The sequence below is a fragment of the Sesamum indicum genome, linkage group LG6 (assembly GCF_026168435.1).
Source record: "Sesamum indicum cultivar Baizhima isolate 11 linkage group LG6, ASM2616843v1, whole genome shotgun sequence".
Classification (NCBI taxonomy): Eukaryota; Viridiplantae; Streptophyta; class Magnoliopsida; order Lamiales; family Pedaliaceae; genus Sesamum; species Sesamum indicum.
In genome coordinates, this window is record NC_142662.1 from 15,320,379 (window position 1) to 15,392,467 (window position 72,089).

The following is a 72,089-nucleotide window of genomic DNA, read 5'->3' on the forward strand; positions in this document are numbered from 1 at the left end:
CTCGAGAGCTTAAATGTTCACACGAACGTTCACCTAGTCTATAGTGTCATGGATCATTGCTAGATGGCAACCCATGGTAGCAGGCTTTCTTGATTAAGGGTTCATCAAGAACGATTAATTAAAGTGGATTTAATCGAAAATATTGGACACTAGCGCAAGTTTAGCAGAAATGTGAACTTAAAGAGTTACACACAAATAACCGAGAAAGAATAAGAAATTAATTTAGAATTAATTCTACAAGGTGTAAGGAATTGAATTAATCATGCATGGGGATCCATTGGATGGATAGGCCAAAATTAAATTAATTAAATTAATTTACATTGAGCTTGTCTTCATTGATTAATGAATTGGATTTATTAATTGAAAAGAGACATTTTGGGCTTGAGTATTTAATACATTAAATACTCATTGGGCTTAATTAATTGAATTTTATTAAATTAGATTTAATTAAAATTCATTATGCCTTTAATTTATTTTATATAAATTCCCCCACTAACTAAGGCTCACTGGTAAATTGATGGAAGGAGAGTTGGCCAAGAAATTGTATTTTTGGAAAGCACAAACTTGGCTATAATTAGAACCCTCTCTATATAGAATGATTTGATCACACCATATAGATGGAAGGGTCACCTTGTAGATGAATGAAATGTATCTAGGCACATCTCTAATTATCTATACAAACTATATATATTGTACAATTATTTTTAGAAAATAATTATTACATAATACACAACACAAAAATATCTTCTTCTCGTCCTAGCATTTGGCCGCCCTTTCCATTTTCTCACTAGGTGAGATTTTGACTTGATCTCTTCTAGCAAGAGATCCAAGACCTCGTTCATTCCGGTGTAGTGTGGATCTTCTTTAGTGGATTGCTATTTTGGAACCTTGGGTGAACGATTCAACACGAGTAACCGTTAGGAATCTTGAGTATCGCAAAAGGTAATTTCGATTTTAAATTTATGCTTCCCCTCTTAATTTTCAACCATAGCCTTGTCTAAATATTTTATTATTATTTATTTTCATACTACATCGAACCTCGGGAACCCCAAGAGTATACCCATTGGTAAGTTTAAATTTTGTATTGTTATTTCTCGTCTCTCGCTTCCACTAGCATGTTCCCCAGCTGATTTGCTTGCTCCTTTTAAATGGTATCAAAGCCCGATATTTTGGGTGATAAGATGAAAACGTGTTTTACGATTTTCCGAAACAAGGTTTTATTGCTTATATTATTGATAATTATATGTAGATACTAACACGTTTAATTTTATAATTATTTGGATTTTTTAAGTATTTAAGAAAAATTAAATTTTTCTATAGATACTTGTTTTAATTCATTTTATTGTGGAATAAAAAAAATTGTTAAACAAGCACTGTAGCAGTGCACTGCCGGCTGGCACAACACAATGCGCCCGTGCGCAACGAGCAGTGCGTGAGCGCAGGCAACTAGGCCACATGCACAGCCGGTTGGGCAAGACTACAGGTTGACGGTAGACGATTCGGTCTTTTTCGCCATTTTTTCAGAAAATTGAATTTTTTGAATTCTGCACATTTTTTGAAAAATATTAATTTTACTGATTTAATTCTGGATTAAATTAGTTTTTTTCTAAAATTAAATTACTTAATTCATTTGTTTTATTTTGTGCATTGGATGAACATATCTTGTTCGTTCTTTTAATTGCAATTTTAAACTTGTCTTTTCTACATATAATTATTTTTATGATATTGGATATCATGTCTCTTTATTGTACATGGGATGTATGATATATGTCTAGCTTTTTACTTGGTATTAATATGCTAGTTGAATGATGAAGGATGATCACGAAGCCCTTGACCTTTTGTATGTATTTTTATTTATGTTGGATGGGCCCGTGTGCCCTTTTATTTTATATCTCTCATTTTCTCATTTTATGCCTTGGAATAGCAAAACTTGCTTTCGTCCCCAATTTTGTACTCCCCGCTTTTGATCGGGGTTTTTTTCCATTTTAAAACGAGTTGAATGGGATTTTTTTAGTGTGAGGTTTTAAATTTTTGTAATAAAGCAAGCCAATGGAAAAGCAAGCTCGTGGAGAAGAAGACCCACGGTAAAAGGAGGAATTACAAGGCTCGTTAGTGTGTTAATCGGTAATATCTTTGTAATAGCATAGAGCCACCTTAGACAGACTTTAGACTCACTACGGGCTTAATGGGTTGCATAGGTTGGGCTCATGATCATCCAACAAGGGCGTGCTAGGTTTATTTGTATGCGATACATTTATTTAAATGCTTTAAATATTTTATATTTATGCATTCAATATGATTACGTGATGAGGTCTTGGTCAATATTAAAACTTAACTCTCACTTGGTTGGACCAAGTTAAATATTAGACCCATAATGAACTTGATCAAAAATTATTTTGATCTGTCCGAACCTTCCTCCACAACAATGTGGTGAGGAAGCTACTACTACCCAAATATGGTTTAATAAGTCGTGACACATTTGGAATAGAGGAAAGTTGCACCATTATTGTGAACAAAGGAACGTTCACAGTTTTCCTATCTTAGAGTCGTAGAGAGGGAAAACTCACATGTGATTTGGTTGATGGGACGGGCCTAACACTGAGTAACATGATTCTCTTTGAGTCTTCGGAATCATGTGAAGAAGTGAGGCAAAACATCTTGCAAATCTCATGGAATGAGAATGGTATTGGATACCTCCCACAAAGCTCTTTCCATGTGAATCGCAAAAGCCTGACATGGTAAATTGCGCTTGTGGATCCCGAAAGTCCACTAGAAAATAGTTTTCCGGAACCCCACTTGGGAGTGGTGAGCTTTCGTATAAATAGTGAGAGAGTTAAAGACTAAAAACTATGTGTTAAACTTGTTTATAATATTACGATCATTTGTTGATTTTTGTTTTATTTTAACATTATGTAGAAAATGTCTAAAAATTCTTTAACCATGATTATGGAGACTAATAAATTTAATGGCACGAACTATAATGACTGGCTGCGGAATCTGAGAATTGTCCTATATTTTGAGAACCATGGCTATATTTTGGAGAAGTCGCTCCTGACGGCCTTGCTGGAAGGGTCCTCGCCCAAGGAACATTACATTCAAAAATGGCTTGAGGACAACCGTAAGGTCTACAGTATCATATTGGCTACATTGACTAATGATATTCAAAAGTAATATGATCGGTTGGAAGATGTTCCATCGATAATGCTCTGCGTGAAATAGGTTTATGCGATTCCTGATAGGCATATTGTATATGCCACCATAAAAGAATTTTTCAAGACCAAGATGACTAAGGGGTCCTCTGTACAATATCATGGGGTCAAGATGCTATCCATAGTGGAGAAGCTCGAAAACCTCAAAATTAGGCTTAACAATGACACGTATATTGACGTGATCCTCCTATCACTTCCTCCATCCTACGACCCGATTATTATTAACAACAACATGAACGAACTTGAGAAGTCTATTCATGAGTTAATTAATATCTATGTCCTAAATAGAATTACCTTGAGTATCTTTCCAACATTGCTAGCCCCATAGATTTTGTGAACATAAGCAAATCTTCGAGGATTATTGGCAGGGAAGTAAGGAGAAAAAACGCAGTCTGAAGGGCATCTCCTCCTCAAATGCTTGCATGTTGCGCAACGCCCGAAATTCATTCAATCTTAATATATCAAAATCTTCTTACAACAAGTTCTTAGAATCTATGTCCTAAATATTAATCTAATGGGAGATTCTTCTGAATTCACTTCAACGCAGATATTTATAATTCTAACGGCTAAGAAATTCAAAATCCAATAATTACAAAGAAAGCTGCCGCTAAATTTGAAATTTGCCATACTGAGAATGAGGGAAAAGTTTGGTAAATTGTGCTAATCATGCAAATGTGTAGTATGGAAACTGCAATTAGTATTAATTTGGAAAGTGAAAAACGATTGGACAGAATGTGATTTAGCTCATAAAATTCTTACTTTCCTTTGCCAACAAAATGAATGTGCTTTTGGTTTCATCTTTAAGTTTATGATTATCCTGTACACATCAGATCAGACAACATTCAAACTCAAAATTCTTCAATCTTAGACCTTATGATGCCTTTTTGTTCAGGTGTAGTTTATTATGAGTGTACTAATTTTGATGATGTTAATGACAAAATTGATTTGTTAATTATAGCATTAAACAATACAAATTAACATAACATTGATGTTAAATTGCGTACCAAAATGAATTTAATTTGTCATTTGCCCACCCAAAACCAAAAGAGAAACAGGAAAGTGAATCCGGGTTTGGGGTTTCGGGTCAAATTTTTTGTTCCCTCCAGGCATCCACTCCCACCCGGCCTCTCTCCTCTCTCCTCTTTCACTGTCTGTAGGTCAATCCAAATTCATATCACAAACCCAATAAAAATATCTTTAGCTCTCAAGTGAGCGCCATCTATCAACTACCACAAGATTCTCCATCGCCGCTCCAAACACTAGAAGAGGAAGAAGGGAAAGAAAAAAGTTATTATAGCCACTGCTAGCTCTCCAAGCGCCCTTACTGCCTTGGCGGGAATGGGCAAAGGAAAAATAAAGGTTGGCGGTTCACAGCGGTCGAGGGCAAATAATATATACATGCATTGCAAAGAAAAGGGGCATTGGAAGAGGGAGTGCCCACAACTCCTCTCCAACCCATGTATGTTTGTGATTGAAGTGAATATAATAACTGATTCTGCTTCTTGTTATTAGATACCAGCTGTGGAACTCACATCTGTAATAACTTGCAGGTGTTGGAAAGAAGCAGAAAACTAAGTAAGGACGAGAAGATCTTGAGGCTAGGCGATGGCAAGGCCGTTGCTGCAAAAGCCGTGGGATCAACTAGAGAAGGATACTCATACTTTATATATCACTCACCGTATGGTTATGTCTTTTTGGGAGAAATATAAGTTTTCATTCATCCAAGAATATTTATAGTGTACTCCAGGTATACCCGGAGAGATACAAGAAAACCCATGCTAAAGATTAAGGTACAATCAAACCGTGTGGGAAAAGTGTCAAAAGGAGCCTATACAATGTTATCTTAATTGAAATAATAAGCCCTTCGGGACAGGGTGTTGAGCCATCAAAAATGATTTCATTGCGATGCCTCCAAAGGGTGTAGACCGTGCATGCCAAAGCGAGGTGTCGCACTTTGTTCTGCACGGAGGAACCAGTTCTCTCCTTTTTAAACCACTTGACCGAGCTGTGGAGGGTGGACATACTCCGGCTAATGCCAAGCCATTGTCGGATATGTGACCAAACAAATTCGCTGAAGGGACACTCAAAGAAAAGGTGCTTGGCCGATTCCTTGGTATTGATGCACAGGGTGCACAAATCTTCCTCTCGGAGAAACCAAAGTCTGTCCCATGTAGCTAGTCTACCCCATAAACCAATTCACAAGATGAATGAATACTTCGGAGGGATGAAAGCCTTCCAGATAGCCTTCTTCCAAGGCTGCCTTGTGAGTTTCGGCCTAAAGTACTCATAGGTTTTCGACGTTAGGAGACCCTTTGTGGTAGACCATTCCGTCATTTGTTCAATTGCTGCCTCCAATAACCCAAATGCGGTGACCAACCTATTGCGAATTTCAGAAAACCATTGAAGGACTGGATAATCCCCCTTATTTAGTTGCCAGTCCCAAATCGAAGCGCCTCTAAGGTAGATACCGTTGACCCACTGCACCCACAGCGTGTCTGCCTTGCAGTGGATGTTCCATAAAACACGGGCAAGGAGCGCAACATTCCATGACTAAATATGCCGGATACGAAGACCGCCTTCTTCCTTAAGATAGCAGATTTTCTCCCAAGCAACTGGTGCTCTCATAGAGTTCCAGAGAAAATTCCTGCAAAGTCGGTGAATTTTCTCGATGACCGTCGTTGGAAGTGGGAAAACTTGGAGCCAAAAGCACTCCACCCCCTGAATAACTGAGCGGATAAGTTCCAATCGGCCTGCACATGATAAGGATTTTGCCATTCACTTGGAAATGCAATTGGCAATTTGATCCACAAGCGGTGAGTAGTTGGTGACTAAAAGCCGTTGTGCCGCTAATGAAATGCCAAGGTACCGGACCGGCATCTCTTCTCTCGCAAACTCTGTCTGAGCGAGAATCCCGTCAAGCTCCTCGTTTTGGATACCTGCTGTAATATGCATGATTTGGAGGTATTGACGGTGAGGTTGGATGCGTCCCTAAAACTCTTGAAGGCATTCCATCAAGACATGAATAGATGGAAGGTCACCTCGGGAGAAAAGCATGAGATCGTCGGGAAAAAAAAGGTGTGTGATTTTCAGCTTCTCACATTTCAGGTGGAAGTTGAAGTCAGAAGTGGATGTTTTCCTCTTGATTAGTCGAGAGTAGTACTCCATACTAAGAAGGAAGAGGGCCGGCGACATCGGGTCTCCTTGCCTTAGGCCTTTCTTTCCCGAAAAAAACCCATGGTGGGAGCCGTTCAAAGCCACTGAAAAAGATGAAGTGCAGACGCATTCCATAATCCATGATATAAATAGTAGGGGGAAGCCATACCCGTGAAGTACTCGAGAGAGAAACGTCCATGAGACCGAGTCAAACGCTTTGCGTAAGTCGACGTTGATAGTACATCGAGGTAAAATCCGTTTCCTCGAGTACTGCCGCACCATTTCTTGGGCCAAGAAGATGTGAACTGTGATATTGCGCCTCCAACAAACGTAGCTTGACAACGTTCAATTAGGTGCTCCAATACGGGGGCAAGCCGGTCCAAGATGATTTTTATGGTAGCCTTATAGATGACATTACATCACGAAATCGGTCGGTAATCTGCAGCAAAGGTGTAATGATCTGATTTGGGAATAAGGGCAATGATAGTGTGGTGAGTTGTCGTAGTATCCGCCCACTCCTAAAAAAATCCAAGACAGCCCTGCAGACTTGATCTCCCACAACGTTCCATGCTTTCTTGAAAAAGCATGATGAATATCCAGGTGCCTCGTTGTCGCTAATATGGAAGATGGTTTCCTTGACCTCGAGCGGCGTGATTGCCCTACAAAGGTCCACGATATGCTCGGAGGAGAGTTTGAGGCCCCATTCGAACACACCATCATCAACTAGGAGGGTGTGAACCTCGGTACCTAAGAGTGATGTGTAGTAAGAGACGAACTCTTGGGCAATATTCTCGGCAAGAGACGAACTCTTGGGCAATATTCTCGGCAATATCCCCTCTAGTGACTGTCATGATGGAGTTTCTAGCAACGTTCCTCTTCACCATATCATGGAATAATTTGATGTTGCGGTCCCCCTCTTTAAGGAAGTGGATCTTGGCTTTCTGGTAGAAGAAGTGTCTTTCGGCCTCAGCAAGATATACGGCCTTCTACTTAAGATCCCCCAATGAATCCCGAAGCGCTACATCTCCAGGGTTAGATTCAAGCTGACTCTATGCATCTTGCAGGGCAAGATCCGCCTCTTTGGTCCTAGCAGATATATTACTATAATGCTGCTTGTTGAATGCTTTGAGTACGCCTTTGAGTACTTTCAGTTTCCTACAAAAGCTAAATTGTGGTGTTCCCTCCACATTAAAATTCAATCCCTCCTCAATGATAGCCAAGAAGTCCGATCTGTCCACATATTGAAAAATCGAAAGGTTAGTGAATGGATGATCAAAGATAGAGACTATACCCGAAGAGTGGTCGGAGAGGCATCCCGATGGATTGAAATGGGCACCATAATGCAAACCGGCCTTGAGCGATTCATTGTTGTAGAGGACCCGATCAAGCTTGCACCAAACGGGGTTGCTTTCATTGTTGGAATACCATGTGTAATAACAGCCCATTGTGGGAGCGTCAAGAAATCCAAGTGCGAGGCAGCAATCCACGAAATCTTTAAGTTCATACCATGTCGGGGCAACTCCAAGCTGCTTCTCTTTACGAGATTTCACACAGTTAAAATCACCCATAATGAGCCACGGCATGCTCAATGTTTGTCCCAAATCAAAAGGCTTCTCCCACATGCTCCTATTCACAACAGAGTAAAGGTCATATGTAAACGAGATATAAAAAGGGAGTTGAGAAAACTTCTTCGTGGCACGGCAGTGGATCACTTGGGAAGAGATGTCCTCTAGATGAAGGTCAATGACTGTCGGGTTTCGTTGTACAAGGATGCATCTGCCGGCGGTGGTGTCAAAGTTGTTGGTTTGGACCATCCTGGGAATGAGTGGTTGAGAATCTTTAAAATTGCCGATGCTGCAAACTTTGTCTCCAAAATGCCCAAGAGACAAAGCTGGTTATTCTTGATGAGGTGAGCTTTCCCATTGTATTTGAGAGACGGATTAAAGTCCCTCACATTCCAGAAATCGATCTTCATGGGGATTGAGGGGGGGACTCTCCTCCGAGGTTCTTCCCTATGCTGTCTTTCATAGTAATTTCAGCGGTCTTGATCCCCGGCATAGCATGTTGAGTGGACGTCAGGGAGTTTGGATCGATAGATGAACTCGATAAGATTGTCGGTGAGGGAGCCTCATTTTCCTTATGTTGGAGTGGTTGCGGTGTCATTGTGCCTAACTGTCCCTTATCCACCTTGTCGGCCGGTGGAGAAGTCAGTTGTCGCACGTCCGTTGTCGGTTTAACTGCAGTATCATTGATCTTGTCCTTATTCCTCCGCTACACCATGATCCATTCAGCGGGCTGTATTTTTTTTTGCTGCAGCAAGCTTAACAATAGCAGCAAGGGTAGCTGCGGCTGGAACAGCCTGTAGGTGGGCAAGACTCTTGTAGGTGGCCAAATCGGTTGCAATCAGTGCAAAATTTGTGCGTGAACTCATACACGACTTGCCGCTTCCTGGTTACGCCGTTATGCATAACAAACTCCGCTTGCTCTACCAGCTTCTTCGAAGCATAAACCTCGACCAGAATTCTAGCATACCATACTCTTTCCATCTTCATCGTTAAAGAGTCCATGGCAATGGGCGTGCCAAGTCTCGAGCCACTCTTGCCCAAGGCGTTCGGATGCCAACACTCAAGAGGGAGCAATGGAAGTGTAGCCCAGACCGGGGTGAGACTGATGTCATCCTCTTTGAATTCAAAGCAGTCCGGCATGTTCTTCAAAAGGAGTGGCCGTCTGTAGACGAAATACAGTCCCCTACCAAAATGCGTTGTATATCGTCCTCTCGTGCAAATCTGAAAATTAGCCAGTCACTCTCATGTTGTTAGAAGCTGGCACCCCAAGAATGGAAAAGTGCTAGATTTGGATGGAAAAAATGGAGGAAAATGCACCAGCAGTAGCAGGAAGACATTCTGCAAGCTTTAGGCTGTGGAATGGACTGTTGCTTGCAGCAAAATGATCGCCAAACAGGAAGGAGACTAAAGCAGCAGGCTGGGAGGTGGAAAATCGGCAGAATGTGCTCCTCACTTTCAGTAGAGGTTTAACAGTCAGCCAATCACCCTCGAATCCACAAAAATGTTCGATGGAAATGTAGAGCAACACTAGGAGATGAGTTTAATCAGACCAAACCTTGCAGAAACTTGAAGGAAAGTCGTTAAAGAGCGATTCCAAATTGAGGCACTCTAGAGAGACTTCCGACTGAGAGCTCTCTGTATGGTTATGTTTACTTTATGAGGTACAAGTCTAAGGCCTTTGGAAGGTTTAGAGAATTCAAACTTGAAGTGGAGAATCAAACTGATGGTAAGATCAAAACCTTTTGATCCTCACAGGCTGAGAGTATTTAAGTAGTGAGTTTATGGATTACTTAAAAGAGAATGAAATTCTCTCTCAATGGACTCCTCCTTGAACACCACAACTTAACGGCATGTCGGAAGAAGGAATCGGACCCTATTGGACATGGTTCGATAATAAGGTCCTATCCATGATAAGTTTTACCGAATTGTCCCTATCCTTTTGAGGATACACTCTTGAAACGGCAGCAAAGTTGCTCAACATAGCGCCATCTAAGACAGTGCCCCAAACGCCATATGAGATGTGGATGACAAACCTGCATCCTACAAGTACTTGAGAGTGTGGGGTAGGGCGCATATGTCAAAAGACTAGTTGAAGACAAATTAGAATCAAGGTCTAGTTTGTGCAGGTTTATCGAATATCAGGAAGAAAATGTGGGATACTATTTCTATATTCCGTCCGAGCAAAAAAAATTTATCTCGAAAAATGTACTATTCTTGGAAAAGGGTTTTCCTGCGAATGGCCGACGAGATGAGGTATTGCTTGAAAAGTCAAGTGAAGCACCTCAACAGAATGATGTGATATCATCTGTACTTATGGTTTCCACTGATAGTGTTCTAGTTCTTCGTAGGTCGGCCAGAGTATCCCAACCGCCTTATAGTGGATTCTTGGGCCAGACTAGCTAATTGGATAATGATCCAAGGACATACGGAGAAGCGATGCCGAATATCAAATCTAATAAGTGGCTTGAGGCTATGAGATCCGAAATAGATTGGATGGGTTCAAACTAGGTTTGGACCCTCGTAGACCTACCTAAAGGCGTTAAGCCTGTCGGGTGCAAATGGGTCTACAAACATAATCTTGGAGCTAACTGGGAGCTTACTACCTTCAAGATCAGGCTCGTGGCAAAATGATATACTCAATGGCCTGGGGTTTACTGTGAGAAAACCTATTCGCCTGCAGCCGTGGCCAAGTCCATTTGGATATTACTTTTCGTAGCAGCATGCTATGACTATAAAATATTGCAGATGGATGTGAAAATGACCTTCCTTAACGGCTTCATTGAGGAAGAGATCTACATGGATTAGTTGGAGGGTTTTGTTGGAGAAGAGTAGAAGTTATGTCATCTCCAAAGGTCCATCTATGGCCTCAAACAAGCTTCCAAAGCTGGAACACCCATTTTAATGAGGTTATATGGGGTTATGATTTCATTATGAACGAGTTTGATCCTTGTATATACAAGAAGATCAGTGGAAGCTCAGTTGTGTACCTTGTGCTTTTATGTGGATGACATCTTGATCACTGGGAATGATGTCAAGATGTTGGGAGACATTAAAGCTTGGTTGTCCACTCAGTTTTCCATGAAGGATATGGGTGAGGTTTCCTGCATCTTTGGGATCAAGATCGTCAGGGATAGATCTGGAAGGATGTTGGGATTAACCTAATCCTCGTACATTGAGAAGGTCGTGAAGAGATTCAAGATGAAACACAAAATGAGAATTTCTTTCGACGAGGGATGGAATTAAGTTGTCCAAGAAGCAATCTCCCAAGACTGATGTAGAACTTAAGCGGATATCGAACATCCCCTGTGTTTCGGCCATAGGCAACATTCTGTATGTTGTCCAATGCACTAGGCCCGATGTTGCATATGCTTTAAGCGTGACGAGCAGATATCAGGTATGTGTCGGGGAGGCACACTGGATTGAGTATTATCTTGTGGCTTATGATTCAGCATAGATTGAGTAGTAAAGAGTAGCTAAGACATCTCGATCGGTGCTATGTTTTATGTGATTGACAGGTGATGGAGACGCATTCCCACCATTTTTCCAGTATGCCTATGTTGTGAAATGCCTCAGGATTATTGGAAGTCGGGTGAATTTCCTTGGCCTTATTGGGACTGGAATAGGGCTATAAGATGAGTTATAGGGCGATAAAGGGACAGGCATGTGGTGAACTACTCATACATATCGTTTTTGGCTACCTTCGTCTACCACCGTTAGCGAGAACGGAATTGTAAAAGATACCAGTCACGCGAATGGAACCAAAGGTGTTTGCAGCGTGCTTTTGGAACAGATACGTTGTAGAATTCTTAACATGAATTATACAGACTCTTTATTATTATACAAATCACGAAAAAACTCCTATCATATATATTAGTGAATATATATTAATTAAGGGTGAATTGTAATTTACCCACCCGTGAAATTGAAAATGGGCACATTACCCCCTTATGACAAAAAAATATAGTAATTATCCCCCCTATACTTTTTTAAAATGAAGCAATTTACCTCGTTATACAGAGAGGTAAATTGCTTCATTTTAAAAATTATAAGGATGTAAATTATTGTATTTTAAAAAATACAGAGAGGTAAATTGTTATTTATTTTTTTATAAGGTGGTAATTTGCTCATTTGGGATATTACAAGAATGCTTGCATTTTTTTCTATTAATTAATGATAGAAAGATATTATGTATTAAATAAATTAACAAATTTAATACTTACACATACTATGGGCTACAATTGTCATGTTCAGATTGCAACGAACAAAATTCGTTGTAAAATTCATTTCAAATATAACGGCTCAATAATTAATGACTTCAACTAGAGCATATGAATCTCAACAACTTTATAGGTCGTTGTAAAAGTTGTTCAAAAAATGTCGGCAATTTTGCCATGGTCATCAATCCATCAGATTATGTTGCAAAACCATAATTTTATTTTGCAATGGACATTGAGCATATCGCAATGCAATCAATAATTTCTAGGGACTATTCTCGTTGTAAAAATTCGTGGCAATATTGCAAAGGAATTTGTCAGTGGCAAAATGCATGGTATGTTATAAATTGTTGCAAAATCCGTGGCAAAAAAAATCATGACGGTGCAATGATTTGATTCATCTGTTGCAATAGCAGTTGCAAATAATTTGAGACGAATATAATATAAAAATCCGTTGTAATGTTATAATCATTGGAATCAGATGCCAGTTTGCAACGGAATGTGCCCGTGGAAATGTTTTGACATGAAAATTGCAACAACTTATGATAATTGCTGACCATCCAAGAGTTGACCATAATTTGCAACGAAAAATTACAACGGCTTATCCATTGCAAAAGTTTTTTATCAATTTACAATGGAATTTACCATGAAAATTCGAAAAAATGCAACTCCATTATAAAATCGTGGCAAAAATCGTTGGGAATTTGCAATGGAAGCATCCATTGCCCAAATTCCATTGCTATAAGATTTTTTTTTTTTTTTACAAAGTAAGTTAGAGCATTATATAGATTATGGCATACTGCATGGAGAATCTAAGTTATAGGCTTTTCTTTGGGGGTTGATTTTTACCGGTTGGTATATTATTTCTTTAATTCTTAATGAAACTTACTTCGCCAAAAACAAAAATAAATCATTTCGGTTAGATTAAAAGCTATAAATATCATAAATTTTATCAAAACATAATTTTCATGAAATTTAATCCCGAAAATGAAGGCAAGAGAAGAATAAAATAATTTCAATTATGAGTTTGGACACATCACTTATATATAATAGACATCGGATCCAATGTTTCATTTCAAACTTTATCATATCTTTTATCTTAATTAGCATATACACATTATGTGTAATAAAAAAATTCAACAAAATAAATAATTTAATTTTCATACACATCATATATTAAATAAAATATAAAAATATATAATATAATTTCGAATAAAAAATTCAATCCCATGTGTTATTACATGTGTCGTTTGAACCAATATGGAATTTTATACAATAAAAGTTGGAAGAAGAAAAAAACAAAAATGCACTGTCTATGATCATGGGTTGTCCAAACAAAAAAAATATACAAAAATGAAATTAAAAAAAAAATAAAAAGTCAAATTTATTGCCATGTCACCGCAGTAGACCCCCCCCCCCCCCCCTCCCCCCACAAGGTTCATTTATTGCCTATAAATATAATGTAATGAGACTGCTTCTCTATACAATTTGTCTGAATTCGTAGACTTCTTTCACTACAACAATTACAATGGGTAGTTTGAAAAGCCACATTTCAGCTGAGACCGTCGGAAAAGTTATAACCTGCAAAGGTACTTTCTACGGATATAATACGTAGAGTTCATCATCGTACGTATACATATATATATACGTATATGTATAGATAGCTAGGGTTTCGTCAAGAATCAGTTTGTGGAATAACTTTTACTTTTATTTTCTTTTGGGGTACGAAAAATTGCAGCGGCGGTGGCGTATGCGGCGGAGCAACCGCTGGTGGTGGAGGAGATTCGGGTGGATCCACCTCAGCGGATGGAGGTCCGAATTAGGGTTCTTTTCACTTCAATTTGCCATACCGATCTCAGCGCTTGGCAAGGACAGGTATATATATATATATATACATACATGTTCGCCAACTTCATCATTTACACATTCTCTCTCCTCTCTCTCTCTCTCTCTTGATTTGTTGCTTTTTGGATATATCGAAGAATGAAGCTCAGAGGATGTACCCTCGGATTCTGGGGCATGAAGCATCGGGGTAAGACACTATGCACACTTTGAAAATTTTCAGCATATACTGCACCTTGAATTTTCGTCCATGGGGGAAATTCTAATTCGAATCTAATTTGATCGAATCTGAACCAATTAAATAGTAAGTGTAGACTATTTATCGTGTGATCGATGCAAGAAATATGACCAAACATATAATAAGTACGATACACTTGCTCGACGATTGGTTTGGTTCGACTAAATCTGGTCCGAGCAAGAATTTTCTATGATCAGACATTTTTTTTCTTTTATTTGAAACGATGAGTTACTGTTAATTGAAATAATCAATTACAATTATTCCCGCCAAATATTAATATCTAGCAAAGTCAATTTTACAATAAAATCATACAATGATCAACAACATCACATAAATGAAATTCAAATTGCACCTACTATTACAATAGACAACACATGATTACACAATAAAACAACACCCCACACATACTGAGAAATTCGACCTCGACGAGATATATTTACGTATATATACATATATATATATAGTGCTCAAAAAATTAAAATTAATTAATAAAATAGGGAAAGATCAGCCCGCAGAATTTATTAATTTTAGGTGGGGAGATATAATTCAGAGTTCCGACGTAACTTACATATAAAGTTGAGGTTATATATACATATATAGATAAAGTGAGAGTGCGACTCTGATTTTATCTATCTGTATTATATATAAAGCGTGATGATCTCAAAAAATTATATATCATGGTGTGTTTTTTAATATATTTTTAAATCACCCGTATTTAAAAATGACTAGATTTTTTTTTTTCTTCTCTCCTTTATTTTTGTTCTTCTTTATTTAAGGTTCATATTTATTATATTTACCTATTTTTATTTCATGTTATGGTTGCACTTACCAAAAATTTCATACTTATATTAAATACTTAAAAAAATTATTGTATAACCAAAAAGACTTAATCATATTTATAATTTCATATTTAAAAAAAAATTAAGCTCGTGCGATGTAGAGGACGCGCGCTATTATATCGATTACATTAATTAAGTGAGAGGGATTTATAGTAATTAATTATCATCGGTTAATAACATTACGAGTACAATATGAATTTTTTTAGGCTATTTTATGTACCTCTACAGCTATGAAAGTTGTATGTATATGTATTACAGGTAATTTTTATAGTTGTAGAGGCGCATAAAATAGCCTTAAAAAATTCATATTGTACTGGTGCGTCTGTATAGACTAAAATATCCTCGAATACGCTTATTTTTCGGCGATTTTTTTTAAATTAAGTTAGTTTTCTGTCAATAATTCTCTATATTCATGCATTAATTCATTTTATGGTTTTTTTTCTTTCATCATTTAAATATAATAATAAAAATTAAAGGCGAAATTATATTTTTGTCCGGTAATTTTAGATTTTTAGCATTTTAGGTCATATAACTTACTCTATTTACACATTAATCAGTCATTTTTTTGACGAATTTAGTTCTGAATATCTCATGTTTGATTCTTTTTTAGTCTTGTGTTGACAATTTTAGTCCCCTTTCCACTATAATAGACCTCATTTTTTGGTCCTTTAAGTATGAGTAAGGACCAAAATTGTGAATACAGAACTAAATCGCCAGCAAAAGAACTAAATGTGATATGTTCAAAATTAAATTCATCAAAAAATAACTAATGTATAAATAAAATAAGTTATAGGATCAAAAATATTAATGGTATGGAGTGCATAACCTATGTTTTTTTTTTTTTTTTTTTTTGAATTGTGAACTAAAAAGGTTGGTGGAAAGCGTTGGAGAAGGGGTGAGGGAGTTGGAAATAGGGGATCACGTGGTCCCCATTTTCAACGGGGAATGTGGTGAATGCGACTACTGCAGATCAGAGAAGACCAACCTGTGCGAGAAATACAGGGTGAATCCGTTCAGGGGCACAATGGTCCATGACGGAAAGTGCAGGTTTTCCACCAAGGACGGCAAACCCATCTACCACTTCCTCAACACTTCCACCTTCTCCGAGTACACTGTTCTAGACTCCGCCTGTCTTGTCAAGATTGACCAAAATGCCCCCCTACGTACAATGACCCTACTCAGCTGTGGCGTTTCTACGGGTAAGCGTGTTTTTCTTTTTATTTGGAATACGGGTAAGCGTGTTACTATCTTGGAACCGGATGCATTTTATGTTCCACGTCATGTATTCTTTAGGATTCTTATAATATTTTGTTTAATTACACATAAATTCTTATATATTAAAAAATTATATTTAATATTTCTTAAATTTGCTATCATCTAATATACATAAATGTTTTTATTAGTTAAAAATTATTGAATTTAGTGATATTAACAACAAAATTAAATGAAAATCGATATTTACTCTCAATGGATATATTACTGACTTATTATAAATTAAATAATTTTTTTCGGCCTAAACTAGCTTTATAAAGTTATGACATACATCCTCACATGCATTAATATGTAAAAATATATAAATAGTTTGATCCTAAAAAAAATTAAATTTGTAATAAGTCAATTTAGAGTAACTATGAATTTTCATTCATTTTTTATTTTATTTTTGCTAATGCCCCAAAATTTAGTGAATTTTGACTAACCAGAAGACTTGTTTGTTATATGGAAGCAAACATCAAATGTACTAAATGTAATTTTTCAAATTATAGGGAGTTTTCGTATAATTACACCAAATCTCAGGGAGGACAGTATAATTATTCATATTTTATTATATATATTATTTAAACATCAGAAAAAATATGATTTTGTCGTTATAGTTAATTGCTACGGCACATCAATTATGTTTAATCATGGTAAATAGTATTGATTTGCCATAATTTTCAAGCCGTAATGATTTGTAGCATAGGAAATAGTCCATTTTTTAATTTTTTCATAGTAAAAACAATATTTTTTGTATAGGTGATATATATATGATGTATTAGGTGATATATATATGATGTATTAGCTATGGTAAAAATATTTGTTATAACTGGCAAATATTTTAACTACCTTCGTAAAAACCACGGCCAACAGCCGTTGCGTAGCCATGGTCAATAAATTTTTGCTACGACTATGTGCTATTAACCATAACAATTAGCTGTGATTAAATACTATGTTTCTTATAGTATATATTCAACGGCTAATTATTTAATAAGGGGAAGAGCCTTCCCCTTAAAATAACTATTATACTCGACAAAATATGAATTGTTCAAACCGCCCTTTAAATATATTTATTTTTCTCTAAATAACCATATTTTTGAATTCATTTAATAATTTTTCATTCAACGTGTTTAAATTAATTTTAATCAGTTATGTATTTAAATTTTTTAATAAAAAATTAAAATTAAAATTAAATTTACACACACATGGTGGTGTAATAGAAAGTTGTTGGGCAGGTCTAGGGGCAGCGTGGAATACGGCGGATGTGCAGAGCGGGGAAAGTGTCGCTGTTTTCGGGCTTGGAGCTGTGGGACTTGCGGTGAGTTCCTTAGCTTCAACTACATTTTTGACTTCTCAACTTGCTACAATGAAAGTTTCTGGTCATGTCCTCTACCATCGAGAAGATCCGTATGGGTCGAGGTTAAAATAAATGCTTATCAATTTATTATTAAAAATAAATAAAAATTATTTTTATTTTGAAAATATTTAAATTAAATTAATTTAAATAAAAAAATTATAAGCAGTTTGTTATCAATTTCTTCATTTTATGGTAAAACTAGGAAAAAAATGCAAAAATTTCCCAAATGATATTGTAAATGAGTAAATTAATTTCTTACGGGGAAGGGCGCGTAGCAATTTATCCCCTATGTTTTTCAAAATGTAACAGTTTATTCTGCTATATTTTTTAAAATGAAACAATTTACATCAATGTCTATGGAGGTAAATTGTTTTATTTTAAAAAACAGGGAGGTAACTTATTATCTTTTTCTTATAAAGGGGTAATTTGCTCGTTTGCAATATCACAAGGAGATAAATTGCATTAAACCCGATAAAATTATAAATTTAAGTTTTTTTTTTAAATACTCAGATTTCAACTTTTTTTTTTCCACGGGTAACTTTTATTTTTCAGATACTTTCAACTTTTACTACTACTTAACTTATAATTTATTAACACAACGAAAGTACAAATTGTTGCAAACATTTCATAAGATGGGCATTTGGGATTTAAAATATTTAAAAAAATCATACATAATACTGAATATTTTTTAAACTTATAAGACGTTATATCGTATTGTAAATATTAAAAGATTCGGATAAAATATGAAGACATATAAAATATTAGTAGTGGTAATTTTATAATCAATTTGATCGAAATTGAAGAATTTTTTTAAAATCTTAAAAGTAAGTCGGGAACGTGTTACTTTCTTTTAAAAATAATTTACAAACTCCCAACATCTTATTTTTTGGATTTTACCAATATTTTTCAACATCTAATATGCTTTTCAAATATTTTATAAAAATATTTTGAAAATTTTATGAACTCACCCCCAACACCTTCTAGAAATGTAATCTTATTACTTTTAAGTAAAGTCCAAATTGAATTTATTGCCTTAGGTCATAGATTTAGCCCTTTAATTAGGTGATGAAGTCATTGATGGACTTCTTGTCCTCTCTTATTTTTGTTGAATAAATTTCTTTGATATTTATAATTAAAAAAAATAAATGCATATTTACATATATATTTATTTATGCTCTACATATATATCGTACAAATACGAGACGCAAAAATATACAGTGTTTGGTTTTAATTTTAGCCCATCTTCGAACATGGATATTGTTTGTCTTGATTTATTTTGGAAGTTTTGGTAGTGATTTGAGATATTTTGAAACATTGCCTCATTCGTTTTTTGTCAGAATAAGTCTACACTAATTATAGGCCCTACAACTAAAAATATTATATACATACTCATACATATATATATAAAAGAGACATGATTTGACAATGAATAATAGTTTTTGTCTCCCACTAAACAACATCAAACATATCATACTTAGTTTATATTATCTCCAAAAACAAATCCAAACATACACGCTATCTCTAGCACATACTTATTTATCTTTATTTTTCTCTCTCTATCTCCACAGAACACACCAAAATAAGTTAATAATGAAAACAAACATAATGATAATGTCCAGTATAACATACGTGAGTGTTGTACGAAATAAAAAGGAAAAAAATTATTAATATATGTTTACTTGTGTTTTTTTTTAAAAAAATATATCATGTAAAGTATCTAAATATGTTATTATTTAATTAATTTTTTTTAAATATTGATATATATATGTACCAAATGATACAATATATTATTTTTTTTAAAAAAAATAATTAATTATTGACGTTTGGGAATTTATGAATTGTGAAGGTGGTTGAAGGGGCGAGAACAAGGGGAGCTTCAAGAATTATTGGAGTTGATATTAATCCAGAAAAACGTATCAAAGGTATGTATTTAAATAATTTAGCAAAAATTACATTAACATCCTTAAAATTAGGTCTAAATATATAAATATTTCATGCCTATCGTCAAATTAAATTACGTCCTTAAAATTTTGTAAATAGTCCCTCGTTGTTTCAAAAATTACCAATATCCCCTGAATTTTAATGATCGTTTAACAATTAGTTCAGTCCGTTAGTTTCCATTAAGTTTACATTAATTTTCATAGTGAACTAGCCGAAATATCCTTGTGGATTAAGAATTATAATTTTATTATTTTTTAAAATTATTTAATTTTTTATGGACTAAGTGGTTAATTTTTTTATAATTTTTTAATTTTTTCCAATTACCCATCCAATTTTTTTTGTATATTTTTATTTTTATTTTAGAAACGAAAAAAATACAGTAAGGGCAAAGTTGCCAATTTTATACCTCCATCTAAGGATTATATAATTTTATCAAACATCGGGGGGTATTTATAATTTTTCAGATAACGAAAGGGTATCCATAATTATGCCAAACCTCAAAGGAGATCGTCGTAATTTATCCTAATTATAAATACACACCGTGTTCAGTAGTAAAAGTATATATAAATACCTTTGAGGTACGTTACGATGAGGAGATGTAACTATAATTTTTCAGAGGATAGAGAATATATGTGTATTTAAATCTTACCTTAAAATAATGCAATGTGATAGATCTACATCTCATATATTATTAATTACACACAATCACTTCATTCACCCAATTATTTTATGATTTATGATACTCTATTTTTTATTTAATATTATAATATTTGGGACAGGTGAAGCAATTGGGATCACAGACTTCATAAATCCCAAGGATTTGGACGTGCCAGTGCACCAGGTCACCAATTATTTTCCAATAATAATATTTTATATATATATATATATATATTTCTGTCATTTCATCTTATCTCATCTCATCTCATCTGTCTTCAATATTTATTTATTTAAATATTAAGTCAACTCTAATAATTTATATCTATCTGTTGCATTTAAATATAATGAGTCAGAACTTATAATAAAAGAATCAGAGTAGATAGACACAAAAGACATACACAATAGACAAAAAAAGATAATATTAGAAAAAATTGCAGTGATTATATTAGAATTATCACTAATTATATGGATCAAGTCATAATAAAGTTTATTTTATATTATGATAAACTTTTATAATTTTAATAGTGTGAGAGTTATCTTTTTTTTTAATTTTTTTACTAGTAACAAAAAAATTATGTATATATTGTCGCTGTAAACAATCGGTAACATATATATCGTGACAGTAAGTATAATTATTATATATTTATGTTGTCACTAAGAGTTCATTCGGTTTAATGAAAAGAAAGGGAAAGTGAAAAGGCGAGGAAAAAGTGAAAAAATAATACATAGTGTCGGTTTTATTTTTGGCCCATTTTCGAGATGGGCTAAATATGGTAAATGTTTGTTTTGATTTGTTTTTTGAAGTTTTGATGGTGTTTTGAAATAGTGCTTCATTTGTTTTTAGTCCAAATAAGTCTATATTAATTATGGGCCCTACAACTAAAAAATTATATACATACTCATACATATATAAATATATATAAAAGAGACATGATGTGACAATGAAACGTAGCTTTTGTCTCTCACTAAATAACATCAAACATACCATACTTATTTTATATTAATCTCCAAAACTAAATCCAAACATACACACTATCTCTAACACATACTTATTTTTCTTTATTTTTCTCTCTCTATCTCCATAGAAAATACCAAAATAAGTAAAAAATGAAATCAGACATAGTAGTGTTTTTTTTTAAGTTGTTTGATATGATTGAAAACAGAGTAAACTTCAAATTCTTCCCATTGTTTGGTACGAGAAAAACAGATTGAAAAGGATAGACTAATTTTTAAGATTTTACTTATTAATATACGTGTGTTATTAGCGGAAGAAATAAGGGTAAAATAGACTTTGGCACCTTGAACTATTCTTGATCTAACATTTACCCCTAAAATTAATTTTGGAACAATATTGCCCTTACATTATATATATATATATAGTTCAAAGAATTTATTTTTTTGATTATTTTGCATTTTAAGTTTAATTAAAAAAATTTAATTGAAACATATGTATTTTAATTATAGTGAAGTAAAAAATATAATTAGTGAGTTAAATAACATAAAATTTACTATATTTTAAGGAAAGTACCATAAATACACAAAAAAATTTCATGAAAAGTTTTAATTAATTTGATAATAAAGTTATTAACTATTTATTTTTTAGATAAAAATGAGATTACATATCAATGTTTTTGAATATTTTTTTTAAAGAATATGATAAAATATATTTATTCATTTTTTTATAAAAATATTTAATTTTGATTAAGCATATATATTTTTCAATTATTTTTTGAAAAACATATACGAATTGTTGGTTATATTATATTTGTTATGTATCTACTATATATATTAATTTATACTCTATTTTAGTTTAAATTCTTCACTCATTAAAAAAAATAATTGATATTGATTTAATGTGCAAAATACTAAAATATAATTAGAATAATATAATTGTTCAAACCATGAGGGGTCTTTTTATCCAACCAAGGGTATAAGTGGTAAATTTATTAATTTAAGGGGTAAATATTACATGAAGAATAGTTCAAACGGAAAAATATATTTAAATATAAAAAAGGGGCAAAGTGAAGATTATGCACTTAAAGTAATTCCAAAAAAGACCAAAAAATTAGGCCCACTTGCACAATAAGCAAATGTCACACACTCTCCATTAATTTCTGACGAATAGGGAGTTTTTTACCTATTTTTTTTTTTCATACAAGGGGTTTTTAGTTAAATTTTAAAAACACAGGGAGTGCTATGCAATTTACCCTGAAAATAAAATATGTGCTTTATTATTTTTCTAGTCGTATACTTTTACTTTTCCCCTCAATTTCGGATTGAAACAAAATTGGACAGCGAAAGACTTTTATATACATCTAATTTTATTTTATTTCCCCTCGATCTATTCACTCTAACTAAATACCAATTTTTTTTTGAATATTTCTTTTTACTGTCATTTTTGTTATACGCTCATTTTTCATTCCAACCAAACAAGCCGAGCTATCACTATTACTGTATCATTAATTTTCTATGATGACAGCCTTATGCGTTGAGATTTCTTTTTTTTTTTTTACTAATCATTATATTTGATAAAATTAAAATTATTATCACTTTATATATATATATATTCGCAATAATTTTAAAATTACTATGCAATATTTTGTCAATAATATTTTCTTTAATTATAGGGATACTAAAATTATTAAACTTTTTATGTTCTTTTCCTCAAAATTAAAATTTGAAAACCATCATTTTTTATATTTTGATTTCGTTATATAAATTTCTAATTAATTATTAATTATGAATGCAGAAAATAAAAGATATGACGGGAGGAGGTGTAGACTATAGCTTTGAGTGTGCAGGAAATTTGGAGGTTCTCCGCGAGGCCTTCTCCTCCACCCACGACGTAAGTTTATTTATTTATGGAGTGAATAGCAATTTATCCTTCTGTAATATTAAAAATAAGCATATTGTCTTTTCATGAAAAAAATATAGTAATTAACTCTTCCGTACTTTTTAAAATAAAACAATTTACCTCCTTATATAGGAAGGTAAATTGCTTCATTTTAAAAAATATAGGAAGATAAATTATTGTATTTTAAAAAATATAGGGAGGTAAATCGCTATTTGTTTTTTCATAAGGAGGTAATTTGCTCATTTACAATATCTCAGGGGGTTACTTGCAGTTTTTCCTTTATTTATGCGTGAACTATATCGATATTTTTTTAAATTATGTCCAATTATTATAAATATTATTTATTTTTTTTATAAAATTAGTCGTCATAACATATTGTTTCTGTATGTATACAATAAATTATTTTTATATTTGAAAATATATTATAAATAAAAAATATTAATTATCAATTAATTAATATCTGTTTAAATTAATAAAATTACGTGGTCCCAATATTATTAATTTATAGAGATTTTTGTGTATTAATATAATCCTTGCTAAAAAAAAAACAATCCACACTAGGATTATCCTTCACCCGTTATGCTAATTAAATAATTTTTTTAATTAACCTTAAAAATGAGGTTAGTTTTAAAATTTAATTACCATATGCATTTATACAATCAATTTATAAAATTATTAATCTAAATGTCGTAATGATAATTAATTATGCAACCGTCGAGCCAAATGAACTTTTATCTATCTTCTTGTTGCTGCTTTAAATGTAGTATCAAAAGTTAGCAGTATCATATCATTTAGGGTAGATTATAACTACATTTTTTAATTTTTGGCATAATTATGAATACCCATCTTTGTTTGAAAAATTATAAATACCCTTCAAATGAAAAATAATTATATAATTCCTAAACGGTGAAATGGATATTACTATTTTACCTTCATTATTTTTTAAGAAAAATAAAAAAGTCTGAAAAAATATAAAAAAATTTGAGGGTTGGTATAATAAAGTAAATGTACTCTGCACCCCTGAATTATGCATTTTGTCTCATTTACACCCCTAAAGTACGAAAGGAAATAAAAATACTCCTGATAAAATAATTTGGCATTGATAGGATAAAAATGGCCTTCTCACTTACCCCTATACTTTTTTTATTCTACTTCCTAAAATATGTTTTATTAAAATATATCCCTCAAAGTATTTTTAGTGATTTAAAATTTTACTCATATTTTATTTTAAAATAATATTTATAATATATAATTTTTTTTATAAATTATGGAACACAAAAAATATTTATAAGCTCAATAGATACAAATATATTTTACAAAGTAAATAAATTATTTTAGGAAGTACATATAAATATATGTGAATACAAAATGTATTTAATATTATAGAAAAAGTATGTTATATAACTTATAAATTTTTATTCAATTATATGTCCATATAATAAAAATATGTCATATTATCACTTAAAAAATATAGAATATTATGCATAATTTTATTATAAATTTACATATTTTACAATATATATTCGATGTAATATTTTAAATATGTATTGATAATTTATTTTTTAAAAGAATTCAGTATATATAACAACACATGCAAAAATTATGTAAATTTTTTACTAGTTGTGTAAAAAATAGAAGAATTATAAATTTATGGAGTTTATACAAATTCTGTACTTAGTATAAAAATTATAAATTTTGGGTAGTGTTTATGTTAAATAAAAAAAATTATAATTATTCCAATTATATTTAGAAGTAGCAGAGATATTTTAAGGGTGTAAAATAAGGGTATTTTTATCATAAAAAGATTAATGTACATCATGATGGGCCGTTTTGTTACGTTTTATAGTTCAGGGGGTGTAAATGTATTTTATAAATAGTTCAGGGGTGCAAAGTATATTTATTATTTAACCCTATAATAAATAATTCATATTGAATATTAGTTTATAAAAATATTTTTAAAAATTATAATATATATGTAATTATAATTTATAATATAAAATGATATTTTGGTCAGTTCACCATAAAAATTGGATGGAAACCTAACGGAACGGGCTCGTTCTTAGACAGACGTTAAAATCAGGGAAGTATTGTAATTATACCAGACCTTAGGGGATGTGGTTGAAATTTATCCTATTATTTAATAAATATATTTATATGTATATATATTATGGTGGTTTGGAGAGAAAAAGAAAAGGTAATTATTTATCTATTTAATGTATGATTTTGATGATGCAGGGTTGGGGCCTAACGGTAATTTTAGGTATACATCCAACACCACGATTGCTTCCTCTCCATCCGATGGAGCTTTTTGATGGAAGGAGAATCGTGGGATCAGTGTTCGGTGATTTCAAGGGCAAATCTCAATTGCCTCAATTTGCCCATCAGTGCGTCAAAGGGGTACGTATTCACACATATTACTCTCAACACACTACTTAATAATTAAAAAGAAAAAAGAAAAAATAAAAAGCAAAATAAATAAAATAAATACATATATTCTTTTATATTATCATTAATTATATGTATTAAGCGATAATAATTTTAATTTATTCACAATTAATAAGTTTCATAATTTTTTTTTCGATAAATGTAAATTTCATTAAGTAAAAGGGGCACATAAGTACAATACAACAAGTATCAACTAGGTGGATTTCTCGACAGGCAAGGAATCCACCATAAACTATAAAGTGCACATGTACTAACAGCATAAGAAAGTTTAACACTAAGAATCCTCTGTCGCAGATTTTCAATAATAAGTGTATCCAAAGTTTTCACTAGCAAAAAAATTAGCAGATAAAATATTGCGCATAAAAATATTACTATAAACAACTAGTGATATATGTATTGTTACGATCTAGTGAAAATAATTATTTTTTGTCACTATAACTGCGTTATTAATTGTTTATAACGACAACTTTTATGCACAATTATTTTTAATAAAATAATTTTATTATTACAAAATATAAATTATTATCACTTAATATATATATATATATATATATCTTTAGAGATCTCTATTATTCTTTTGTTACACTGACACTTAAATTGTGTTTGGATCAATGAACTATAGAAAAAAAGAATTTAGAGATAAAAAATTTAAAATGATAGAACCCAAAATTAAATAGCTTTCTATGTATAGTAATAATTTGAAAACATAACTTGAAATGGCCAATAAAGAATTTATGATTCATAATAAATAAATGGGTAAATTACATCGAAATTCCCTTAAGTTATATCTGATTACATAAATACTTCTCGTTTTTTGTAAAATTACAAGTACACCCCTTGAAATTGTAACTATAATTTACATTATATTGGCACCACCACAGGGTATGTACTTGTAATTTTACAAGGACAGGATGTTGGTGTAGTTGAACCTGGTCTTAAGAATATCGATTTAATTTACCTTAAATGAAATATATGAGGGAAAAAATGTAATGACGTTGACCTCACTCCATATATATATATGTAAACTGTATATATCCCTTCATAAGTATAAAATTATACTTGAGAATGATGGCTTCGTCATTAGAATTTTCGAAGGAGGTGTAAACGTAATTTCAAATTTTTTCCAGGAGAAGTATAATTTGGTATTTTTAAAGAAGATTTAAGTGTAATTAACGATATATATATATATATATATATATATATATTGATGAGATTTGTTATTAAGAATTTGAATTAAGAGGTTGCAAAACCTCTGATCCAAACACAAACTTGAATGAAATGATATGCAGGAGGTGAAGTTGGAAGAGTTCATAACTCATGAGATGCCATTTTGGAAGATCAATGAAGCTCTGCAGCTACTGATTGATGGGAAATCATTGAGATGCCTTCTTCACCTTTGATCATCCATATGTTTTATTTGGGAAAAAATGCAAGCAACTCCTTGTGATGTCGTAAATGAGCAGATTACTCTCTTATGAAAAAATAAATAGCGATTTACCTCCCTATATTTTTAAAATACAACAATTTATCTTCCTATAATTTTTAAAATGAAGTAATTTACCTCTCTGTATAAGGAGGTAAATTGCTTCATTTTAAAAAATATAGAGGGTAAATTACTATAATTTTTTAATAGAGGAGTAATGTGCTCATTTTCAATATCACGGGATAAATTGATATTCACCCGTTTCATTTGGTTTTCAGGTCATGCTATGTATGTGCTTGTAAACACACTTTAATTTTTCATTTTGCTCTGTTTCTCTCTCTCTCTCTCTGTGTGATGTGATACAAATAGAATAATTTAAATAAGTTGGGAAATGGAAGATTACTGTTTTTTTTTTTTTTTGTAGTGCCCATAATCCTTTTTCCTTTTTCAACAACATAAAATTGACTTCTTTTTAGACAAATATTGCTTATATGTTTTTCTCCAAGTCTGAATATTTGTAAAAAAAACAAATCTTATAAAATAGGATAAATTATGATTACTTTTCTTGAAATTTGATATAATTACGGATACTTCTATTTGAAAGATTATCAATATCTTTTGATTTTGATGATTGTCTAACAATTAACCCAATTCGTTAGGTTTCTATCTATTTTTTGTAGTGAACTGATGAGAATGCCCTTATGAACTAAAAACTCTAATTTTATTTATTTTTTTGATTTCTTTAATGGACTAGGTGGATAGTTTTTTTTTTATATATAATTTTTCAAAATTTCCATCAACCGCAATTTTTAATTTTTTTAAACAAAAAACAAATACATTACGGCAAAGTTGACATTTCATAGCTCCATTTAAAAATTACATAATTTTATCAAACAACAATGAATTTTCACACAACGGAGGAATATTTATAATATTTCAAAACTCAGATAAGGTCGTTGGTAATTTACCATATAAAATATTTTTAAAATTTACAAGAAATTATAAAATTCTGTAATTTATTTATAAAATCAGCATAAGATCTGGAATTAAAATGTTAGGCACTTACAATTTCTTTGAAAAATGAGTGAAATACTAGTCATAGGTATGGCAACACATATCAAAATTTTTCATAAAATGTGGGTACAAGAACAAAAATGATATATTATAAACTTATAATCTCTTCAAGAAAAGGGGTGAAATACCGGTTGTAGAAATGGCAACACATATCAAATTTAGCTATTGGGTTTGGGTGAGCTTATGGACTTTTCGAGATATGTTATAAGATGTTTGATAGCTCATAAGATGTTGAAAAGTATCTGGTGAGAGATAAGTTGGACGGCAACGTGAAGAGGAGAACCTCAAACCACACAGATTCAAGTATTCGTCAAATACTCCCAACTTTTACCTCTTAGAACTGATTGCGATGTGCAGCATTAAGTATGATACAGCCTAAACATGAGCTCAAAGAACTGATTGGAGAAAGCTAAGCTTGGGTGTATTGCTCATAAGTTTAACGGTTGAGGTTCATATTCCTAATCAGCACTTTGTTTAGAATGCTGTAATTCAAAAGATACGTTGCTAAGAGCCCTGAAGTTTCATCCACATAGACGCTGAAGATTGCTAGAAACAGAGAAAATGTAAATCCACAAGGATTCAAATACCAAAAACATCTTTACATGTGGACCGGCAAAAGCTGCTTCAGTGAGATGGAGGATGAGGAGTTTTTGGGCGAACGGGCGTCTTTGAAGGGCTTACCCTGATAACAAAGCGGCAAACACCAAGAAAGACTAATTAAGACGAGAGAAGATTGGGGGCATCAACGCTTGTCAGTCGTTATGGAAGTAACAAAAGATGAAAGCAGATGCCAGGTAGTAAGCTAACCTTATGGGCAGCATGCCCAAAACAACACCGCTACAGTTGAGGGCAGCAATTGCACTTTCCGCCTGCGTGATGCATATCGGATACAGAGTTCGTTAAGTGGCTATGACTAGTATACAGAAACAGCCTAAATTCTTTGTTGATATAAATTACTGCAAAGTTTCAGGATGTAAATGCTCTATGTAAGAGATATTGCGAATACAGGCATTGCAAACAAACATACATATCATACCGGACTATGCTAACTCAAATTCCTTGACTAGCCATCACATGATACCTATTTACTTAGTAGTTGGGACTAATCGGTTTAGTCTTTTCTTCACTTCAATGATCTCAATGTAAATATATCCACTTATTTGTTGGTCCATTGTGTAACAATCAACACCAAAAGAGTGAAACCCCATCCATAATGGCATCAGAAATCTTAAGTATTGTTTCCATCAGCTCCGAAAATATGTCTCAACTCTTCCAAGTTGCCCATTTCAGATTCCATTTAGTATGACATTTGTAGATTCTTTTCTCTTCGTCCAGCCATATATTTCTTGAAATCTAAACCCGAAAGCAATATGGTTTTGTTAAAATCTCAGTTTAATTTGAATAGAAGTACTCTGAAGAATGAATGCAGCAAACATTTCCCACTCAAGTAAGCTAGAGTAGCTACCACTCTATGTAATTGATAAGAAACCAATACATTTCACCATTTAAACAGAAGCACAATGATAATTTGCCGACTGTAGAACCCTTTTTAAGATTCCACCACCTCAAGTACTTCTTAATCAAAAGCTACAACCCACAGAATGCCTGACAGAAGACTATGGATGCTAGCACAACAAACATAATGGAACCAGAGGAAAATGAGACTGTGAGTGCTACTATCCACATGGAAATTACAAACAACGTGACAGAGAGAAGAGCTATTACCACAGCAAATTCCACAAAAGCAATACGTGAAGAATGGTGAGAATCTCCGAGCAGCCTCAAACGATAAACCTTTATCAACACAATTTGTGAAACCAGTAAAGCTTGCATCAGTCCAGAGATAAAAGATTAACAAAACTGTTAGACGTATAATCATGTACCTTCCCACAAATAGTTTCAAAGAAGAGTTTCACGTCTGCTTGAGAAACCTGAGCAAAACAAGATAAGTAAATACCATATTCTGGAGTTTCATGTTTTCTTCTTTCTCTTGTGTGGATTGAACCAAATAGCATTGCTGATATGATACCTTCTTGTCAATGTTCGTAACATACACTGTTCTTGAGCACATCTCACGCTCATCCACAGTCTGATGTTAAAAGGTATATCATGAACCAAAAATGTGAAGAAGTTAATTTCAAACAAGTGCAAATGCATATCGTGAACCAAAATGTGAAGAAGTTAATTTCAAACAAGTGCAAATGCAAAGCATCACAAAGTTCAGAAAGTAATCCCACCCTAGGCAAGAATGTAGGATTAACAGGCGCAATGGCTGTCCTGGATGGCAGCACCTTCACGGGGTAATATCCCAGCATGGTTCCTGACAGATTCAAAGCAGCATGGGCAGCCTCTGCAAGACCATAAATTGTATGAGACTCAATATTTAAGGAGTAGAAATTTCCGATTAGAACAAATGTGAAGCCAACAAAAACAAGGAATTCATAGATAACCCTCATCAGTGAACTCCACAAAAGCGAAACGAAGGACGGAATTCGGGTCTCCGCATATGCGGCAGTCCACAACCTTCACATGAAACAATACAGAAAACCTTTAAGGGAAAAAGAAGATAGCAGCAAAGAATATTGTTTACATTTATAGAAGACTAGAGCATCACCTGCCCACAACCAAGAAATAGTGCCGCTAAATGCTCTTCAGTAATCTATCCCCAAATACAACCAAAATGAACACATTACCATAAGCATTTGCTGATATTAAACTTATTCACCTAATCCATTCTTTGAAGACAAATGGCTAAGGGAAAGAGTCAACGGCAAGAACAAAGTTATCTACCTGATGATCAACGTCAGAAACATAAACAGTCCTTCGAATAACCTCTTCACGTTGAGCCATGCTAGTTCGACTATTCGTCCTTCTCTTGGCCTGATGATGAGCATTCTTCTTCTACATTTCCGAGAGAGGGAAAAAAAAAAAAAGAAAGAGAAAACCCATCAACAAAAACAGAGAATCAAGAAACAGGAGGAACAAAAATTTTGGCTCAAAAGAATTGGTAAGAAAACAATACCCCTCTTCGGCCCATGTTCCCATCGTTGTTAGAAAATCCATTCAAATGCATAACATCAGCAGCAGCAGTGCTTTTAGAAAAATATCCACCATCTAAGTTTATCTTCATGGCCATGCTACTATTAGCAAATGATGGTGGAACAAACTCCCGAGCCATGGGGTTGAGCTTAGAGAACAGTTCTTCCAACTCCCTCATCTCCCTCTTAAACACCTCATCCCCCCCATTCCCACTCGTTGGCCTCTGCTGATTGTGATCGTGATCGTGATCGTGATCGCTCTGCTTCGTGCTAATGCGCGCCTGAGAGTGGAAAGGGGCCTGAAACTGGTCTACCTTCACCGACGTCGAACTATCATCCTTTGCTTCTCGTGAAGACCCATTCTCCATAAACACCACCATCTTCGATCAGAAAAACTGAAACAAAAAGTACCAAAGAAAAAATCATTCTCTCGGTTTCATTCAGAAACACAAGAAATCATGCAAAACCGAAGAAGGGAAAGAGAAAGAGAGAAACCTCTCAGTACTTCAGCAATAGATACATACAGAACAAAGAAACGAAAACAAACAGAAAGGAAGGACCTGATCAAAACTCACCGTTTGAAACAGGGGTTCGACAAATGAAATGGGAGCAGATACACAGAGAGCTCTAGCAGGCAGAGAAAGGGCTGAAACGAAACAGAGGCAATAATGAGGACAAGGACCGAAACATTGATGATGAAGATAGAGACAGCAGAGGGATGGAATTATAGGGATGGCGTCGTTCGCGTATATTTCAACTTTTTTCAAGAATTTTCAGCATTTGAACTCCTGGGATGGTTGCAAATGAGAATCTATGGTGGGAGAAGGATAGGGATAGGGAGCGGGACACGCGGCGGGCCGTTGTTGGGGAACGTACGGCGGCAGTGGTGGGTAGTGGCTGCGGCGCAGTAGCAGGACCAGTCCACCAGCTGTTGGCACTCGGCAGGCCTTATTATGCTGTTACCTCTTCTGGGCCCAACATTTTTCCCCTGCCAAAATTCTCCTTTTTCTTCTTTAAGCACGTAATAAATGAAGATTAAATATATAATATTTATTTTATTTAATATGATTAATTTATTATAATGAGTATTTATTTTATTTAATTTTAAATTCAATAAATTTATTGACTAATTTAATAAATTTATTAATTTAGTATCGATATAAATTATGTAATTACTGTTTTTATAAAAAAACATTTAAGAGAAATAAAAAGGAAGAACTTCCTTTTTTTGTTTTTTGATTTGAAGAACAAGTAAGAATAAAAAAATGGTATATTTTAAATACATTTGGATGGAAAAACTTAGATTTGAATGAAGTATTTAGAAAAATTATTTCAATGCCTGTATTAAAAGAAGGTGAATTACATTTTGTAATTTGAACTATGTCTGTTTTTATATTTTTTTATTTAATTTTTTTTTTGTGTGTCAACTTAATATTTAATTTTATAAAATTCGCACTTTGCCATATATAACTGTCTTTTTGTTGATTTTTTTGTCGGAAAAATATCACATGCTCTGCATATGTGAAAAGTATCATATCATATAACTCTTAAATATCACATGTGCACTGCATGTGATTTTTTTAGACAAAAACTTGGTTGAAGAACAATTATAAATGGTAAAGTGTAAAATTTTATAAAGTTGAGTCAAAAAAAATTTAGATGCCAAAATGTAAAAGTAATTATAATTCGGATGGCAAAATATAATTAACTCTTAAAAGAATTAGCATACTTTCAATTGCTATACACAAAAATATGCTATACACTATTTGCGAGCATATAATCAGATAGACATATTTTTGAAAAATATAGATTAATATATGGTTTAAAAGGATCAAATAATTAATCTGGGTGAAAGTGGGGGGATAAATATGATACTGTACTGATGGTTGAAAGATGATATGGACCATTTAAAATAAATAAGTAATTATTTATTGGTGAAAATATTTAAGAGTATAATCGATATTTTAAAACTTGATGTTATAATGTCATAAACTGCTAATTGTGAATGAAGAGTGACTTTCCTTTTTATATTACTGTAGGTTTAATCCATTAATATTTCACAATATATAATTCAAAATAAAAATCGGCCATATTTAAAATCATTTTAAATATGGAATTATCCAAATACAACAAAAGAGAATATTTAGCTTATAATGAAATAGATATGCAGAAAAAAAAAGTTAGTTGTATTAGTTTTTGTTTTTTTTTTTAATTTCTCTCTTTTATTATTAATGTTATATAGATTTTCTTATTAAGTTATATCAATATTACAAATTGCTTTTTCTCCTTTCTAGTAAATTAACAAAATCTAATGATATGAAGAGGAAAAAAAAGAGAGAAGGGAGAAATACAATTTTGGTTCTCGAATAAAGTTATTTATATAGTTTTACTCCTCAAACTGTTGGTTTTTGGCGTTTTTAGTCCTTTCCGCTAATAAAAACGTTTTTCAATCACTGATTAAAACCCATTGTCGAATCGTACTCAGCAGAATATGGAGGTACTTATGGCAGAACATGCCAATCTGTCATAATAAATTGATAGACGGAACTGCCATGAAATGACTTATTAGTAGATTAATAAATCACTTTGGGATGACATATAAATCACACATCCTAGATCAAGTAAAGACTCTGGGTTTTCAACAGCTACTGCTACATCCATTTCATGGAATTGATGATCTTTCAACAATACCCTCGAAGAGATGGCCAGTTCAAAATGTTGAACAACAAAGTTTATTGACAGGAAAAAAAATCAAGGATCTCTTTCTCTTTCTCTATCTCTACCCTCTTTTCATCCCTTTCCCTTTCCCTTTGCCTTCCCCTCTCCCTCTCCCTATCCCTCTTGTCTATTTTAGAGGTGTGCAAAAAACGGTTAAACCAGACCGAATTGAATTTTTGGTTCAGATCGAAAACCAAATCGAAAATTTCAGATCGGTCATCGGTTTCTGTTTTAAAAAAAAATTGATTTTGGGTTTGATTTTTTTATCACCGTTTTAATAACCGAACTGAATCGATAAACCAAACTTTTAAATAATATATTAAATAAAATATATTATTATATGTTGGGATATATGACCTAATGTCCACAAGCCCACAAGACAAGGCCCACGAGTCTCACCCACTTGGCAAGACCCATCTCTATTTTACCCGGCCCATACCCGGTACCCGACCCACTACTCTATCTATTTAAGTTCTAACCTAACCCTAACAGCATTTGGTCTGTCTCTCCTTTCTTAGTGCGCCGTAGTTTTTCTCCCCCCCCCCTTTTCTTCTCTTCTATTCCCTCCATGGATTTGCTGAGATCCTCCTTCTCTATTCTTCAGCGGAGAAGAATAGAGAAGGAGGTGGCTTTCCTAAGCCAATATGATAGCTTATGGAAAGCCACCATAACCTTCTATCTATGTCATCCCTTTGACCCCTATAAATGGGGATTTGCCTTTCAACCGAAATACAACAATATACAACTCACCCTCTCTCAAATTTTCTAGTTCTAAGTGAACAAAGAGTGTGTCTCTGTGATCATTCGGTGAGGTTGTTGACGGTGGAGTAGCTGTGGGTGTGAACAAGTGGAAAACCAAGTCTTCTGTGACTGTGCTTTGTGGGATACCATTCCAGATTTGGTTCTATCTGAGCCGTCCTTTTCTTTTAAATCTATAATTTTTTATATTAAGTGTTTTGTATTTTTGTTTATTCTCTTGGTCTGTAATCTAAGGAGTTTCATACTCCATTATTATACCTGTAATAGTTGATAGGTATTTGTGAGAAAGAGATATTGTTGAGGGATTTCCATGGATTTGTTGAAATCCTTCTAGGGGTGGGCGAACGGGTCGTGTTTTTCGGATCCCGACTTCACCCGATTGGGTAAAGACTAAACGGGTCGGGTTTCTCGGATATTTTTACGGTTTCGGGTTATCCGAAACTCGAATATTCCCAATCGGGTTCGGGTTCGGGTTCGGATATTAAATCACAACCCGAAAAACCCGACCGGTACCCGATTGAGAGAAGGGCAAAAAGGAGTACGATTGAGAGATCGGGTATTCCAACCAAAAGAATCTCAGAAAACCTAGTTCTAGCCGCTGCTACCCGTTTCTACTTCCTCTGCTACTATCGTTGTTGTTGGTGCCAAAGAATCTTTGAAAACCCTTCTAGTTCTAGCCGCTGCTACCCGTTTCTACTTCCTTGCTAGCTGCTACTGTCGTTGTTGCTTCCGTTGCTGTTGTATTTGAGCTCTAAGGTGAGATTAACAATCAATAAAAACTCAATCTTTGCTCAAAATTCCATGCTATTTACTGATTTTCTTTGGGTTCTTTCTGTTTATGATCCATTTTTGGTTTCTTGATTGATTGGTTGATTTTCTTTAATATGTGTATTGGGTTTCATGTGGGTTTTAGTTTCAGTTGTGTTTGGCTCTGAATTTTGGGGTTCTACAGTCGATCATTGATGTAAGGATTTTGGGGTTTGGTTGATTTTGATCATGGTTTTAAAGATGTGGGCTTTTGTTCATTGTTCTTCAACCTGGTCACTGTCTTCTAGTGCTACTGTCTACTACAGTAACTTGTGTTTTTCTATTATTTGAGTCTTCAGTTTTGCCTTAGAACTCTCTGTTGAAGTAGAATCTTGTGGTTTGTTCAGCATTATTTGGATGCAATTTAAATTTAACTAGCTTGAGAACCAATTGTTTTGTTATAGTTGTAGCTAAATTTTACTGTGTCTTTTTGCAAATTATTGTTAATAGATGATATGGTATAGAAGTTAATGTAAGCTTTTGTTGATTTTGCATCTAGTTTAGCTGCTATGGATAGTTGAATATTATTGCTTCTATTGACATAATTCGTAGAGAAGCAACTAGTTTTACTGTGAGTTCTTGACCTATTAATTCATATAAATTTATTTGGTACTATATATTTCTTATTCAGTAGTATTTTATAGTTTCAAAAACTTAATCTTCTGTGTGCATACAAGATTATCTAATCTTGAAAATTATATAATGAGAGATTTCATACAGCATTTCAACTTAATATATAAAAGGAGTGCTTTGGGGATACTTTTTATTATTAGTATTTAATTCAATTTTGTTAATCATGAGATGCTATAATTGTATCCACTACCATTTACAAATTCTATTGTGTACACTCTTTTTCAACTCTATTAGTTTTTAGTGTATTCTTATATACTTTTTTTGTTCTTATACTTTGTAGATTGGAAACATTGACTTTTCAATATATTTTTCATTAATATGGATGGAATTGGAAGTCACCCACAGTCTCAGTCTAACTCGTCACCAAATGCTCAAACCATAAATATGGATGGATTGGAAAATCAAGTTAGTGGTGATCATCTTGAGAATGTTAAGCATTATTTTGATGATAATATTGATAAGGAGTTGGAGGATGAGGAGGAAGATGTTTTAGGTGATTCTAAAAAAAGAAAAAAGAGGGTAGTGGCTTCTAGATCACCGTATTGGGATTACTTCATTAAATTTCATTGTGAAAAGGATAATGTCCAAAAGGCTAGGTGCAAATATTGTAGTAGAGAGATCAAAGCCGATCCAAAAGCACATGGAACTAGACATTTGAAGAACCATTATGAATCTTGCAAGAAAAAATCCCAAGAAATCACCAGAAATCAAAATAGATTGTCTTTTCAACCAATTCGCATTGGTGATATAGATGCCCCTCTTGTTAATTGGAGATTTGATCAAGACAATACTAGAGAAGCTTTGTGTCACATGCTGGTTGTGGATGAACTTCCATTTAAGTTAGTCGAACATCCTGAATTTAGGCATTTTTTGTCTGTTGCATGCCTGAGGTTTGCCATTCCATCAAGAAGAACAATAACAAAAGATATTTTCAAAATATATGTGAGTGAAAGAGCAAGATTGAAGTCATTTATTAAAGATCATGCTCAATGGGTTTGCATTACTACAGACACTTGGACATCTATTCAAAAAGTCAATTATATGTGTCTGATTGCTCACTTTATTGATGATGATTGGAACTTGCACAAAAGAATTTTGAACTTTTATCCAATTATCATTTAGTCGTATTTCTTCATCATCTTCCTCTTCAGCAGGGACATCTATGTAATATACTTATTATGAGGCGACTCGTACATTCACCATAGAACAAGAGTTCAGTATGTACAAATCAGGTGGAAAAAGGGATCGCGTGAAATCAGAATTAGAGAAATATCTTGATGAGGATGTTGAAATACATAGAGACAAATTTAACATACTAAATTGGTGAAAAGTAAACACCCAAAGGTTTCCAATTCTTTCCAAAATGGCTTAGGATGTATTGGCAGTTCCAGTCTCAACTGTTGCCTCAGAATCCGCATTTAGTACTGGTGGACGTGTTCTTGACACTTTTAGGAGCTCTTTGTCTCCTAAAATAGTGCAAGCACTTATTTGTACTCAAGATTGGATACGAAAAGACTCCAAATCAATTAGAATTGAGGAGGATTTGAGTGAACTTGAAGTAGTTGAGAAAGGTACTTATTTATTTTTTTTCTTGTATTTTGATTATTGTTCAATTCTATGTATTTTACTTATATATTTTACTTGTCTAACTATTTTTATTTTATTGTAGAGTTGACTAATTTGGGGGTTGATTCAACAATTATTGACATTTAATGGTGCTAACTGCTACTTGTAAATTTTTTACAAGGTAATAGAACGGTAGAACCTCATTGTGTAATGTTACATTTTTAATTTGTTTGACTTTCTCTAATAGTTCTTTTACTTTGTATGTTTAATGCTTGACAGGTCGAGGACTCGAGGATAAAAATGTGATATGAGCTGATTGCTTTTTCAGTCTGTAGGCATTACGATTTAGGAGGCCTTAGCTTTATTGTTGTTATTGAAATGATTTTTAAAAATATCTGATAATTTATGGATATGATTGAACTCTTCTTTTTTGGGTATTTATGTAAAGCTTTAAGTATTTGTGTCCATAAGTTAAATTTTAGACTTACATGGATTTATTTTAGTGAATGAAGTTTATTTTGAAAAATTCATTTTTTGAAGCTGACAAAACCTGAACCCAACTGTCGGGTACCCGAACCCGACGGGTACCCAATTATTCGGGTATCCGACTCAGTTGGGTTCGGGTCATTTTTCCCCAACCTGACATGTCGGGTACCCGACCCGAATTATCCGAACCCGAAAAACCCGACCCGACGCCCACCCCTAGATCCTCCTTCTCTATTCTTCACCGGAGAAGGAGGTGTCTTTCCTAAGCTAATATGATGGCTTATGGAAAGCTACCAAACCTTCTATCTATGTCATCCTTCTAACCCCTATAAATGGGGATTTGCCCTTCAACCGAAATACAACAATACAACTCACCTCTCTCAAATTTTCTGGTTCTAAGTGAACAAAGATTGTGTCTCTGTGATCTCTAGATCTTTGTGATCGTTTGGTGAGGTTGTTGACGGTGGAGTAGCCGTGGGTGTGAACAGGTGGAAAACCAAGTCTTCTGTGACTGTGCTTTGTGCGATACCATTCCAGATCTGGTTCTATCTGAGCCTTCTTTTTCTTTTAAATCTATAATTATTGATATTAAGTGTTCTGTATTTTTGTTTATTCTCTTGGTCTGTAATCTAAGGAGTTTCGTACTCCATTATTATACCTGTAATAGTTGATAGGTATTTGTGAGAAAGAGATATCACTGAGGGATTTCCACCCTACAGTGGTATCAGAGCCTTTTCTGATCCGATAGCTTCCGGTGGTGGTACTCTCTGAAAACCCCTCCTCTTTACTTTCCGTTTGATATCTCTGTTCTATATTACTGTTTGATATTATTTATTCTGCTATCATTATTTACCGCAGTTAAACCCCCTAATATCCCTCTTGGCCAGACCCTTGAGGTCGTCGGGTATCTAGACGGGACTTAGGCTGGGAGCCTCAGTTTTCGTTATATTCTGCTTTTCATTACCTACTGATTTGTTGTGATCTCTGAGTTTTTTGTGACATTATCACTAATCTGTGTGATCTCTTAGTACTGATCTGTGTGATCTTCTATAAAACTCTTAATATATATATATATATATTCTGTAATAACTTCATTATTTATCAACTGTTTCTTGGATATTTGTGATCTCTATGAGTAAACTGCTATTCCCTGTCATTTATTGTGATTGAAGTAAACCCTACATACCTGTTGATATGGGGACCAAAAGCCTGCCAGTAGATAAGTTCAATATGTGTTTAAAAATTCTGAGATTAGTTCCTGACTAATCCTGTTTCTCCTAGCTGTTTCTTTTGCAGGTACACGCAGGAGGGTCCCCGGGCTATGATGAAAAGTTCCAAATCCATAGTTAGCTTCGGACAATGTTCCTTATGGTTCATTGGTCCAAGGTGGAGCATGTTGGGATATACGGCCCAATGTCCACAAGCCCACAAAACAAGGCCCAAGAGTCTCACCCACTTGGCAAGACCCACCTCTATCTTACCCGACCCATACCCGGTACCCGACCCACTACTCTATCTATTTAAGTTCTAACCTAACCCTAACAGCATTTGGTCTGTCTCTCCTTTCTTATTGCGCCACTGTTTTTCTCCCCCCCTCCCCCTTTTCTTCTCTTCTATTCCCTCCATGGATTTGCTGAGATCCTCCTTCTCTATTCTTCAGCGGAGAAGAATAGAGAAGGAGGTGGCTTTCCTAAGCCAATATGATAGCTTATGGAAAGCCACCAAACCTTCTATCTATGTCATCCCTTTGACCCCTATAAATGGGGATTTGCCTTTCAACCGAAATACAACAATATACAACTCACCCTCTCTCAAATTTTCTAGTTCTAAGTGAACAAAGAGTGTCTCTCTGTGATCATTTGGTGAGGTTGTTGACGGTGGAGTAGCTGTGGGTGTGAACAAGTGGAAAACCAAGTCTTCTGTGACTGTGCTTTGTGCGATACCATTCCAGATTTGGTTCTATCTGAGCCGTCCTTTTCTTTTAAATCTATAATTTTTTATATTAAGTGTTTTGTATTTTTGTTTATTCTCTTGGTCTGTAATCTAAGGAGTTTCATACTCCATTATTATACCTGTAATAGTTGATAGGTATTTGTGAGAAAGAGATATTGTTGAGGGATTTCCACCCTACATTATATATATTATATTATATTATATTTATATATTAATATATTACTATATAATTTATATATATAATTATAGAATATAGAAATAGATAGATAGAATTGACTGGAGAGAGAAACGGAGAAACTGAGAAAGAAAAGAAAAGAAAGAACGGCCGACAACGAGCAAAAGAAAGAAAAGAGAAGGACGCAGGCGCAGGTGCAGCAGAAGAAAGCCGACGGGCGACCTCCTCTCCCTACCAGTCTTCTCCATCAGGTAGGTTTTGCTCTCTTACAAAGAAAAAGAATTTCAAAAAATTTAACTTACAATTTTTCCTTTGAAGGTGTTTGATAAAATGCCTAAGTGAAAAAATATGTGGATTTTTGTCTAAGTTGAAGGTGTTTGCCTGTTTGCTGAGGATTAACAACACATTGGGCTTATCTGTCATAAAATTGAAAAAAAATATCACAATTATTTATATAAAATATTTAGAAAAAATGGTTTGTTGGTTTTTAAACAGAAAAAATCAAACTTGGTCAGTTTTTTTAACCAAACCGAATCGATCCATTTCTGTTCGATTTTCGATTTTCAAAAATCCCGAACTAAATTTTTGATTAACCGAAAAATTTTCTGTAAAAAATAAAATAGCAAATTACCTGTAGTTTAGAAATTGAAGCAAATTACCCCCTAACTAAACCATTGAGAAGGGGCAATTTGCTTCATTTTTTAAAATACAGGGGTAATATATTAATTCTTTTTTTTTACAGGGGGTATTTGCTCATTTACATAATACAGAAGTAAATTGCATTCAACCTTAAATTTTTTATTTGTTAGTATAACAATAAATTCAAACAATTTCACATTTTTTAACTCTAACTTTAAACTATATATTTTCCAAATATTGACAAATCTCAAAATTTTTCTTAATATAAATTTATTAAAAATTGGTTCAATCAAAATTCATGAATCAAAATGTAATCTAAAAAAATTAAAAAATAAATACTTCCTCAAATAAGGAATATTTTAGTCTGGGTTATTTATTTTTTTTAATAAAAAAATATTAATATAATTTTTTATAATACATTAATATTAATATGTCGAGTCGTGATTTGACTAAAAAAATAATTTTTTAATAAAATACCCAAGTCGTGATTACAAATCACGACTTGAAGTCACTCCAGTCATTTTTTATTTTTTTTTAAATTTCATGTAATTTATTTTTATTATAAATTAATTATATAAAATTAATATTTAACAATATATTAAAGTTTAAAAAATAATAATATTAAAATTATATTAATTTAAATAATTACAATTAAGTGTAAAGTAATCATGTATATTTTTTTGTACAATTGTAAAAAATATAATGAAGTATACAATTATTATTGACAACCCGATACCGGCACATCTGATTGTGTAGAAGAATTTCTTTGTTGGGCTTGTTGCCTTGCACGCGTTTGCGCCCAATCCATCTTGTTGTGAATACGTGATATTTGATTTCGACCAGGGCGCGAAAATATGCGAATAGTAGTATCGTGGACTAACTCAAATCCCGGTACATCCCAATAATCTTTGGAATGTAGAAGTTCAAATGACTTGGAATATGTATTCTTATAAGCCATTATATCGTAATAATCCTTCACCATTGATGCAATATTAATCATATATGCAACGCATACCTTTTGAGCGTGACTGCAAAGAATATCAAATTGAGTCAATTTGCCGCAAGAACATTCTCGATTCGCAATTTTGTCAACATGGGTATTGAGTCCATGTCCACTGTGACGTCTTGTAACAACCAAAGAGGACTGTTGGAACTGATGGTATTTGGTAACGGTATGCTCAACAAAATTTTAGGCCGATGTGTGAACATTTTATGTGCAAAGTCCGTCCACAGTTGGTTGTTGGCCAACATTACAGTACTTTTTGCTAACCTCTCAAGGAAATACTGGACAGTTCGCTGAAACGTTATCTCAGCAATTGCTATTAACGGTAGGTTGCTATGCATTCCGACATATTTATCGTCAGAATTCCGCATCGCCATCCACCATCATGAGATGATGTCCATTTTTCCTTGGTGATCTTGTCTAAATACTGAAACACGGATAGTTTTTGGCTCTTTATCTCTTTCATAATTCGATTGAATTTTCTGATCTGATATTTAGCCAGCTCCCCAACAAAGATCCTTCAACACAACATTTTTGTGTTGACTGTTGAAATTGAAACACACATGCCTCAAGCAATACCGGTGCATGCTGTTAGGTGGTACGAAATCTGAAGTTTCACATACAACTTTAATGATACCAGGATGACAATCAGAAATAAGGCAGATACCGAGTCGCCCCCGTATAATATGTCTGCTCAACTGTATAAGAAACCACTTCCAAGATGAATATGATTCTTCATCGATAATTGCAAAAGCAAGAGGGAGTACCTGTTGATTTTCATCCATGGCAGCAGCAATCAAAATTTTGTGCTTGTACTTTGTGTATAAATGGGTCCCATCTACACTGATGAGTTTGCGACAGTGTTGGAACCCTACAATACACGGCTTGAACGCCAAGAAGACGTATCCTATCACATATGCACCAGTTGATGGGTGGCGGGCTTTGTGTTGCTATTCAACAATCGTTCTTGGATTATATTTTTGGAGAGCTCCCATGTATCTGGGTAGCTTTTGAACCAAGCTCTCTCATGTGCCGTAAACAATTTCACGTGCCATTTTAAACTGTACCATGCTTTTTGGTATAGTATATCGTATCCTATATGGTGTTTCACAGTTTGGATGACATACTTTATTCCGTACGCGGAGTTGCATTTCACTTGTCCTAAAAGTAAAGAAGCAACATAAATCCTATCTAAATTACCATGTTCGAGTGATATTTGATTCAATATACATGTATGGTTCCCCCCATATTTTGTTATTATCCACCTTTCAATTTTTGGTTTCGAAATCCCTCGCAGCTCCAATCTACACCATATATCTGAAAAAAATAAATATGAATCAGTCGATTAATTTTATATGCTTATACTTATACATATATATATACACCTGGGCTGCTATGCTTACAGTACACTTTCTACTTGACCTTCGAACTCACAGCTACCCAATACTTGCGATGTGCATATGGTATCGAGTGATTTTTAACCGCCTCGATTAAAGCTTCTTTATTTTTGAAAAGCATTCACACATCAAGTCTGCCTTCGTTCTTTTCATAAAATCTTGCATACTTCATGTTTGATACATCAATGGAATCCACGGGTACCTACGGGAATGTTTGTTCGAAAAATGGTATAGAGCGGTAAAATATTTGCTGAGTAGTTCGATGTGGCATAACTAGTTTAGAGGACGATGATGTACCTTGTGCAAAATTTTCAGCCACGGCATTTATGTCAACATTGTGTGGTCCATCCTTCATGGAATTGGATAATCCACTTCATCCGGTTCAGAAGCAGCCTCTGAATCATTTGCAAAAATGTCCGCAAAAGGGTCTTCTGGCTCAGCTCGTTTTGTGCAAAATTTCCGATAGGGTCTTCTGCCTCAACATCATTTGGTATAAAATTGGAGGTGGAGGGAGTATGTGAGTGGGTGGGCTCTGTATAATTAAGTTCAATATTTTCGAGCCCTTGCGTAACAGAAACCATATTGGGAGTATAACACTCAGTATCATAATTCGATGTGCCTATGCCAAAATTGGTGTTAAAAGTACCTACACCAAAATTAGTGCTATACGTACCTGTCAAATTTTTGAAGCTGGAACATGAAGGGAATCCTTGGCTTGATAACAACGTCATGTATTCCCCCCATTGTTGACTCATCTGTGAGTTATCCTCTCCCCACTGTTGAGTCATATTTTGGTCGAAAGCTCCCCAATCTCGGTCCATTTGTGGATTATCTTCGTGGTCGATTTGTACAGATTCAACGTAAACTTCCATGAGTGGGAATCCACCTGCAAGATCGGTGGAAAATGACAACATATCGTCATCTTTAATTTATATAAATGTTTCCTTTATTCGACCGAGGTATTGGCACGAATATTTTGCAGATACTTTCAACGAATATTGGGAGCTATCAACACCATTTTTTTTATAGATCTTTGATAGAAATTGATTGTAGGTGTATGAACGAGGGATCCTCATTGCCTCAATGGGCGTCTGATATAACAGACCATCCATCGCTCGATAATTCACCACCAAAATACACAAAAATTTCAATGCGAGAAGATGAAGTAGACAGAATTAGCAAGTAACAAAAAAAAATTTCGTACTGTATTTGAAATGGCAAGGACGTGAATGAATTGCTGCTGCTTTAGCTATTTGAAGCAAGTCGTGGATGACATATTTGTATTATTCGTACAAATTTGAGCATGGTTACGGATTACTCCACTTTGCCCTGAACTTGGTGCGGAAAGACTATTTATGGGCCAAGTCCAAATGAACTACAATCGCTGGCTCCTAGTAGCACCATATGGTACTATTTGAAATTATCAGCACACATTCACCCGAACAGTACGGGGAACTATCCTGGTAATAAGAGAAATACTAGATGAGATGCAGGTGGGTCATGTAACTTATTTTTAATATTATACGTATATTTATACTGTGAATTAAATACATATTAATTTATATTTTTTTATTTATTACAGTTCATTTGGCAGCCATATGACATGAACTCGAATGTCATTATGCTTACGCCGCTGATTTGAATCCCTAGTTGTGGAGGTCATCATATTCATTGATAACGCAATAGTTGAAATGCATCGTATTGAACGGGTTCTTCGCCAATTCAGGATAAGGCAAAATATTTCAAAAGCGACGGATACCTGAGATATGAGCCTCCATCAGATCTCCAATAAAAATCACATGGGCACAGATTGGCACCTGCAATACATACAATATATCACTAGATAGCAAAGACGATATGACACAGTTGTACAGAGGCCACCCATTTCCAATAGAAGAGAAACAGAACAAGGTTATTGGGAATGGTAATACAACATAACAAGAAATTTCGTGTCGTCATCTACTGATAGACGTGTGGAAAGCGGGTACCAACCTGGAGAAACACCTATGTTGCAAGTTATGGTATGTTCTTATATAATATCAAATATTTTATTTTAGATATTTTTTTTACAACACAAGGCTCATTATTTTTCTACAATCTTCAGGCAGATGAGGTGAATGCCCTTGAAATTTTGTGTCGATCTAGACCACTAAATATTGAAGGATATAATCAATTGGTGGATAGATTTGAACACGGGTTACATATTATCAAGGAAGCCATAACCCAACAGCTACAACAAATTGTTTCTTCATCTGATGATGCTCCCAGAACATCCCACAGGCAAAGAAGAAGTTTTAGCCTAATGTCTATTGGTTCAGTTGAACGTCATGATATTGGGGTGGATATAGTTGATCCTTCTATAATTTATACACCTTAAGATTATTACGTGCCTCAACCACCTCAAGATTATTACATGCCTTAACCGCCTCAAGATGATTGGTTTCAATCGATTCCATATATGCCAAACCAAACACAAGATTATTCTTCACAAGTATATCTTGAACTTGGTCTTGGTATTAATCAACCATATGCACAAGGATACAATATTTCACCAATTTTATTTCCATCGTGTAGTGCATATCATGACAATGTGGAGTTTAGTTTTGCAACAACATCTAGTCGGTTAGGTGGTGATGAAAATGAGGCGCAAAATGTGAGCGAAGAAATAAGAAGACATCGGCGTCAACGCCATGACGCAATTGTGGAACGGGTGGACATTTTTTACTTTTGAAATTGTATACTTCATTGTATTTTTTATAATTGTATAAAAAATATACACTATTACATTTGTACATTTAATTGTAATTTTTTAAATTAATACAATTTTAATATTATGATTTTTTGAACTTTAATATGTTATTAATAATTAATTTTTATATAATTAGTTTATAAATAAAATTAACTAAATGAAACTAAAGAAAATAAAAAAAAGGCCAAGTCGTGATTTAAAATCACGATTTGAAAATCACGACACCAAATCGTGATTTCAAATCGCGACTTACAAATCACGACACCAAACCGCGATGACTTGGCCATTTTCTAAAAAAAAATATTATTTTTTAGTCGAGTCAAATGGCGACTCAACATATTAATATTAGTATATTATAATAAATTATATTAATATAATTTTTTTTGGGTAATAAATAAATAATTAACCCATTTTAGTCTCAACTCTCGAGTAATACATGTAAGTCGGTCTTTTCAATTTGCTCCTGGTTTTCGGTTATAATTACGTTTATGCCATTTAATGTAATCCTGGAGTATGAGAATTTAGAAGTCAAGTTTCAATTCACTTGAGATGTAAAATTGTGTGTATGAATGTATATAAAGTGATGAAACCAGAAAAAAAGGGTATAGGGACACGACGACAGACAGAGCTCTCTCGAATTTTATACATTTCTCTCTCTCTCTCTCTCTATTTTCTCGCTCTAATTTTCGATCGAGAACAGCAAGTGACAAGTTCAATCCTTTCTTTCCTGTAATCTAGGGTTCCCCATTTCACTCTCCTCGGATACAGCACACAAATCTGTGTGGACTTTTATTATTATTTTTTTACTTTTTGCGCGAGTTTGATTCGTTCTGTTCTCTGATCCGCGGTGAGTTCGAGTTTCTTAATCCTCTTAAATTTTGAATTTTGAGGTTTTCGCTTTTGGATGGAATTTGGCCTGATTTGGGGATTGGGGTTTGCGTGCTTTTGTTTGGGGATTTTATTATTTGTTCTAGTTATTTATTAATATATGATAAATAGTAGCCAGTGTGTTTAATAGTATCTATCAATTATAAACTATTTTTTCTTAATCATTCATCTTGAAGCATAAACTTTCAGATTTACTAATGGATCCCATTAGCAAGTCTAAACTATGCATGAGCTATGATAATGTCAAAGTTAGCTATACTCGACTGGTTGAAAATCCACTAAATTTATTTATATTAACAATCGACTAAATGAAATTTGATATTTAATCTCGATTGACTTATTACTGATTTATCGCAGGTCAAATAAATTTTTTCTAGTCAAAATAATCTTATAACTGTTAAGATATATCTCGTCACGTCTATCAATGTGAGAAGATGTATAAGGGTAATTTGACCATAAAAAGATTTATTTAACCTGCAAAAAATCAGTAATAAGTCAATCAATGATAAATATGAATTTTATTTATTTTTTTGTTAATATCAGCAAATTCAGTGAATTTTGATCAACAGAATGACTTATTTATTATACGAAAGCAAACTTCAAGGGTATTAAATGTAATTTTTCAGATCAAAGGGGATCTATGTGCAATTATACCGAACCTCATGGAAGGAAAGTGTATTATCCCTAATTAAAAAAATTCCTAATAGTTAAAAGCAATATAAAATGCTCTTCTATCATAAATTACAACTATTCTGTGTAGCATATTTATTTAAACTATAATTAATGTAATTTACTTTTTTAAAAATATATATTATAATAAAATTAACAAATAACATGAAAAGGATAGAAGTGAGTAGTTATTAAGAGAAAAGTGGGGGAAGAAAAAGAAACATGAAAGTTCAGAGAGGGAGAATTGAAAGTTGAGAATAGGGAAAACAAACTGCTAAAATAATTTAAAAAATAAAAAAAATGACAGATCATAAAAATTTAGACACGAAAAAGGTGCTCTCCAATTATAATTAGGTATAGATACCAAATACTCTTTAATATATTTTTTTCCCAATAAAAGCTAAAGAAGGATTTTTCAAGCTGTAGTAACCCTTTGCAGGACCCGTTGACAAAGCACTAGAAAGAAATCCTCCACCTAAACCCCAGAGTTCGAAGGCTGCATATGGTGCATTGAGGCTGAAAGAATCCATGGAGACGATGGGCACAGTGACGCCAATATCCTCCGTGTTCCCGGCTGAGGAAGCCCAGAAAGCTTCAAGGCGTGTGCAGGACACAATAGCTGAGCGCCAACAGCAACTCGATCAGCTCAAGGGTTTTATTGATGACAATATTAGCGTTATAAACCTCGTCCAGAAACTCCCTGATGAAACACACCACAATATCATGGTCAATATTGCATTTTGTTCTTGTCTTTGTATTAACTTATCCGCGTATGTATGTAAGTAATGGTGATTTTTTTTGCTATGGGTTGATAGGTTCCTTTTGGAAAGGCGGCGTTTTTTCCAGGTCGGTTGATTCACACCAATGAGTTTATGGTACCCCCTTTGGCTATATCCGCTAATTTCTTAATTTTTTATCATTCTTGTTATTGTTAATTTTATTTTTCCTTGACTTTATTTTCTCTATGGTGCATTTCTGTTACGTTTGATGGTCTTTTATGCAACTTTAATAGAGTATTCAGTGGTGGTTTTTACATGTGGATAATGCTGCTGTTTTCCTTTGTCCCAAATTTAAGTAGGTAAGCTATTAGGATTAACAGTTACTCTCATGGTGCTGTTAACTTTTGCTTATAATAGAAATATAGCTTTTCTTTGTTTAATTAGGGAGATGAAGAACTTATTAATATGATTGAGTGGATCTATTCCATTTCAAGATGTCTGTAAATAACTCCACTGTAGGGTGTTACCTATGTATGTGATCGAATTGAGATTTCGAGGAATGGTTTTACCTGAAATCTTTTCAAATGTTGAAACTTGAAATACCTCACTTAATTGTGGATCAAGAGAGCATATAATTGCTCTATGTTTGTTGTCACTAAATGACAAATGCCGTTTTAAAAAACTGAAGGTCAAGTGTCTCTCCGGTTACCTGATGATATGATTTGAGAAAGAGTAACCCAAATTTGTGCATTCTTTCTCTGTTCTGCAAGATTGATTTCTGATAATTTTTTAAATTATTAATCTTTTGTAAATTAATGTAGGTTTTCGTCCTTAACTATATAGTTTATGTTGTCTTTGAACTCTGTGTGTATGTCTGGTGTTGCCATACAGTAGTCTAATATGATTATCTGTTTTTGTTATTAAGACTTGGGCCATTGTTCAATGTTGTGGAGATGAACTTTGATGAGGTCATTTTATTTAAACCATTGTGGGTGCTTTGTAAACATGTTATAGTCTTTTGTCCTTGGCCAATGAATGCCAGTTAATCAAACACTTTGATTGGAGCACCAGGAAGTCTTCATAATAAAAATAATTGAGATACTCCTCATGCATATTTGAGTTGATGGTTTTTGATCAAGTATTTTCGTAGTTTGGTTTTCAGATATCCAAGCGTAACTGCAGGTCCTTTTAGGGGAAGGGTACTATGCTGAAAGAACTGCCAAGCAAACAGTTGATATTTTGAAAAGAAGAGGCAAGGCTCTGGAGACCCAAGTTGAATCTCTGAAGGCTATTATGCAGGACTTGGAGGCTGAGGCATCATTCTTTGATGCTACAGCTCAAGAGTCAGCGGTAAGCTTCTTGATTTGTAAGAGATCATTTCCCTTTTGTGTGAACTTGCACCGTTATAATTAGGATTTCTTAGTATGATTACGTGTTTTTCAGCTTGAAAATAATAGAAGTGAAAAACCAAGATGAATGGGTACTGATCATTTTCAAGTTAAGGCACATCTATCTGATAGTAAGCTTTAACTGGAGGCAACAAACCAAATGATGCTTTCATTTCTTGGGTTTTACCAATTGTATTCTTTTTGTTCATCACAATTCAAATATCTAACAGTTTGTTCTAGATTCTCTGTATTTTTCCTTGTTTTCTTAGTAGCTTGAAGACTTCCACTTGCTGTTACACTTTGTGTATAGCAAGGGCTATGTGATGCTTTGAGGTTCATTCTTTGGTGACACAATGATCTAGGTATGGGCTTTGTAGAAAACATGAACATTCGCTAGATGAAGATAGAGCTGAGAGCTGAAATGCATGAAATCTCCACCAGCCAACGTTGACATGCCATTGATGTTCATATTTTTGTCATGTTATGGATCGTTGATGCATCAAGTCATTTGATGTGCATAGTTGTGAAATAAACATCTAGTGAGTTGATATATTTTTCATTAGATAAAACATGGCCCCTGGGGCAAATTGTCTTTAGCTAGGGATTTTTTGGAGCTGGTCCTGCTGCATCAATGTGTTAGTACAATCAGACAAAGCCTTATGAACCTAACTTGTTTTCTTCGATTAAGAATTTCGTTGACACTTTATTTTCCTTTGAATATTTCCTCTATTGGTGTCCAGATATGTCTCTGAATTATACAATTTTTATTATATTATGGTTTAACTTGTAGATGCTAAGGGGAAAAATATTTAATAAATGGAGTGTACTTGTTAGTCAGGGACTCAGGTACTAAAGCAATTATGCACATTGCTAAACTTCCAGGCAGAGTCATTTGTTCATATATGGATTGGTGTTCCTGCTATCAATAGTCACGTAAAATCTGCTGTTTTTGCGAATTCTATTATTGTTATTATCCTTCATGTATCTTAGATACTTATACTTTTGATTGATGTTTGACAGGATGGTCTTGTAGAGATCAGGGAAGATTATGTTGAGGAAGCTTCCTCCAGGGCAGAAACAGCAGGCTAGTTTCTATTTAGTTTCTGGCGTTGCTTCATAGTGAATCTGTCAAGTTTGGTGATTAAAAAATAATTAATAAAATACATTTTTTGGAAAGAAATAGGAAGTACAACTGGTGTGTTCTTCCTGATCCTATCAAGAATGAGTTTGATATTTAGTTAATTTTATCATCTGTGAACAAGCAGAAAAGACAAAGACAGCTATCTGTTTTAAGAGTAAAACCTTAAATCTTTTTGATCCGATAGAGTTGTTAAATAGTAACTTAACGAGTAGTTAGTTTGTATTTTAATCATCATTGCAAAAGGTGAAGCAGATGTTAATAAATTGATGCACTTGTTCATCATTTTACTCTAATAACTCCATACTTAAGTAAGTGTGTGAATGCATAACGTTTCCAAAAAGTTGTGTTGTGGAGCTTGTTCATTGAACATGTTATTAGCTTTCAATGACTGAGGACTCAATGCTTTGACAGTTTTACTGATATAGTGTGTAATTTGTCCCAAACATAAAATATAATGGGTGGTAATGGAAACATGTTTCGCTTGTACTTTTTTAAATATGTCTGATTTCTGACATAAAATGATTCTATCCTTCTGCTTCTTACTTTGAAATTAGTAGGAAGAAAAACTGAAAAGGAATCGTTTTTGGAAAAAGCGGATTTGATGGTTGCAAAACACAATGGAGACATTGAGTTCTACATGGAAGTCTATTTGTCCATTTAATTCACATGTAATGCTTGCTGAAAAGGGAAACTAGATGGAAGGGGACATATGAGTTCATATTATGCTGCTCATGTTTGTGGTATAGAATCATCATTACTGTGTTTGCTCTAGGCTGGTAATTTAGGTTTGGGTTTGGCTGCATTTGATATTGTGTTTGAGATGATAATTCCTGACTGATTATTTCTTAAAAAACTGCAGGATACGGGAAACCTGATCCCACTTTTTCCCTTGAGAAGGATGCTAGAAAATTTTCTGTTGAAGATGAAGAATACAATCGTATATTTTCACGAATTGATGAGCTTGAAAAAGAAGAAGAAGAAGCTGAAAAAGGCAATGAATCCGACGAGGATGAGCGGATACAAAATGAGCCAGATAGTAATATCAGTGAAATGTCTACTCACCAAGAAGTTAGAAGTTCACCTGTACAAGTGGTTGATGTGGTATGGTTTTACTAAGCACTTTCCTTGCAATTTCTGTAGTTCACGCATGAGTTGTCTATGAACTTGCTTTGCTGAATCACTGGTGTTGGATTGTACAATTATAGTTAATATTTTTGTGTCCTCTATGATCCAGGCTAAAGCTCCAGAGGCACCAGCAGTATCTAAAGGTGGTACTGTCATTTGCTTTAATTCTGCTACATTTTATATCCTTGGTGCTGTGGTAATACCATGTTTTAATGTGCCTTATAAAATTGCGTTCCATGTGGTCTGCATTTTTGTTCTAGTGCCTTTTTGATTTTGAGATGCAGGTTTTTTCGTCAACTTGATTTTATTGTTATAGCATCATTATTTGATATTTTATATGAAAATCATTTTCTTTAAAAAATCATAATGGTATAGACAGTGTGGTTCCAAGAGCTGCATGTAAAATCAAATCGACATATGTTGAATATATTACTTCAGTGATTCACAACTGCTAAATTAGTAAGATGACAAATTATGCTTTCTAATTCACAATTGATTTTAACATGAGCTAAACAGAGCTGGAGGTAATATGAAGCTCCATTTGGTTCTGTTTCAAGGAGTTTTGGAAAATGAATTTGGGAATGTGAAGTATGGTTGATTTTACTCTTGGGAGAGGCATTTTCTACTGTAGATATGTTTTAATTTAAGCTTTTCTCATATTGGTGGTGCCACACAATCTTTTATGCTATTATGCTAGGGTTTAAAAGGGCAGTTTCGGCAATTTAATACAAAAATCTTGATGTAACCTAATGGAAGCTAATAGAATCAGTCCATTGTTTGATGCACATTAGTTTAAAGGCACTACCTTCAAGATACTGTTCGATTCTGTCTCGACGTTGTCATCGATATCATTATCTCTCCATTTTCTCTTCGTAAACTGTGTATAGTAAAAACTCTATAATTAATAACGTTGGGACCCACGTAATTTTATTAGTTTAAAGCGGTATTAATTAATTGATAAATTAATAATGTATTAATTTAAAGAGATTTTTTCCGATTCAATGAACCTACATTATTCTTCATGAATAAAACATATACATTGTATTGAATAATTGAATGATGTTCGTATATTAATACATCTCTCTGAAAGAAAAACAATAGAATCATATTTTACTAAATTGTACTTGTTATATTTGTAATTTTATAGGAGTATTGATTTGTAATATTGAAGGGACCATAAATTTATATAAAGGTCTTCCGGAAAATTATTATCTTATTAGTTTATTCAAAATTATTAATTTAGACCTTGTGCCCATGTCGGAGCCAAGAAAAATTACTATTTTATAGAAGCTATTAATTTTTATCGAATATTAATTTATAGAGGTTCTACTGAATTTGAAATATGATTATCACTTCGTCAAGTTTGAAAAACAAGAGAGGAACCAAGGTTGGATTTTGTTTGTCATTTTTAGTTTCTCTTATTAGTATATATGGAAGAATTTCTTTCCTCTTTATTAAAAAAGGGAAGGTGCACTGCATAGATATCGTCCTGGTTTAGCTTTATGCAAGTAATTTCGCATATTGACTGCCCATGTGGATTTCTTGATTTTTTTCATGACTCTTCTGACCCCAAAGTATCACCCCATCTAGATGGATCTTTGCATTGCGATTATCCACCACTAAACAGGAGTACAATGAGCAAGGCTCTGGAGCTACCTGAAGAAAAGAAGAAAGTTCAAGCTCCTCCTTCAACCAGTAACATGGTATATTCTGCCTCTTAAACTTGTGGTTTTGTGCTGTTTATTTTACATACTTGGCAAGCCAATTTCTATTTAAATGGCACATTCCTGATCTTAGTGTTGAATGGCATGGACCAGTGCAATTGTTCTTTCTAAGAATTTTAAGTTCCCATTGAAGCCGTGAATTCAACTTTCAATATGCCTTCTATAAGTTGAAGATGGAAAAGAGGTCTTGGGATGGCCAAAGGTCTTGCTGTGGGAGACCTTTACCCCTGACCTGACAATGTTTTGTAAAGAACCTGTGGTTATAGAATAGGTTATACCACCTCTACATATGCCAACAATGGTGTGACAACTAGATTTACATCAAAATCCGACATTCGTAGCTAAGTTACTGAATATATAGGTAGTAGAGAGACTAGTTCAGATCGATAGACAAAGCAAACTTTTGATGACACCAAATATTATTTCTTCAGTTATAATAAATTGGGATAATTACAATGCTCTCCGTCAAGGTTTTGTCAAATTAGGTGGACTCCCTGTAGTACAAGAGATAGGATGTTACACATCTAATTCATGTGCCTATTCTCTTCCATACCAGGCCTTGATGCCAAAGGCATATCGTCATTAAATCAATTACTGATATCAAGCAATATTTACATCTTCTTTAGTCTTTTAGTTGATTCACTGATAAAGCAACTTAGTTTAAGATGGATGTTTGCGCTCTATCATATTATTATTATCATTTTTTTTTCCCCTTATGGGAACAGGCTTTTACTGGTTCGATCGTGGAGCATGCTCATAATATTGGAATGAATATGCTGGAGCAGCAGACTGGTGCTCGTAGCTCAAAACCTGTTTCAAGGTTTAAGATGCAGAGGAAGTAGCCATAGATTTCATGTCTTGAAATTAGCCAGGATTTTGACAATCATTTTTCTTGACGCCCTCACCTGTCTACAAATTTGGGGTTCCAATTAGTCACTAGGCGTATACTTTCAACATTTGCATGTGATGGGATCAATAGCCCAAAAAAGCAGTGTTTTCCACTTCATCATGCATCTTTGACAATATTTTTGATGTAGTGACTGCATATGATTTTAGAATTTCTTGATACTAGAATGAGTGCTGGATGAGTTAACACTGCATTGCATATCATCTGCTACGTTTTTAGGATGAAAACAACTATGTTTCTTCTTTTCTTTTCGATAATTTGATGAAACCAACTACGCTGGTGGCGATCTTTCTGGCAATACTTTGGGTCTACAAAAATTTGATGAATGTGATAACTCAATGAAAGTGTGGAAATAGTGTAGAAAGTGACTGTTATATTCTTTCGCAGCTGAAGATCCTCATTTGTCATTGTGTATTACAACTTTGACTTCTCATTATTGTTAATTACTTGGAAATTCCTTTCTTTTGGAAGACCTTCAGATCACATGCTACGAACCAAACTACTGGAAACATTCTTGTTAGTTAATGTCATTTGGAACAAATGGAAAGGGGAGAATTTGGCCTGGCCTTTGTTGCTGCATCTGTTATTGCAACTAAATCAGAAAATGCATGTAAAGAGATATAATAAGTAAAGCAGTGAAGTATTCTATTCTATTTTCTACTTGATGGTTCTTGATGTACTTCGATATTTATTATAATTGTGTTTTTTAAAATTAGTAGACTCATTTACGATAAAAGTCGTGCTATTAAGAGAAAATCGTGAGTTCCAAGAGAGAAGTTGTTGTCTATCATGAGATGATAGCGATTTCTTAGGCGTTTTGATGTGTTGTGCTCCCCGGAGTTTGTGGCCACTATGGGTTTCGAATACGATCTATGTTGATCGACTGGAGAAACATATTTGAAATATTAAGCATAGATGTCTTATTTAGTATGTGAATTGATGATCATTCCATGCTCTAAACTAAGATTGAGAAATGGCTGATGGAACAATAGTATCTGTATGGCATTCGGTAGCCTTAAGGTTAATGTTATTTTTATCTATTCACTAGTGTCATGAACTGTTGCTAGACAGCCACCCATGCAACGGGTGCTCTAGCGCAAAATATTTGCCAATTAAATTGTGTTTTGACACAAGTCTAAGTTTAATTGAGGGTGAACTTACAGAGTCACGCAAAACACCACACAAGGAAGTAGTAGAATTAATTTTAGAAGGAATGAATTGATTTAAAGAGTTTAAATTAATTCGAGAGATTAAATAATATGATTATTTAAATGGGATAACTCATGTGATGGGAAGCTCAAGATTTAATTAGTGAGATTAATTAAATTTGGGTTAGGTTTAATTGATTTGATAAGATCAATTTTAATCTAACCGGATGAATAATTAATAAGATCAATTAATTAGAGTTTTTACTTGGTAATTTAATGAGATTAAGTAAATTGGATTAGGCTTAATTATTTGATGGATTAATTAATTGGGCTATGAGTAGGATTTATATAAGATCAAATAAATTCCATTTGGACTTTAAGAATGGATTGCATTAACTCTATGGAGGCCCAAGCCTATTGGTTTAATTTATTTTATGAAATAAACCCAATAGGATATATATGTATGTCTATGTAGCCTTAACTTGAATATATATATATATATATATATATATAGGGTGAATAACAATTTATTCCCTTGTAATATTGAAAATGAGCACATTACTCCTAAAAATAATATACCAATTTATCTCCCTATATTTTTTAAAATGAGCAATTTACCTTCTTATACAGGGTGGTAAATTGCTTCATTTTAAAAATCATAGGGGGGTAAATTGTTATATTTTAAAAAATATAGGGAGGTAAATCGCTATATATTTTTTCATGAGGGGGTAGTTTGCATTTTTCTCTATATCTATATGTAGCCTTAACTTGAATATATGTATATATATATATATATATATATATATATAATGGATTTTGAGGATGAGGGAGTTATTCCTTGAGTACTTATGGTACTAGTACGTAGTGTACTATAGGAACATGCATTGTATCTAGTTTTGACTTGACATGCAATATATACATTAATACATACAACAGGTACACTAGATGTCTCTTGTGTGTATGTATAGTGGTATAGACTTGTGTATATGTTATTTGTCTATGATACAAAAGACAACACTCCTCTCACAACTTATCATACTTACCTATCTTCTCCTTCTCATTTCTCTCTATTTCTTGTTCGTTTTGAACTAGTTTCAGGTTAGAGTAAGGTCCTCTTGAATTTGATATACTAAGTTAATAGTAAATCAAATCTCTTATACTACATATATTTTACCTTTAGTAAGGTTTGGTGTAGACCACCTTATGGTGTATTGTGTGTTTGACGTAGAGAAGATCTCGTTAATCTTTGCGTGAGCACACGATTGAAGGAGAAAAGTTTGAAGAAAGTCTTCAAATCGAAAAGGTAAAATTTTGTGATTATATTTCCGTCAATATTATGTTACAATAGCCATTTGTTTATTTCAAACTTGTTTTATGCTTGTTGTGTGCCAAATGCCTGAGATTGAGGGATTGATTCCCTTTTCGGTTAGAATTTAAATATTTTTTATTTCATGCTTTCGTTGCATTCCTGACAAGTCCCAGGCCATACAGATTCTTTTAGTGGTATCAGACCACAGTTTGGCACTCGTGGCTATTGTTTCATGCTTTACGTGATGTAGATGGTTGTTTTAATTTTGATTAAAGCATGATATACATATTTTTTTTTTATGTTTGATTATGTGATAAAATATGTTGTGTTGCATTTTAATTTTTGGATATTATATGATGTTTTAAAAAGGTTTTAAAGAATTTTTAGGATTTAGTTTTTGTTTGTTCAAGTCATAAAAGGAAAGGAAGGATAAACAAAAATGTATGTGGCCAAGTGGTGGAGGAACCTACAACCTAGGTTCGAAACTTGGGTGTTGCAGTAGTAGGAAATATTTGCGCCCAGCGCGTGCAGGCGCTGCACACAACAGAATACTTGTATGACTCTTTAGATTCACTTTTTATTAGACTTGAGTTTGTAAATAATTTATTAAATTAAATTAAATTAAATTAATTATTTCTATAACTAGAAATAACCCACTATCATTGGTAGCCATCTAGCGACGGTCCATGGAAGTAGACTAAGTGAATAGCGTTATGAACATTCAAGCTCGAGTTCCATACGGGTGCTGTCAAACATCTCCCGGCCTAAGTCTAGGGTACAGAATTCGGGAGTCGGTTCTCATCTTTGACTAAGCATCATACTCGAGATGTGTTTACTGTGCTGATTGATATATGAGATTTCACTGTCACATACTAATAGGGGACATATTCTTTCTTAAAATCCATCGTCCTCGCTACATATTCCAACTGCACTGGACAAAGCTTATAACGATCATATCTCACGATACATTCACCACTTGCCATATCCAAGATATAGTCTTCGTATGTATACGATTGCCATGGTTTCTCAAGTTCGAGGACTAATCTCGTTTTATTGGAGCCAAAAATTTCAGGCATACCAACCAAACCTCTAAGGTTTTATATGATGATTCTCGCGAGTCAATTTATTTAATCAACTACCTTGCCAACTAACCCATTAAAATTGTATAGGCGACCTACGTCTCCTGTTGATGGAACACGACACTACAATACTTAGAGCAAGCCTCTATAGGACTCTTGATGCCCTGTCTCGAGGTCCTCGCTTGGAATGTTTCAGATTGACCTTCAAGAGTTGGTTTCAAAGCTGTCAACCTATGCGCAACCCTACTCCACGGGTTTAACCTTTTGATATATGGGCATTTGTTGTGACATTGAAACGTAGTACAATGTAAGTATTAAGCACAACAATCACATGAGCCAATGATAAATGATTTATCTAGATAATATTGCATTTATAAAGATCGATGAATAGAAGTCAATCCATTTGACTTTCTGACCACCTATTCTAACAAAATTTTATTTTAAATGCGCTTTGTAACAGTTGTGTGAAAAAAACCGTTTCAAAATTTTAAATTCTCACAAAATATTGAATTTTACGCCAAATATATTTTGATTTGGACGGTCTTTATAACGATTTTTTTAACATTAACCGCTACAAATATGAATTTTTTATTTTTTGATATACCGATTCGATCCGAGCTCTCTTATTGAATTGCTCATTCAATGAACATTCTCAATATTATGCCTTGAAGAGGACTCGAACCTCCACGCTCATGAAAAATTATAAACTTAAATTTTTCAGCATAAAAACCCTTATATAACTCAAATGTTATAAATTACAACACCCACACATATATATATGACATTGTTTGAAACAGGTTTTGGAATGCAAATATTGGAGAGGGTGTTGTAACACAAATTTGTAACGGTTTTGTTGTCGTTCCAAATTTGTAATGATTTTTGAACCAAAATTTTTGATTTGGCATTAGCCGTTACAAATCCAACGTGGCCATTTCAAAATGTGTTACAAGTTTGTAACTATTGTCGATTGGAACGAATTTTAGAACATCTCAAAAAACAAAAAAAATTGTAACGCGAGTCCTGTTACAAAAATGTCATATTTCTATCGAACACCTTGATGAAGTCAGTATTGCAGATTCGTTCCAAAGTCATTCCAAATTGGAATGAAAATTACCCGATTTCAAATTCGAGTTTTTTTTGAAGTGATAATTATATACCATGGAAGGGGTTTGCCGGCCAAATTCGATTTTCTAGAGATAGTTATATTGTGAAAATTGTGTGATTTGTGTTAATAATATATTTTCTTAATCATCTCAAATAGAAAATACTAGTAGAGTATATATATATTTTTTTACAAGAAAAGAATTTTATATTACGATGAAAGATCTGCTATTACAAGCGAGGTAACAGTAGGAGGGAGGACTGAGCTACCCTTAATATTAGAGTGTGTGAACTGAGCTAAAAAGTGAGCCATAGAGTTACAAGAACGCTTGACCCACTTGAAGGAATAGAAATGAAAACCAGCAGAAAAGGACCGTATGACTGCGGTAATAGTAGGGGTGTGCAAAAAAATCGAAAACCGGCCGAACCGAACCGAAACCGAAAATTCGGCTCGAACCGAAAACCGAACCGAAAATTTTTTAAAAAAAAAATTCGGTTTTCGGTTCGATTTTTTGGTCACCAATTCGGTAACCGAACCGAACCGAAAATCGAAATTCTATAAATAATAAAAAAATATATATATTTTATACATATAAACATTATATAATTATATATATATAATAATATTAATATTATATAATTTATATTAGTAAAACTAAAGAAAAGTGTACTATTTTTAGATATTGAATGTTAACATATTGAAGTTGTTCTACACTTGTGACTTGTACTATTAAATTAGAATTTAATTTTGGTATTTTGGTATTTGTATTTTTGGATAAAATTGCAACATTATCCCAATTTCAGCTTAAAATATCAAAATATGTTATTTTAAAAAATAAAAAATAAAAAAAATTGTTTTTTTTCGGTTTTAAAACCGAAAAAAACCGAACTTCCGTTCGGTTTTAACTGAACCGAACCGGTACCAACCGGTTCGGTTTTCGGTTTTCCAAACAGCCGAACCGAATTTTCGGTTAACCGAAAATTCGGTTCGGTTCGGTTCGATTAACTGAAATGGACACCCCTAGGTAATAGGATTGATCACTGAGAGATCCCAAGCCGAATTCTGGAGTTTGCATAACAGAGTGGTGCAGTCCCCTTCCAAAATGATCGAGTTCCAACCGTTCTACAAAGCCAAGCTAATGGCCTCGCGTGTCGCCAAAGCCTCTACTACCTCGGCATTCCCTGGTCTGTGAATACGCCTAGCTACCTAGTCCTGGCAACGAGTCGAGCTCGACACTGCATTCTCGAGGCAATGAGCTCAACTGGAGCTCGATTTACCCTGTTTTGAATTATGAGTTTGAGCACATTTATATAATAATTTATTGTTAATCGACTAATTATTTAAAAAAACAAAACAAACCTTACCAAATTCATAAAACTAAATAGAAACCACAATATATAAAGATTAAATTTGTCAATACAGCATTTAAATAAAAATGAATTAGTTACATTTATCAAAATTCAAAAATCTTTCTAAACCCATGTTTGTTCAAAAGTGACAAAGTCTGCGAAACGAAGTCGTTCTTGTCGCTATCCTCTCAAACCTACATAAAATAAATGATAATAAATTAAATAGAACCGTATAATACGATTCAACCAATATGTATATATCTTTTTGCAAGTGAATGAGAATAGCACAAGATTATCGATATAGTTTGCTAGAAAATTAACAAACCCAACAAAAAGGATAAGAAAGTTACCACGTAATTTGATATCAATATCAATTGAAGTATCAACTCCAACCTCCAATCTCAAACCTCAAATCTCAAACTTCAAACCTCAAATCCACCACATTAAGTCATCTCAAAGATGTCACAACATGATGTAATTTAAAAAAAAACAATCGAGACAATTATCGGCAGTTGAGTTACATGAAGTTACCTTTGGCACATCACCATCAAGAGGCAAATTTATATATATTGCTTTTTTGTTGCTCTGCAAATTAATGAATAAAATCCAATACACTTATAATAAGTTAGAAATAATAGTGATATGTTCAAAACTTTTAAAATACAAAAGAACTTACCAAAGATTTTTTCTTCACTCCAAAGCGTTTTCTCAGCTAATCTCTTCCGCACATCAACACTGGAACCGTATTTGAAGTCAATGATGCACGATATTTGTCTATTACTCTACTTCTTGCACTAAATGTAGCCTCAGAAGCAACAGTGGTGATCGGGATAGCTAAATATCTCTTTCCATTATCGAATAAAATCTTATACTTCAATGCATGAACTCTCGACCATTTCAAAACATCAAAGTCTTTCCCATCCTTCTTGTCCTTTTCAAATATATAACAGTTTTCCTCAAGATATAAATCAAGTTTAGACTTTTAAGGCTGAACAGATTCCACTGACTTCAGATATTCAGCATACTCAGACCAGCCACATTGAGTTTCAACATTTGTGAGATCTCGATTCGATAGTTTGTTTCTTTGCCCTTCTCCAATTGACTCGTCTTCAATGTTGGAAATAGCCACATGCTCAGAATAGAGCTCATATAATGTCTTCCGAACAATAGTAATTTGCCTCTCAACATTCTCTGAAGAATATAGTCTTGGAAAGCAGAATTCAAGCTCTCTCAACTTACACTTTGGATCCAAAATAGCTGCTATAGATATCAGCAAATTAGTCTCTCCCCAATGTTTGTCAAACTTGTTCTTCATTCTTGCAACCATGTCCTGAATGAATGTATCATTCTCTAATGACTTCTTATCTAACAAAACTTTCACTCTGCTCACCTCATTAAGAAATAAATTTGAAGTAGGATAATCACTTTCGGAAACAATGTGTGTAGCTGTCCAGAATAGCTCTAATACTGAGCACACTTTCTTTGCTTTTGTCCAATCCTCTGCACTTGGACAAATATCATAATGTGGTACCCGATCAGCAAACATTGGGAAGACATCTTTGAATTTGATTGCAGCAGCCAACATTTCATATGTTGAGTTCCACCTTGTCCGACAATCATCAACTAACTTCTTGTTTGGTAAATTCAATTGCTTCACTATCTCAGAAAATATTTGAAAGTCTTGTATCGGATCGTACTCTACACTATCACGTATAGCATCAACAATAATATCAGAAAGTCCATCTTAAGCAATATATTAAGTATATGGGCGCAACATCTTACATGGAATAGTCTTCCCTTACAAAGTAGTCTTCTTTTGTTTTTCACATTAATCTTCAGATTTTCAATAGCTGAATCATTGGCAGAAGCGTTATCTACAGATACGGTGTGGATCTTACCATCGATGCCCCAATCCTCCAAGCAGAGTCAAATGACATTTGGAATTTCAAGACCTCGAAAATGTAGGTCGAGCTCGAGCTCGAAGTTACAGAGTCGAGCTCGACTTGTTGCCAGGCCTAATTCCCACACTTGACGGAGAAAGTGACATAAGGCTAGGCATGAAGTAAGTCCTCGTGTTTGAACTGAAAAAATGGACACTTTCCAAGGAGACCCTAAATTCGTTTGGAGAGATTCATACCTATAGGTAGAGCAATATTACAAGCCCTCCAAACAAACACTTATATTGTATTGGGAAGCTTCACTTGCCACATCCTCCTCCACCACAATTGCTCTATGTGAGGAAGAGAGCTAGAACAGGGATTGTCCCCCAGTGAGCACTTTAGGTGGTAGGCACTGCGAACCGAGAAAATACCGCTACGAGAGTATTGCCACACCCATAGATCTTGCTCACCCGACTAACTAAGGGGGCAACTGAGAATTATGTCCCTATCAATCGGCTAGAACAAGTGTGTCACCTTCTCCACGTCCCAATCTCACGGATAGGGTTGATAAAATCTGATACATGAAGGCTATGGAGTTCCGTTGGGGCGGGGGAGATGGGACGGAAAGAGCATGGTCGGGGGAACCAATGATCGGACCAAACACGGACCAATGGAATATATTATTACAATATATATATATATATATATATATATATATATAAATGATAAAATAAATAAAGTAAGACTTACAATTAGAAAAGTTGAACTAATCGAGAGTCACGACACTTGTCGCTGACCTAAAGCCATGATGGTCTCCCTACGTACAGGTTTTAACAATTGACTACGACTCTAGGATAAAATTTCATTAGCTCTTAGCAGTGTCTCATCCCATGTGCACGACCACAAAGAGACTAGGAACCAATCTATAGTCACGTTGCCAAAACACTAAAATACTTATGAAAGTCTAAACGTGTTTGTCAAATTCATAAGCTGTACAAAAGATATCTCTCTCAATGTGCCAAATAAAGAAAGCTAATGGCTCTATAAATAGTTGTAAGAATTTGATCGTTATAAAACATTAAGTGGTCTAATTAAAACTCATAATATTATAATAAATTCAATTGTAAATGGCCACATAAATATATAAAATGTAACGGTCAAATCCTTATTAAACCTCATAAATTCACAATTAAGTCATTATAATAATGGGGCCCTAAATCTCAAATAAATATCACATTGAACTAGCATATTAAGTTCAAATAAAGTATTAGAAATAATTTGACAATGTAGAAAATTTTAAAGCTTATTTCCAACAATCCCTCACAAGGTTTAGAATTTTTCGCAATTAAATATGAAATGAAATAGGTGGCAACTTATACTATGCAATCGGTGCATTTGCCTTTCGGGCTTGAACATACTCTTACTGCTGGAAATATTCATTTGAAGAAGCAACAATGGACTTGGCCTTGAGTTATGCCCCTTAAGCCAGACTTCAATTACCACACAAACTTTATTGACTTTAGGATATGGTTATAGTGGGTGACCGCGTCAATGGCCCTACACTCTGATCTTAATTCTCATGAGGTTTATAAGGTTAGCCTAAAACCCATAGACACAGCCCGTGGCAACTCTCACTTAAGTGAGCCATCCAAATGTATGTGTACCTCGCGAAAATCCCGGATTTGGTCTCATTAAGGGTTAAAGCCCAACCTAACACCACAGTTTTATAACACTTCACCTTAAGAATAGGAATGAGATCATTGTATTTTTTCTATATATATATTTTAAGATTCTGTCCTCAAAACAATGTGGTATATATATAAGTCACGCAATGCGGATTGTTTCTACCCATTGAACCTTCTAATTCGGTCTTCAATCACAAAAGTTAGGTTACTTCCGCAGGTGACTCCCTTATGGACATAGTCCATCCCCCTCAATGATAAAGGATCCAGCCTTTGCGCTAGTCCCCCGAGGCAATTTTCCATCACATGCCTGTTTTTTTTTCCAATTATTTTTCATCTCTTTTCTCATTTCATGTCAAGCATGTGACCTGTATATAACAAAAAAAAAAAAAAAAAACCTCCACAAAATAATAATTGACAAGTATTTTTCTTTCATCTTTATTGCATACTCTCTATGCACTTATACTTCAAGAAAAAAATTTCTCCATTAAATTTTCCATGAAAGCAATTACCATCTCTTTATTTCCATGTGTAACTCTTGTACATTCACATTTCAAAATAATTATTTTCAAAATTTATGATTATATTAATTAAGACCCCTAATTAAACCCAATATAGATGTCACATAATTAAGGATTATCATAATATAACATTCTATCATATTTCAACGCCCACATTCGCTTTTAACACTAAAAAAAAAATAATCAATCACATAATTTTTATCTCCATAATTTAGTTTACTCCAATGATCTTCTCTTGCCCTAGTAATTCAATAAAATATTATACTGTACACTTTTATTATAAATAAATAAATTAGTGCATCCCCTCACTTCACAAGATTTACAAAAATTTAATTACATGAATATTAATGGCATTCCTAAATTGAAATATTGCCGCCGAGAATTATACCATCTAATTTATTAGGTATCATTTTTCCCATTTTCAATATATCAGAAATTCAATTTCACTATACACATCTTCATGCATATATGGAACATTAATCCATATCAATAAATTTATGCACCAAAAGTGAAAATAGACTTTTAATCCATACAATAATCACTCAAATGCAAGCATATCAATGGAATAATCTCATGATATTTTGGCAAATTTTATAACTACATAAACTATTTGTATAATATATGAATATTGACATCGTTTATGATTTGACACAATAATAATTGTTGTCATTTATAATAGTTAATTACCATTTATACGATTTCCAAATCATGTTCAATAGATCATAAATGCAAAAAATTTCCAAATCCAATGTTGGAGATATATATAAAAGTATCTCAATTTAATAATAATTTTATTTATGATGATTAGCCATTGGAACGTAACTCCACTAATAAATAATAGAAATTTACTTAATAATTTATCACGCGAAATGCATAATTTTTATGGAGTCATAAACTTGTGCATATGTATATTGACAAACAATTACTATGCACAATTTGATAAAATTCTTGCTACAAAAAGTATTACATGATAATCGAGTCATAGATTATTACATAGTATTTAAATACTATTGTCATAATTAATCTATGAAGTCAACAGGTTAAGCATTTATGCGTTGCTGATAGAAAATTTAATTCATTTAGAGCAAACGGGTTAAATGTAATTTATTCATGTGATATGTGAAATGAGCAAATACCCCCTGTTAAAAAAAAAAATAGCAAATGCCCTCCCCTTTGTTTCAAGAAATAAAGCAAATTATCCCCTATCAATGATTCGGATAGGGGAGTAATTTTTTTTTTCCTCAAAACACAGGGAGTAATTTGCTATTTTATTTTTCGCTGGGTATTTATTGCTCATTTTTCATGTCACAACGGGATAAATTGCATTTTTTTCCTAAAGCAAATATTAGACATAACATCCATGTAATTATAATTTAATTATACAATTAACTCTTGAATTTTATGTGAGGCAAAATTTGCATACCAAACTCTTGACTTCAGAGATGAGCAATTAGAATTTCAAGGCAATAAGCAAAACAACATATTCAAAAAATACTGCATGCAAATTTGTTAAGGCTCCACAGGAGTCATGTACTATCTTGGAATTCTTTGTTTTTTTTTTTTTTTTTTTTAAGTAAGAGCAATGTATGATTATTAATTAAATATATTGATTACAATAATTCATGTCGGGTATCAACGGCCAATAATAATATCTAACCCGCGTCTACTATTATAGTAAAAACATCACCTACTGTTCAGTAGAAATAATACACCTACTATACAGTAGAAACAACGTCCCATGCATAAAGTGGGGTTCGACTTCATAACCTCTAAGTCATGGGGCTTCAGATTCGCCAACTAAATTAGGCCTCATTCGCACTATATTGCAATTCAAACACCAATCGAAAAAAAAAATCGTAACAGACTAATTAAATTTCACTTTCTTATAAAAACATTTAAAGACATACCTCTATGATCGAATCAAATTGGCCTTATTAAGTTCTCATACAATTTTCTTGATGAGAGCTCTTTGAAATATCAAATATGTCTGAGTTTTAGAGTAGCTAATTATGCAACATATATACCTCGATTTTCATTAGAAAATCAAACGCCTCGCACAAGAACAAAACTCCGATTTAGAATTATAATCATGCACTTTTTTCAACACAAATCATACTCGTGGCTTTAGATTATCATGGAAATTGTGTAATTTGTGTTTATATTATATTTTCTTAATAATTTCAAATAGAAAATACCAGCAGAACATATTATCACAATATATATAATGTGATAAAATAAATAAAATAAAACTTGAAATTAGAAAAGTTGAATCGATGGAGAGTCACGATACTGGTCGCAGAGCTAAACCCATGATTGCCTCCCCACGTGCAGATTTTAACGGTTGACCACGACTTTGAGATAAAACTCCATTAGCTCTCAACAGTGTCTCATCCTATATGCACGATCACGAAGTGACTATAGGAACCAGTCCACAGTCACGTTGCCAAAACACTAAAATACTTGTGGGAGTATAAACGAGTTTGTCAAATTCATAAGCTATACAAAAGATATCTTTCTCAATATGCCAAATGAAGAAAGCTTTGGCCCTGTAAATAGTTGTAAGAATTTGACCGTTATAAAATATTAAGTGACCTAATTACAATTCATAATATTGAAATAAATCCAATTATAAATAGGCCACATAAATATATAAAAAATGGTTAAATACATATTAAAATCACAATTAAATTATTATAATAATAAGATCATAAATCTCATATAAATATTAAATTAAATTGGCACATTAAGATCAAATAAAATACCATAAATAATTTGACAATATAGAATATTTTAAAACTTATTTTCAACAAGTTATATTTTGTTAATATATTCGTGGGAGCAAAGAAGGAGAAGAAGAAGATAGAGAAGGTTGCTTAGACTAGAGCTAGGAAAAATGAGAATAATTGCATAAAAGTTCCCCAAAACTGGGATTTACATGAGTTCTTATAAGGTGACGAATACCCAGACATTGTAACAAAACTCTAAACAGAAAGAAGTTAAAAATGGAGGTGGTGGAGCTGAGAGATGCGTTTTGCAGGTCTGGTGTGAGTGCTGTTTGTTGACAGAACTAGAGTATTTGATGAAGACCGTTGGATAGCATCAACTGGGGCCATTGGATGAGCTGCCCCTTCTTCCCTTTGACGACGTCGTTTACATTCAACCTAATTTCCCCTTTTATCCTGATACGCCATTGTATTCGACACATTGGTTCACTCGTTCCGTTTGTCCATCGGTCTGGGGATGATAAGTAGTGGAGAGGCTGAGAGTTGTTCCCAATAATCTGAAGAGTTCCTTCCAAAAAGAGCCTGTGAAAATTTTATCCCTGTTTGAAACAATATTAGCCGGCAGCCCGTGAAGCTTGTAGATATGGTCCATGAAAATACGAGCTACAGTTTCAGCGGAAAAGGGGTGGGTTAAGGCCAAAAAATGAGCGTACTTAGTGAGGCGATCCACCACGACGAATGTACAATCTTTCCCTTCGGATTTTGGCAATCCTTCTATGAAATCCATGGAAATGGAAGCCCAAGCTTGGGAAGGGATGGTTAGCGGCTGCAACAACCCAGGGTAAGGCACATGTTCCGCCATGGAACGTTGACAAACGTCACAGCTTTGGACCCAACGAACTACATCTTCCTTCATTAGTGGCCAGTGGAACATGCTTTTGACGCGCTGATAAGTGCCATTGATGCCCGAGTGTCCTCCAATGGCAGAGTCATGTAGCACATTTATGATCTTATCTCGTAATCTTGTTCCTTTCCCCACATATATCCTGCGATTTTTGCGAAGAATTCCCCCTTGTAACTCATAGGCGGGATAGGATGCATCTTGGACAGCCTTAGCTTGCAAGATGGAGCGCAATTCGTCATTGTTTTTGTAGCTCTGTTGTACTTCTGTTACCCAGTTTGGAATAACCACAGTGATGGTGGAACACTCGATTTGTTCTCCGCGGGACAAGGCATCTGCTGCTCTGTTTTCTTGCCGCCTTTTGTACTGTATTTCGTAATCAAGACCCAAAAGCTTAGCAATCCATTTCTGTTGAAGAGCATTATCAACCTTTTGCTCCAAAAATGTTTGAGGCTTTGGTGGTCAGTTTTTATGATAAAGTGATGTCCTACTAGATAGTGTTTCCACTTATTGATTGCTTGTAAAATCGCCAAAAACTCCTTTTCATAAACTGATAATCCTCGATTCCGTGGGCTTAACGCCTTGCTAATGTAAGTGATGGGCTGTTGTTCTTGCATAAGGACAGCACCTATTCCTTTATCGCAGGCGTCTGTCTCAACAATGAATGTTTTCGTGAAGTCCGGTAGTGCTAAAACTGGAGCAGTGGCCATGGCAAGCTTCAATTTTTCAAATGCAGCAGCGGCTTCCTCAGTCCACTTGAACCCATCTTTTCTTAATAATTCTGTAAGGGGCTTGCTAATTATCCCGTATCGCTTGATGAACTTTCTATAATAGCCAGTTAACCCCAAAAATCATCTTAATTCCTTGACATTTTTAGGCTGAGGCTAAGTTCTCATACAATCGATTTTGCTGGGATCCATTGACACACCTTCCTTCGTTATGATATGCCCCAAGTACTCAATGGTTTTCTTCCCAAAATTACACTTACTTCGCTTAGCATATAATTGGTTATCCTTGAGCAATTCGAGAGTGATGCACAAGTGTTTCAAATGGTCGTTCCAGATCCCGCTATACACTAAAATATCGTCAAAGAACACCAAAATAAACTTTCGAAGATAGGGTGCGAAGACCACATTCATTAACGACTGGAAGGTTGAAGGGGCATTACAAAGCCCGAAAGGCATTACTAAAAACTCGTAGTGTCCTTGATGTGCAACAAAACTAGTTTCCGGGACATCATCGACAACCATTCGTATCTAAAAATACCCTGAGCGCAGATCAATTTTCGAGAAATAACAAGCTCCTTGTAACTCGTCTAAAAGTTCATCAATGACGGGAATTGGAAAGGTGTGCTTAATAGTAAGATTGTTCAAGTATCTGTAGTCTACACACATGCGCGAAGTGTCCTCTTTCTTCTTGACTAGTAAAATAGGAGACCCAAACGAACTCTGGCTTGGCCTGATAATCCCATCCTTTAACATTCCCTTTACTATAGCCTTGATTTTGCTCTTTTGTGCATACGAGTACCTGTATGGGTGCATTTTCTTTGGGACAACATCCTGTTTTAACAAAATTCTATGTTCAATTTGTCTAACAGGAGGTAAGCCTTGAGGCTCTTGAAAAATATCAAAAAAATCAGCCAGCAACTTAGAGAGATCATCTTGCTGCGTAATAAGCTTGTTGTGAGAAGGAGGGTGGGCAGAGATGGCGTGCAATTGCCCTACAAATACATAAGTTCCAGCGTTCACCAATTTACTCATACGCCTTGCCGATAACATTCGCAGCTCAGCCCTCTGTGTTAAGGCCTGGAACCCCTGTTTTTTTCCATTTTGCGAAACCGTTACAATCATAGTGTAGTAATCGTACTCTACGGGGCTGTAGAGTCATAACCAATCTCCTCCTAGCACCATGTGACATCCTCTCAGTGTTAAAGTCCTCATAGGATAAGTGAATGCTTGGCCTTGTATTTCCCACTCAAAGGTAGGACAATACCATTGACTGATCATCTCTCGCCCATCTGCTAAGCTGATCACTAGAGGAACGGTTTGCTCTAAGGCGCATCCCAACTTACTAGCAGTATCTATGTCCAAGAAACAGTGGGTACTCCCACCATCTATTAAAATATGAATTTCATGTCCGTAGGCCACTCCCTTCACCCTGAACGTATTAGAAGTCTGTGTTGCCACTTAAGGCGTTGATAGAGACAGTTATCAGCCGGAAGCGGTTCAGTGGAATCTCCATCATCTTCTCCATGCATGGCTGCCTCTTCCTCAGTGAGAATACAATACATAAACTGCTGCTTGCATTTGTGTTCCGGATGGAAGGTTTCATCACAGTTATAACATCAGATTTTTACTTCGGCGAGCTTGCATTTTTGGCTCGGTGAGGATTCTGCGAATGGGGACTTGAGGATTCAATTTTCTGGGCATGGGTTTTGGAGGTGGATGATGAAGTTTAGGTGACATTGAATTGTGTGTGGGTTTAGGCGCAGACAATTGTTTAGGGTTTGGCCAAGGTTTGGAATTTGGGTTTGCTAGCTGGAGAATTGCGCTGATAGCAGCTTCTTGATTTTTGGCCAAAGCTACGGCTTGATGGAGTCGAATTGGGCTTAAGAAAATGATTGGTCCCTTGATATCAGGACACAACCCATTGATGAAACAGGTAACGTAGTAGGATTCAGGAAAATTACTATGAAAGATCATGACGTGGGATTTGAGTTCTTCAAAAGTTTCTGAGTACTGCTCTACAAACTTGGTACATTGTCTTAGCGTATTGAATTCACCCAGAACAGCACCTGGGTCTTTCCCTTCGAACCGTTCATACACTGACTCGATAAATTGCTGCCAAGTAGGCAACTCCTTTTCCACTAATCCTTGGAACCACAATTCAGCTCGGCCATAGAGATGGATAGAGGCTAAAGACACTCGTTGATCCTTTGAAATGGTGTAAACGGTCTGAAAATACCACTGACACTTTCTGATCCAACCTCGTGGCTCATCGCCATTAAATTTTGAGAACTCAATGTTGGAAATGGAGGTAAAACAACCATGGGAGCCTGATAACTCCGAATCAGATCGTGGGGTGGGCGAATGTTCCTTAGGGGTGCTGGTGCTTCTCCCAGAACAGATTTACCCCGACTGAGATGCTGCATTTGATCTAGTAAGCCCAGCAATTGAAGCTGAATGGCTTTCTGTACATCTACGAGTTCAGAATAGGAGTTTTGCAACCCAGCTTGAATGCTCATCATATTTTCAAAATGAGCCTGTACCTGCTGTTCATGAACTTGCCGTTTCGATTTTTATTCCATCACCCATAATTCCTGTTTCTTTTGTATCCATGAAGGAAGTGTTCCATCCACCATGGAAAAAAAAAGAGTAGACCCAGGCCGAGGAAAGCCCGCTCTGGATACCAAATGTTACGATATTCGTGGAAGCAAAGAAGGAGAAGAAGAAGATAGAGAATGTTGCTTAGAGTAGAGCTAGGAAAAATGGGAATAATTGCATAAAAGTTCTTATAGGGTGACGAATACCCAGACGTTGTAACAAAACTCTAAACAAAAAGAAGTTAAAAATGGAGGTGGTGGAGCTGAGAGATGCGTTCTGCAGGTCTGGTATGAGTGCTGTTTGTTGATAGAATCAGAGTATTTGATGAAGACCGTTGGATAACATCAACTGGGGCCGTTGGATGAGCTGCCCCTTCTTCCCTTTGACGACGTCGTTTACATTCAAGCTAATTTCCCCTTTTATCCTGATACACCATCGTTTCTTTCTTCCGCTGAGCCCTCGATCGTGTGGCTAAATTTACTGGTTGATGGAAGCCCAGATTGTGTAGTCGTCTTCCTACTGA

The 72,089-nt window shown here is 34.1% G+C and overlaps 4 protein-coding genes across 4 annotated transcripts; 2 read left to right on the forward strand and 2 right to left on the reverse strand.

The window, feature by feature from the left end:
- The first annotated feature begins 13,620 nt into the window (after positions 1-13,620).
- Positions 13,621-27,407, forward strand: LOC105164416 (GroES-like zinc-binding dehydrogenase family protein). Its single transcript, XM_011083067.3, has 10 exons — positions 13,621-13,730; positions 13,880-14,016; positions 14,124-14,173; positions 15,931-16,259; positions 17,550-17,632; positions 19,518-19,593; positions 20,392-20,453; positions 23,019-23,114; positions 25,359-25,520; positions 26,858-27,407. Exons 1-10 carry the CDS (start codon positions 13,670-13,672, stop codon positions 26,966-26,968), a joined length of 1,167 nt encoding a protein of 388 aa, XP_011081369.1. The 5' UTR covers positions 13,621-13,669; the 3' UTR covers positions 26,969-27,407.
- Positions 27,408-28,464: 1,057 nt separating this feature from the next.
- On the reverse strand, positions 28,465-32,063 carry LOC105164467 (polyadenylate-binding protein-interacting protein 11). The gene is made up of 11 exons (XM_088882288.1): positions 31,679-32,063; positions 31,088-31,498; positions 30,856-30,966; positions 30,680-30,724; positions 30,516-30,588; positions 30,303-30,415; positions 30,095-30,154; positions 29,949-29,996; positions 29,791-29,859; positions 28,873-28,934; positions 28,465-28,747 (listed from the first exon to the last, which is right to left on the reverse strand). The coding sequence occupies exons 2-11, from the start codon at positions 31,481-31,483 to the stop codon at positions 28,690-28,692; spliced, it is 1,035 nt and encodes a 344-aa protein (XP_088738414.1). The 5' UTR covers positions 31,484-31,498; positions 31,679-32,063; the 3' UTR covers positions 28,465-28,689.
- Positions 32,064-46,576: 14,513 nt separating this feature from the next.
- On the forward strand, positions 46,577-54,847 carry LOC105164415 (Prefoldin chaperone subunit family protein). Its single transcript, XM_011083066.3, has 9 exons — positions 46,577-46,835; positions 47,985-48,271; positions 48,361-48,420; positions 49,447-49,614; positions 50,673-50,736; positions 51,653-51,894; positions 52,028-52,061; positions 53,509-53,621; positions 54,368-54,847. The coding sequence occupies exons 2-9, from the start codon at positions 48,074-48,076 to the stop codon at positions 54,482-54,484; spliced, it is 996 nt and encodes a 331-aa protein (XP_011081368.1). The 5' UTR covers positions 46,577-46,835; positions 47,985-48,073; the 3' UTR covers positions 54,485-54,847.
- Positions 54,848-61,518: 6,671 nt separating this feature from the next.
- LOC148787849 (zinc finger BED domain-containing protein RICESLEEPER 1-like) lies at positions 61,519-62,121 on the reverse strand. Its single transcript, XM_088881411.1, has one exon. The coding sequence runs from the start codon at positions 62,119-62,121 to the stop codon at positions 61,519-61,521; it is 603 nt and encodes a 200-aa protein (XP_088737537.1).
- Positions 62,122-72,089: the final 9,968 nt, after the last annotated feature.

Coding starts and splice junctions, on each gene's coding strand:
- LOC105164415 (XM_011083066.3), top strand. CDS start 48,074: ATGGAGACGATGGGCACAGTGACGCCAATATCCTCCGTGTTCCCGGCT. Junction 48,421..49,446: donor TTCACACCAATGAGTTTATG/GTACCCCCTTTG, acceptor GCGTAACTGCAG/GTCCTTTTAGGGGAAGGGTA. Junction 51,895..52,027: donor CTGTACAAGTGGTTGATGTG/GTATGGTTTTAC, acceptor TCTATGATCCAG/GCTAAAGCTCCAGAGGCACC.
- LOC148787849 (XM_088881411.1), bottom strand. CDS start 62,121: ATGTTGGCTGCTGCAATCAAATTCAAAGATGTCTTCCCAATGTTTGCT.
- LOC105164416 (XM_011083067.3), top strand. CDS start 13,670: ATGGGTAGTTTGAAAAGCCACATTTCAGCTGAGACCGTCGGAAAAGTT. Junction 14,017..14,123: donor TCAGCGCTTGGCAAGGACAG/GTATATATATAT, acceptor GATATATCGAAG/AATGAAGCTCAGAGGATGTA. Junction 14,174..15,930: donor CTGGGGCATGAAGCATCGGG/GTAAGACACTAT, acceptor TGAACTAAAAAG/GTTGGTGGAAAGCGTTGGAG.
- LOC105164467 (XM_088882288.1), bottom strand. CDS start 31,483: ATGGTGGTGTTTATGGAGAATGGGTCTTCACGAGAAGCAAAGGATGAT. Junction 30,967..31,087: donor GGAACATGGGCCGAAGAGGG/GTATTGTTTTCT, acceptor TCGGAAATGTAG/AAGAAGAATGCTCATCATCA. Junction 29,860..29,948: donor TTGAAACTATTTGTGGGAAG/GTACATGATTAT, acceptor GTGTTGATAAAG/GTTTATCGTTTGAGGCTGCT.